The sequence below is a fragment of the Mytilus edulis genome, chromosome 13 (assembly GCF_963676685.1).
Source record: "Mytilus edulis chromosome 13, xbMytEdul2.2, whole genome shotgun sequence".
NCBI classification, from domain to species: Eukaryota; Metazoa; Mollusca; class Bivalvia; order Mytilida; family Mytilidae; genus Mytilus; species Mytilus edulis.
This window is the reverse complement of record NC_092356.1, coordinates 22,030,156-22,102,244: the sequence shown is the minus strand read 5'-3', so window position 1 is coordinate 22,102,244 and position 72,089 is coordinate 22,030,156. Positions and strand designations below refer to the sequence as shown.

The following is a 72,089-nucleotide window of genomic DNA, read 5'->3' as shown; positions in this document are numbered from 1 at the left end:
AAATAAATAAAGAAAACGGCAACTTTACATGTCGCTTTTTTGTTTACCTTTTCAAAAACAAATTATAGTACATTGTCTGAGTACTCTTGCCTAACCTTACAGTTACGTATACATTTCAATTTGTATGTATAAGAATTCGTTTGGTTTTGTGACAAGAGAAACAAGCAAAAGTCAACAACAAAGAAAATGTCCGAATTTAAGAAGCAATTCATTCAAATGAATTTAAATATCTGTAACAATTCAGAGGCGGATTTAGGGGGGCAGGGGGCCCGCCCCCCCCCCCCCCCCCCCTTTTTGGGAAAAAATTTGGTTGCTTATATAGGGAATCACTGAAGCGTGACTGGAGCGGGCCCCCTCTTAGGTCAGTCAGTGGGCCCCACTTATGAAAATTTCTGGATCCGCCACTGCAATTTTCACGTTTGGCAATAAAAAGTAATCCAGACAAGGCTTTCATTTCACAAATGCTGTCAAATTTAAACAAACTCGGTTATCTAAATTATAAATTATAATACTTTTCACATATTCTAAAAGGAGCGTTTGGCAGTTGGACATTTGAGAAGCTTACGACCAGCATACCTTCAACTCAACCTGTTGAATATGTATTTCAGTATGTATCCTATTCTCTTGAAGAATGTGCTGCAATCTGTGCACAATATTATTCCTGCAAGTCTATATATCTGCATCAAGATTTGTGTTTTGGCCTTTCATCATGGTCAACAGATTCATCCAATCATGGACTGGTCAATACTTACATAAAGCGAACGCAAGGTGGGTTATTCGTAAATGTAGTTATTTTAAATCAATTTCGTATTGACAGTGCAACATGACTATGACGATAAACGCAGACCTGAGGTATTTATCTATATATATTCATAATTTGTTTACCTTATTATGTTAGAGAAAACATCATTAATATTAAAGCCAAATCGTGTTTTTTTTTATTACTTGTATGACATACTTGGCTCTTTTGATGAGTTTTGTTTAACCGATTGTTGTAATTGTCTTCCAAGTTGACCGTGGATTACAGATGTGCATTAAGTAGTGTTTAACTATACTAAAAATGCATGAATGAAAGAAAAACATATCGTTAATCTGTCAGATAAACTATTTAAATGGAAAATTTCCTAACATTTACACATACATTTTTCGTAAATTAGAAAACCAATTACAAACCAGTTAATATCAATACCCACTCCCAAAGATCTGGACAAAACATCCTAAAAGCTTTAAATTTTATCAGCATTACCCATTCTGAACACTGATTTTACTCTACATGTTGGTGTCAAGATATTAAAATTCATAACTATAAAGCTGTTAAAAACAGCAGGTTAGTGGGCATTGTCCTATCATACAACTAAACGAACTTGCCACGAAAAAGCCAAACTATTCAATAAACATGACATATTGTAGTCAACTCGCCAACATTGACTTTATATGGACGTCAAAAATGGATCCTGAAAAGTGTTTGTACGTCATAAAATGTGTTCGTACGCTATAAAATGTGTTCGCCATTTTGTTTGCTCATTTATATAAAACACACACTATTTAAGTTATAAGAAAACAAATTAATGGAACCATGAAAATATTTGTTTTATATATGTTTAATTCGAGTTTGTTTTTGTCTTCACCATTTTAATGAAATGGAAATTCTCGACAGATATACAGTTAATGATTGTTTGTTCTTTATTATTTAGCTTGTGCAGAAACTGACTTCATGGTGTTCAATGATTTATGCTTAATGATAAGTGAGATTAAACTGGCATGGTATGAAGCCCAACGATACTGTGAGGACAAAGGAGGACATTTAATAGTTTTAGACTCTGAAACTAAGCATAATAGTTGTCTCGATTTCATCTATAAATGTAAGTTAACCATTTATATACGTACTGAGATCTGGAACTCGTGTATCCGTTAATGATTTAACATTTCAGAACACAACGAAGTTGCATATATATAGGTCGTGAATCAATGTTATTTTGCCGTAACTTTTTTTCTTGGTTTATGGTTGTGAACGTTTAGATCATGCTTGCTTTGATGTCATTATATTGTTGTAATTATTCGTAGTGAAGCATCCACTGTCAATTAGAATGTAAATATATCCGACAAAATATAAGTAGGAATTTTGACAATGAGACAGCCTTCTGTTAAATACAAAATGTTATAGTTTAATAGGTAGAGAAATATGTGGTATGAGTGCCAATGACAAAACTTTCCATCCAAATAAAAATTTATTAAAGTAAACCATTATAGGTCAAGGTACTGCATTCAACACGGAGCCTTGACTCACACCGAACAACAAGCTATAAAGGGCCACAAAATTACAAGTGTAAAACCATTCAAACGGGAAAACCAACAGGTCTAATGTATGATTAATGTATGAGTCACTGTTAATAAAGGAAGACATTTTTAAAAACTACGCAAAGGAATTAACTATTACAAAAGGTGAATGGTCTCTACGAAAATGCATCCCAAAGCTGCGTTTCAATAATTTCTATTTTTATTAGAGAAAGGCGAAAATATGGAGATGTGGCATTAGTGCCAATGAAATAACTATTCAAAACGAGATTTTATATAAATTTTAAGAAGAAGGCAAAATTAAAACTTATGAAACTAATGAAAAAGAGAAAGGAAAGGTAAAAACAATTTAATTTATCATTGACGTTTTTTAATGTTTCTTAGACATTCACTGATAATGTCAATTTGTCATAAGTACACAACAAACTTGAACAAATATAGAAATCAGTAAATAAAACAAAATAACAAAAACTCTTAACGATGCGCTCGCTTATAATGATGTGGTGTAATTTAACAACAATGTTAAAATTTGTGTTTTTAAAATGACATTTTGTTCTAAAAATATTTTATTTCATGCAATTCGAAAATTTTAAATATCCTTTTCTAATGATGTTTTTTTAAATTACTGTTCGTCCAAACGCCAGATGTACACAATTTCCTATGGGCTAATAAAGATAAATAGGGTACACTGACTCAACATCCTGTGATTTCTGATTAGTGACAGGCACTAAAAGTTGTAGTGGGAATATACATTGCTTACGTCTTGAAATTGACACACATGACGGACTTTAAATAAAGTCGACAACAGACGTTTTGAACCTCAACCTCAAAATTTTCAGTAGTAAAATACTTATTGGTCAATCGTATTTCGTTAACAAATTTTTTCTCAATATGAAATCGCAAAATAATATTTGATTATTTAAGATAAATTTGATAAAAAGTACCGGTGTGAGTTCATTTGTTACTGAACTTAATTACTTCAAATGTAAGCTGTTGATATTACACTATAAACTTGATTTAAGTTATAATTGTGAAACTTCTTTCATGAGCTATACACTATCAATTTGACATATTCTAGACCTAATATTATTTATTGATTTTAGTTCAAAATTGAAAATTTTGTTTATATTTCACAATTAACATCTTATTTACGAAAAAAGATGTGGTATCTTTGTCAATGAGAATACTCTACACCAAAGAGCAAATGATCGTCAAGTTAATAAATAAATGATATGTTATCCTACAGCCTCCAACAACGCCAAAATCCATACAGCACAGAAAGTACGCAATCACTGACCCCGCAACTATAAAAAAAAGTAAAATCACAAAAATACTGAACTCAGAGGAAAATCAATTCGGAAAGTATAAATCACATGGCAAAATCAAATAACGCATCAAAAACGAATGGACAAGAATTCGAACTGTCATATTCCTGACTTGGTACAGGCATTTTCAAATGTAGAAAATGGTGGATTGAACCTGGTTTTATAGCTAGATAAACCTCTCACCTGTATGAAAGTCGCATCAAATTCCATTATATTGTCACCGATGTGTGAACAAAACAAACAGACACAATAGGTAAAAATGTCAAAAACAGGGGTACAGCAGTCAACATTGTGTTTTCATCTTAATCACTATAAAAACAACAAATGTAACGAAGAAGCACAAAAAGGCATACATCAAATTAACATCCTCATTTTGATTATATTATACGATTTTATTTGTCTATGTAAAATGCACCCATCAAGGAAGGAGGGTTTTGAGTACTGGTGTAAAATTGCGCGTTTGAAATTCGCACAGGTAGACATGAAATAATTTTGCCGTTCAAGGTATGACGTGATGCATAAATACAGTCACGCAAAATAGATATAACAAAAACTTGACAGTTAAAGTAATAATAATAAATAAAATAATAGTGTGGTTCAAAGTATGACGGGATACATAAGTACAGAGTCACGTCAAATGTATATCACAAAAAAGGGTTGGGTTGACGGTAAAAGTAATATTAATAAATAAAATAATTCTGTCATTCAAAGTATGACAAGATACATAGGTACAGAGTCACATCATAAAATAATTTTGTCGTTCAAAGTATGATGGGATACATAAGCACAGAGTTACGTCAAAAGGATATCTCAAAAAACAGACTTAACAGTAAAAGTAATATTAATAAAGACAAATAAAAGAATAATGTAACACGTTATTAAGATGATAAACAACGTCAGTACGCCAAATCTATACTTCAAGACCATCGTGTATTAGTGTTTTAAATTTAAAGTAAAACAATTCACACGAGAACAAAACAGTCAACGAAAAACTAATTTAAGATAATTCTTATATTATTTGCATATTAGGGAATACGTTGATATGATTAGTCGAGTTGTTATTGTCGTTGTTTATTTTTCGATAGACGACGTAGACCGTATTTCTTTTCGTCACCAATTTAAACAAGATGGCGTCAATAATGACACCGACATTTAAAAAAATATTTTCACTGCACGTTAATCGTTTGAATAATACACACAAAAACATTCGCTTGAATGATAATAAGAGTTTTTGCAGTTTATTTTTTATCAGATATCAAATTTCATTGAGTACATTTTTTTGTGTTAAACAACAAATATATTCATGCGCCAGGCCTATCCAATGACATAAATATACAATTTACGCGTGATAGTGGTAACGAGTGTGGAAAAATATATTCCCTATTTCCAATTTTAAAGAATTTTAAGGATTAAAGGCCTTTTTAAAGGAATCTTTTGGTGTATTAACTGGATCTAGTCACTCACAAACATATCATAAAAGTCCTTTGTCATTTATTGAATTTCAATAGTGTATGACATTGATAAAAAAAATCACGACGCTTTGGTGTACATTTTTAAATATATTACCCAGAATGCATTAGATTCTAAAACGAAGAATTTAGTAAAGACTATATAGGCAAGGCCAATAAAAAAGCAAGTATTATTTCAGATGACGACAAAGAATACCAGTTTTATGTCGGTGCCTCCGATTTGGAAACTGAAGGGATGTGGAAATGGATCACACCAAATTCAATGAACTACTTCAAATTTAAGTCACCAAGTCAACCAAACAACATTGACAATGGTTTTCCGACTTTTCCGGCAAATTGTGGAACACTTTTCAGTGACGGAGGTATTAACAAAAAAGGATTCCTGTATGATGAATATTGCAACCAGACAAAAAAGTTCATATGTGAAATTTAAACATTCTAAAAAAAATGCGCTTTTAGATTTTTCAAATAGCAGCAAATGTATAATTCACTGAAATGTAATGTTTATACCTTTTCTGAGTCATGACGAAAACACTATGGTGTGAATTTGTAAATGAAGTTTATGTCGTTTATAGTACAAACCGCAATGCTTGTTAATAGTTAAACAATTTCAGTGCAAATCCTGCCGTGTAGCTTTACGAAACAATAGGGACCGACGGATTATTTTTTTTAAAAAGCGGAGTTGTTTAATATGTCTCTTATTTTATGAATAAGAAAGTCCCTGGTGTTGATAGCATTGATTCCTATATTAGAAAACGAACATTGAAGGCATTTTTCTATTTTCAACGTGCAATCGTTCTTACCGCTTTGTTTGAAATCGACGGAAAGTAAACATTACAAGTCTGTATTTCGAAACATATATCTATTTATCTTTTAAGGGAATTATCTCTTAAACAATTTTAAAAGTTTACAGTGAGTGACAATAGAATGAAACGAATGTAAAATTACCCAAGTGGATGATAAAGATGCTAAAAAGAAAGGGACCAAGATTTGAAATACTTTTACAATAGGACTGTAGTATTTTTCGTACCTTGACTTCGCTTAGGTCGTAAACTGGTGTTGAATTAACTAATTACATTTAGATGCCTGCAATCTGAACTTTCTACCTCTTTGAAGTTATCATTATCCTGATCCTTATCCTTATCTTAATCATTATCATTATCTAGAAATTATGTATATGGGTTTAGAAAGGGGTACTAAGTATACGGCTATTAGTACATGTGTGTTTATGAATGTTTGCTCCATGATTCTTACTTTCGTGAATAATAAAGGATCCGGTTAATTAAAATGGTTTCTTATAAGTTCATTGTTCTTTTATCATATTACGCAATGTTTGTCGAGTTTCACCGATATAAGGTAGCCCACTCTATTCCATAAAAAAACATTTATTCATTGAACAGTCTAGAGGCTCAAAAGATTGATGTTTGTAATAGCTTTTATCTGTTAAATTTTCTAGAGAATTATTGAGAACTGATAAGCTTATTGCATGTCTTTCGTGTGTTTTTCTCTGTTGTTTTATAAAAAAAATCTGATTATAATCTGAACGACTGGAACTAAATCCAGTAGGTTTTTTTCAAATCTTGTTGAAATATATTCAAACGGATCACTATTGATGAATAGGCCATCACTATTTTGCAACTTTGAAATTTAAATTGAAACTGTATGTTTATATGGAAAAAGAACCGGAAATTCAACTTAGATGAAATTATACATGTTTAAAGCAAAATAAATGAATGAATGAAATCATAATTTAAAAACAAAATGTATATTAAATGGGCATTAGCTGTCAAATTCATTTGACTCAAATTAGCATATTCGATTTATAACATACTCAAACGTATATATTAAAGCCCGATTATATGTGTCAGCATTTCTTGTATGTTTTAGTCTAGACGCCATCTTATTAACTATGGAGATGAACTGCCAACGGCTATATTGCCCGATATAAACATACATGTAGATATAAATAGTTCGCGAACTCGTGCAATTGAATTGTCTAGGTCTTTTAAATTTTTAATTCATTTATATGTAAAAATATACATCAATCATTGTTTTAACCTATACAAGAATGGGTTATTAAGGATCGAATAAGTTCATCGAATAGTTTACCCTTGTTTCACTTTCAATGTTGACATTCTTTTCCTTTTGATAACTGAACATGTCTTACTTCTGCATAACCCATCTGTAGCTAAGTGATTAAATTGAAGTTTACATGCATACAGATTCAATGAGGTCGAACTATTCACTTCCTAGTAAGTAATTCTATATCGATGTTAATTAGCTTATTTTGACAAAGTTGCACTGAACTGGCTGTTAAAAGCGAATTCATATTTTACTATAATTTCATTTTTATTGTTGATTAAACATAGTTTACAAGTAAAAGTTTGTGTTCATTTTTGTTTTAAGGGGACTAATTATTATAAGTCAATGGTATTTGGTATTCAGTTGTATTAACATTGGCACAGCTCATTTCTATGGAGATTGTCCAACCATATTCAACCATGTACTTTCAGTCATGGTTTATCAACTTTGAATATGTGTATAACTTACATGTTAGAATAGTTATCAAAGGTACCAGGCTTATAATGTAGTACGTAAGACGCACGTTTCGTCTAAATAAGACTCATCAGTGACGCTCAGATCAGAATAAATATTGTTATTTTAATTTCAACATTTGCATTATCAAAGTTACAAACAGGCGAGACATATCTCTACGATAAAAGTCTATTTATAGAGGATAATTATAGATACGAAGATAATAGAATTGCAAAATAAACTAACACTCACAAGACACAAATGAGCAAAAACAAGTACCTCTGGAACGCTATAGAAGGTCCCTTCATTTTTGTACCTGCAAACATATAAAACAATTCAAATTAAGAAACTAATTAATGAGCACTTCATTATAATGAGATAAACGTAAAACTAAAATAAATAATACATCAAAGAGTTACCATCCACAACCACTGACTTTGAACAGACACATGCGGAATATAGTGCAGTTAAACATTTGTGTATAACATTATTTTCTCACTGAAAAAAAAAGTTGGAAAGGTTTTTCTCACCCGATGTACACAAAGCACAGAAACAATTGATTTAAATACAAATGACACACAACCAATCAGAAAACACATCTTGCAACAGGTATACTCTTTACAGCTTTGATACTCTTCTTAAAAAAGTACAGGATGAAAATGTGCATGAAAAATGAGTTTTATCAACAACAAAAAAAAAAGAAAAGAAAGAAGATGTGGTATGATTGCCTATCAGACAACTCTCCACAAGAGACCAAGATGACACAGAAAATAACAACTATAGGTTATCGTACGGCCTTCAACAATGAGCAAAGCCCATATCGCATAGTTAACTATAAAAGTCCCCGAAATGACAATGTAAAACAATTCAGGTGTAATACCACCATTGATTTCCCTCTGTTAGTCTTTGTTAAATTTGAACTTTTCAAAAAATTGTGCAGAATTTATCTTTTGTTTCAAATAAAGAAATATTTGACATGAGTAAAGTTTTATCCTGTCCAGTCCATAGAAAATTTCACTTAACATTTCATTGCATATAAGAAAATAACCATCATTGGAAGTTAACCAATCAAATTTCTCCCCTTATTGTATCTGTGTACAAGGTTTAGTCACCATGTAATCTCAAGATTACAAAATTTTCTATAGAAATACCCCAAATAAAAAATAATTGTGTTTTGAAATACCCAAGACATATGTTTATGACACAGAAATGGTTTTACTGCAATAAAATGTAGGATTAATAACCTACAACGGTCAAATTCAAGGGAATATTTTTTTCGACCTACTTTCGTATACAACCGGATGTGACGTACCATGATTTGGTGGTATTACACCTTCAAACGAGAAAATTAACGGCTTTATGTATGTACAAATTGAACAAAAAATAAAAATGCAACACATAAACAAACGACAACCACTGAATTACAGGTTCTGACTTGGGATAGGCAAATTGTCTTAAAACGAGAATGTGTCCATAGTACACAGATGCCCCACTCGCACTATTATTTTCTATATTCAGTGAACCGTGACTGTCGGTCAAAAATCTAATTTGGCACTCAAATAAGAAAGATCATAATTATCATAGGGAACATGTGTACTTAGTTTCGAGGTGATTGAATTTCAACTTCATCAAAAACTACCTTGACCAAAACCTTTAACATGAAACGGCACAGGTGGAAGAAAAGACGAATGGACGCACGAACGGACGCACGAACGGACGCACAAACCAGAAAACATAATTCATTTTATCATTTGAAAGCGGATACATGCATGTAAAATGAGAATACTTGGAAAATTCACTAGTATTTCCTACCATTATCTCAACAAAAGTTAAATCTCAGTCATATGCCATTTTAAATATTATGACATGTAATTAACAATGTCCTTATGTCGTAACTACTATCCCGTTCCCTTTTCAAGAATGTGACCTACCAAATTAGACTATTTACCGAGTTTGTAATAATATGAGCTACACGACGTGTGCCATATAAGGAGCAGGATCTACTTAGCCTTCCAGTGCATCTGAGATCACATCCAGTTTTTGGGTGGGTTCCTGTTGCTAAGTCTTTAGTTTTCAATGGTATGTCTTGTGTTCTATTATTTGTCTGTTTGTATTTTTCATTTTGTTTTTTTAGCTATGGCATTGTCAATTAATTTTCGATCTATGAATTTAAATGTCTCTCTGGTATTGTTCGCCCCTCATTTGTAACCAGAAGACTAAATTCAAAAGTTATCTGTGTTTAAAATCTTTATTAACCTTCAAACATTAAACGAACAAAAAGAAACTATCGCACATGCGTTATTGTAGACAAATTATGCACATATGATTAAGCACTGAGATAATGATATAAATGTTCAATTGAACCATCAGCAACACAAAACTTATTGATAGGATGTTCAACACAAACCCTTTTTTCAATAATTTAGTGCAATACAATTAATGTTCCTTTTCATTAGTAAAGAAAAATTGATATATATCGTTCACCACGAAGACTCTTTAGAAAATAAAGATGATGATAATAGGGCTTGATAATTAAAGACTGATTCTTCTCTTCAGATTTACCATATATAATATATAATGTTTACTTTGAAATAATGTAATATTTCCTTTAGCCTACGTAAAAGCATTTAAATTGACTAATAACAAATAGTGTTACCGTACTCTGGCTCGTTTTGGTATTTTTAACGCCATCTTTTCATAGAATATGAAAATCGTGACTGTTAGTATCATAAATGTAGTGTTTTACAATATGTTCAAATCACATGAAACAACTTGGTTTTTTTTTAACCTTGTTCCTAATAGAAATCATGCTATAAATATTATCATCTCCTGAAGGACGATAGGGAACGAAGAGTAACAATATAACATCTATTGTATTTTATCGTAGAATATCTATAAAAACAGTATTGTAATAGTTTTTCGTGGCGATGAAAGTCTAATTGAAATTTAAATTGTTTTTGTTATATTATTTTATTATTCAAATACACAAAAAAGACTATGGATTTGCGTACTGGAAAAAAAATAATAGTTTTAGAGAAAAAATAAAAAAACACGTTAGTTGGCGATATTATCAAGGATTATGATGCTTTAGAAATGATTATGTTGTTTATGTTATTAGTTTTGTGTTGTATGTAATAATTAAAACAACTGGCTAATACATGGAAAAGTTATACGTTGATGGTAGTTATTGTTTCAGCACAAAAATGCAGTCCTCAAGTCGAAAACAAAAAACGATGACATGTAAGCATATCTCGATGGACAACGTTAACGGTACTAAGTTTTATGCACCAGAAGCACATTTCGATAATCAATGTCTCTTCGGTGATGATTCATGCAAAAATATTTGAAAATCTAAATGTTATTAGGAAAATTAACATCTTATTCGATTTTTTGCAATATTCGATTGAGTTAGTTTTAAACAGAACAGAAATCATACAGTAATTAATAAGATTTGTACATGTATATAAGAATGCAGCTATGTAGAAATATAATGTTGATCTATAATGACGTTAAAGACTGTAGAACAAAATATAATACAGGTCATTTAATTCAAAAGATAAAACACAGCTGATTTGCTCTTTATAGAACTTCAATTCCGTTTAATTAAGAAAGACCTAATTTTCCATTGTAATGAACTCAAAATTAACCGAAATATAACAAAATGTCATTTTTGGGTCAGAAACTTTAGACATAATTAATTTGAATACATATGTAGTAGTGTTGCTATGGCCTATAAGTACATAAACAAATTAGAAAATATATGATTGTTTGATGTTCAAACACAGAATTATTTTTTTTATACAATCTTAGATTTATAATATGAAAGCAATTTATACTCTGCAAAACGTGTTTTCAGTTTTGTTGTTTTGTTGCAAGTAACGTATTTGATAGAAAGTGGAATCAAACATTGATTCCATAATATTAAAAACAAGAATGTGTCCTAATTACACAGATGCCCCACTTACATAAACAAATTAGAAAGTATATGATTGTTTGATGTTCAAGAATAGAATTAATTTCATTATTTTTTCATTATACAGTCTTGGATTTATAATCATGATAATATGAAAGAAATTTGTTCTTTGCAAAAGGTGTTTTTAGTTTTGTTGTTTTGCTGTAAGGCTATTTGATAGAAAGTGGAATCAAACATTGATTCCATAATATTGAAAACAAGAATGTGTCCTAAGTACACGGATGCCCCACTTGCACTATTATTATCCATGTTCAATAGAGCGTGAAATTGGTAAAAAATCTAATTTGGCATTAAATTAGAAAGATCATACCACAGGGAACATGTGTACAAAGTTGCAAGTTGATTGGACTGCAGTTTCATCAAAAACTACCTATACCAAAAACTTTAACCTGAAGCTGGTCAGACGAACGAACACACGGACAGAATAACAAACGAACGGACACACAGACCAGAAAACATAATGCCCCTCTTCTATCGTAGATGGGGCATAAAAACAAAAGAAAAAATTTAAACCAGCAACAACAATGACCTGTATATGCTGCGTCAGCATCAACTTAATTGCCTTTATGTTAAATCAAAATATTTGCTCTTTAAACGTCCCTTGTGTCGTTTCTACGTGTTTATACATGCCTGTCTTACTAAATAAACTCACCATAGAAAATAGGATTAAAAATTTTCGGAATCCTCTGGTTTTATCCATTTGAGTGCCTTGAAAACATTTGCCCGGTCAACCCCATTTTTCTTTTTGGAAACCTTTTACATGTATAATGATAAGCCATTTGTAAAAGTCAATTTTAATTATTTTTTAACAGTTTTTGAGAACATCAACTTGTCAATGATAAAGCTATAAAAAGTCAAGAGAGAATATTTTCCCTGCAAAATTTCAATGGCTAATAGCTCGAAAATGAGCACGGTGACCTATATATTTTTTTTGCTCTTTAGATTCCTTTATTTATCCCCTATCAATATAAACTAGTTTTTTGAAAAGTTACTTATTCTGAAACTGAGAAGCGAACTCCCTTAATCAAGTGTTATTTTCAATCATTATCTTTACAAACACCATTCCTTTCGGAAGAGGGAAATTCTAGAAACATTGTGTATGCATCATCATGGTATAAATCCATTTGAAGTTGGATGTCTTTTGACTGATTTTTCTTTCTTAGATATATGACTTTTTATTATTTGTAAATGGCTTTCAACTAGAGGTATAGATAGGTACTCTTTGGCTTTTTTTTTGGTTGTTATTGTACTTTCTATCGATCTTTTTAAACTGGTTGACTGTTTACTCTTATGTTGTGCTTTTACACAACTGTCTGCGGTAATTTGGAGGGATGAACGCCTGCAGATATTTGATTTTTGTTTTACATTGGACATTTTTGCACCCATAGTTTTGAAAATTGATGGAACATTTATTTGTTGTCAGTTTATTTTCGACTTATGAGTTTTACTGTCCCTTTGGTATCTTTCGTCCCTCTTTTATTTCCAATGAAAAAGCTTAAAGGATGTTCGCTTGTCATGTTTTGAGATTTTTGTCACATTTTCGGAATCCTCTGGTTTTATCCATTTGAATGGTTTAAAAAAATTTACCCATTGACCACCATTTTTCTTTTTCTGATATTTTTGCTTGTATTATTATAAACCATCTGCAAAAGTCTTTTGCAATCTTGGTTATTTTTCAATAGTTTTTGAGAACTTAAACATCTCAATGATAAAGCTATGAAAAATCAAGAGAGAACATTTTCCTGCCATGATTTCAATTGCTAATATCTTGAAAACAAGCACATGCACATTGACCTATACATTTTTTTGTTGCTTTTAGGGTTCCTTTATTAATCCCCTATCAATATATACTAGTGTTATGAAAAGCTCGTTATTTTGAAACTAAACAGCGAACCTCCTTAAACATTAACAATTCACGATATATCTAAACGATTGTGAAAGTGGTGTATTGAATAATAACAGTATTAAACTTATTTTACAAACCTTGAACTTTACTATAATATATTGATATAAGTTATCAAAAATATTTTTTTTACGCGGATTCATGTAGAATTCACTAGAATTTCATACCTCTATCTCAACAAAAGTTAATTCTAAGTCATATGCCATTTTAAATATTATAACATGTAATTAACAATTTTGTTTAATTTGTTTTTTTTTACTTTACGAAAATAAGAATAAACATCGTTATGTTTTCTCTCACAGCTACGCTATCGCTCAAATCAAACTTAGATAAAAGAGGGACGACAGATACCAAAGGGATAGTCAAACTCATACACCTAAAACAAACTGACAACGCCATGACTAAAAATGAAATAGACAAACAAAAAAAAAACAGCACACATGACACAACATAGAAAACTAAAGAATAAACTTATTTTACAAACCTTGAACTTTACTATAATATATTGATATAAGTTATCAAAAATAATTTTTTTACGCGGATTCATGTAGAATGAGAATACTTAGAAAATTCACTAGTATCTCTTACCTTTAGATAAGAAGCACCTTAAGGATGTACACCTCTCACCTCTGAGCAGCCAAAAATTTCTAGAACTAAACTTTTTTTCTTCACCAGATTTTGGGGTTTTTAAGACTATAACAAAATAATTGGTGAAGAAAAAAACATATGGTTGTGCACTTCTTTTTTTGCTACGGCCCTTTGAAAATGCCCAATTTTGATGATTTCCCCATTTTTCATCGATTTTTACCTATTTTTGGGCTATTATCGTGAAAAAAATCGCAGTTCCACAATTAATTTTTTTTCATACTTTCTATAAAGATGAAGTGGACAAATCTAGATAAAATTTACTTAAAAAACTATAGGTAGTTGTTAATATAAGAAAGTTTTATCATATTTTGAAGCTTTTTGTGTAAAATTTACCATGCTGTCAACTTTGTATTTTTGTGATTTTTCTCAGTTTTAAGAACAAAATGCATATCATTTCAACTTTTTTGTTATAAATAATTGAAAAAATACATATCTAAGAAATTTGAAAAGACCAAAATGGTATGGGATGTACATGATTCTTGTAAAATCTTTTTTTGTATCCCTAACCCATTTTTCTTAAAATTTTGGCTAAAAATACTGACGTGATTGGTCGTAAAATTTGAAAACTGGATTACTCAAAAAGCATTCATTGTAAATACACAATTTTGTTCACAGAGTTATGTTTGATTATAATATTTTTAAAATTCATTGATATTTTCCACTTGTATCACATGTTTTGGAAATAATTTAAGAACGAGATTTCAACGAGACTGAACGAGACTGAAAAGTCAGAAGCATATATCCTTAAGCATTTAAAGTACATAAAGTGATTTTATGATACCTCACTAGTTCAATAGTCGAATGTCATTTAATATTTCATGCTCTTTTGATAAGAAAAAACAAAAGCAAGAAAAACTGACCATGTTACTTGTATTACATTAAATATTATACCTGTTTTATTTGCATTCGAAGTGCTGGGCATTTGTTATGAAGGCACATATTTAGATTTCTACACAAGAAATATGGTAATGTAGTAGAAAGTTTTGAACACGGATATTTGAAATTCAACATTTGCTTATAAAAATGAAGATGTGGTATGATTGCCAATGAGACAACTGTCTACGAGAGACCAAAATGACACAGACATTAACAACTATAGGTCACCGTACGGCCTTCGACAATGAGCAAAACCCATACCGCATAGTCAGCTATAAAGGGCCCCGATAAGACAAGGTAAAACAATTCAAACGAGGAAACTAACGGCCTTTTTTATGTACAAAAAATGAACGAAAAACAAATATGTAATACATAAACAAACGACAACCACTGAATAACAGGCTCCTGACTTGGGACAGGCGCAAACATAAATAATGTGGAGGGGTTACACGTGTTAGCGGGAACCCAACCCTCCCCCTAACCTGGGACAGTGGTATAATAAAACGACATAATAACGAACTATCAAAATCATTCGAAAACGGATTTACACATCAGATGGACAAAATACAAGTGGACGTGGCCGGGTACTTCTACATCCCAAAAAAAAGAAGACACAATGAACCCATCTGAGAGTACTGACAGTTATCTGAAAGCTAGTTAAAAGCCACTTCAACTAATAAAAAAAAATGCATTTAAGACTAAACTATCAATCCGTAGACTTTACACTTCCTTCATAGGATGCTCGGCTTGTGTAGTGTTTTCCCTTGCACAGATGTAAATTTGTTTGTCAAATATTTCACAGATGATATCGGATATGTTCCTCATGTCGTAACTGCAACCTCGTTCCATTTTCAAAAATGTGACCTACCAAATTAGACTATTTACTGGGTTTGTAATAACACGAGCAGCACGACGTGTGCTATATATATGGAGCAGGATCTACTTAGCCTTCCAGTGCATCTGAGATCAGATCTAGTTTTTGGTGGTGTTCCTGTTGCTAAGTCGTTAGTTTTCAGTGTTAAATAATGTGTTCCATTATTTGACTGTTTATATTTTCTTTTCTTAGCTATGGCATTGTCAATTAATTTTCGATTTATGAATTTGAATGTTTCTCTGGTATTCTTCGCCGTTCTTTTGTACCTAGAAGAATAAATTCAAAAGTTTTCGTGTTTAACACCATTATTAACCTTCAAACATCTATTTTATTTTATCGTAAAATATCTATAAAAACAGTATTGTAATAGTTTTTCGTGGCGATGAAAGTCTAATTGAAATTTAAATTGTTTTTGTTATATTATTCTATTATTCAAATACACAAAAAAAGACTATGGATTTGCGTACTGGAAAAAATAATAATTTTAGAGAAAAAATCAAGGCTTATGATGCTTCAGAAATGATTGTGTTGTTTATGTTGTTAGTTTTGTGTTTTATGTAATAATTAAAACAACTGGCTAATACATGGAAAAGTTATACGTTGATGGTAGTTACTGTTTCAGCACAGAAATGCAGTCTTCAAGTCGAAAACAAGAAACGATGACATGTAAGCATATCTCGCTGGACGACATTAACGGTACTGAGTTTTATGCACCAGAAGCACATTTCAATAATAAATGTCTCTTCGATGATGATTCATGCAAAACTATTTTAAAATCTAAATGTTATTAGGGGAATTAATATCTTATTCGAATTATTGCAATATTCGATTGAGTTAGTGTTAAACAGAACAGAAATCATACAGTAATTAATAAAATTTGTACATGTATGTAAGTATGCAGCTATGTAGAAATATAATGTTGATCTATAATGACGTTCAAGACCGTTGCCTTGGAGAAAATATAATACAGGTTATTTAATTCAACAGACAAAACACAGCTGATTTGCTTTGTATAGAACTTCAATTCCGTTTAATTAAGAAAGACCTTATGTTCCATTGTAATGAACTCAAAATTAACCGAAATATAACATTTGTATAACAAAATGTCATTGTTGGGTAAGAAACTTTAGACATAATTAATTTGAAAACATATGTAGTGGTGTTGCTATGGCCTTTAAGGACATAAACAAATTAGAAAGTTTATGATTGTTTGATGTTCAAGCATAGAATTTTTTTTTTTTTATTATACAGTCTTGGATTTATATTATGAAAGAAATTTGCGCTCTGCAGATCGTGTTTTCAGTTTTGTTATTTTGCTGTAAGTAACGTATTTGATAGAAAGTGGAATCAAACATTGATTCCATAATATTTAAATCAAGAATGTGTCCTAAATACACGGATGCCCCACTTGCACTTTCATTTTCCATGTTCAATGGAGCGTAACATTGGTAAATAAATATAATTTGGCATTAAAATTAGAAAGATCATACTATAGGGAACATGTGTACTAAGTTTCAAGTTGATTGGACTTTAATTTCATCAAAAACTACCTTGTCCAAAAACTTTAACCTGAAAGTTGCACTTTGAACTTCTAAATGCAGTGGACCATGAAATAGGGGTCAAAATTCTAATTGGCATTTAAATTAGAAAGATCATATCATAAGGAACATGTATACTAAGTTTCAAGTTGATTGGACTGCAGTTCTATCAAAAACTACCTATACCAAAAACTTTAACCTGAAGCGGGACAGACGAACGAACGCACGAACGGAATAACGAACGAACGAACGGACGGACGGACGGACACACAGACCAGAAAACATAATTACCCTCTACTATCGTAGGTGGGACATTAAAACAAAAGAAATTATAAAACCAGCAACAATAAAGACCTGTATATGCTGCGTCAGCATCAACTTAATGGACTTTTAGTTAAATCAAAATGTTTGCTCTTTAAACGTCCCTTGTGTCGTTTCTACGTGTTTATACATGCCTGTCTTACTAAATAAACTCATCATAGAAAATAGGATTAACATTTTATATTTAAACAAGACGCGCGTTTCGTCTAAAAAAGACTTATCAGTGACGCTGGAATTAAAAGATATTTTGAAAATGTTCAGTTTTCTGGTTTTGAGCGTCCTTGAAGTTAATCCAGAAAAACACCCCGACATACTAACTTAAGGAAGCTGGCTTGTCAAGTTTTTGATTTTTTGTCAGATTTTCGGAATCCTCTGGTTTTATCCATTTCAGTGCCTTGAAAAAATTTGCCCGGTGACCCACATTTTTCTTTTTTAAACCTTTTACATGTATAATGATGATAAGCCATCTGTAAAAGTCAATTTTAATTACTTTTTAACAGTTTTTGAGAACTTCAACTTGTCAATGATAAAGTTATGAAAAGTCAGGAGAGAATATTGCAATGGTTAATAGCTCGAAAACAAGCACGGTGACCTATATATTTTTTGGCTCTTTAGATTCCTTTATTTATCCCCTATCAATATAAACTAGTGTTTTGAAAAGTTAATTATTCTAAAACTGAGAAGCGAACATTCTTATCAAGTATTATTTTCAATCATTTTCCTTACAAACACCATTCCTTTAAGAAAGGGTTAAGTACTTCGGAAGAGGGAAATTCTAGAAACATTTTGTATGCATGGTATAAATCCATTTGAAGTTGGATATCTTTTGACTGGTTTTTCTTTCTTAGATATATGACTTTTTATTATTTGTGGCTTTCAACTAGAGGTAAAGATCGGTACTCTGTGGCTTTTTTTAGTTGTTTTTGTACTTTCTATCGATCTTTTAAACTGGTTAACTGTTTGCTCTTATGTTGTGCTTTTACACAACTGTCTGAGGTTGTTTGAAGGGTTGAACGCCTGCAGATATGTGATTTTTGTTTTACATTGGACATTTTTGCACCCATAGTTTTGAAAATTGATGGAACATTTATTTGTTGTCAGTTTATTTTTGATTTATGATTTTGACTGTCCCTTTTGTATCTTTCGTCCCTCTTTTATTTCCAATGAAAAAGCTTTAAGGATGTTCGCTTGTCATGTTATAAGATTTCTGTCAGATTTTCGGATTCCTCTGGTTTTATCCATTTGAATGCTTAAAAACAATTTGCCCATTGACCACCATTTTTCTTTTTATGATTTTTTTACTTGTATAATTATAAACCATCTTCAAATGTCTTATGCAATCTTGGTTATTTTTTAACAGTTTTTTAGAACTTAAACTGCTCAATGATAAATCTATGAAAAATCAAGAGAGAACATTTTCCTGCCATGATTTCAATTGCTAATATCTCGAAAACAAGCACGTTGACCTATACATTTTTTTGTTGCTTTTATTGTTCCTTTATTAATCCCCTATCAATATATACTAGTGTTATGAAAAGCTCGTTATTTTGAAATTGAATAGCGAACCTCCTTAAAACATTAAACAATTCACGATATATCTAAACCATTGTGAAAGTGGTGTGTATTGAATAATAAGAGTAGTAAACTTAGTTTACAAACCTTGAGCTTTACTATACTATATTGATATCAGTTATCAAAAATAATTTTTTTACGAACGATTTAAAAACTTTTTAAAAAAACCTCAAGGTAGATAACACATGTATGTGGTTCGAATTCTAGGGGAAAAAACATACAACTATCTTGCTTTGTTTGTAAACACACAGACATTTCACATCCGGCTAAATTGATGTTCACACACATATATAAGAACCATCACGCTGTATAGACTGCACTTATATTGTTCGGTCGATAAAGCTTTCAAAAGACTATAGTTTTTTTTTCAGCTATATATTCATATATATACGTTATGATTAGTTCTGAACAACAAAGTACATTGTAGTTTGAAAATAGAAATGTGAACTCAGATATGTTTTTAGTTCGCTGTCATTAACAAGCGATGATAACAGGTTTGTCTAGAGAATTATTAATGGGTTACAATTTCCACTTGCACGCTGATTTCAAATTACACGGCATAGTAGTTAATTTGAAAATATGTCAATATAATTATGTTTTTAATGTCGCCTTATATAGAATTCAAACGCGAAGCATACGTCTAGTACACAAACGTCCTAATTAGTTACCAAAAAGCATTTTATAACCATGCATAAAACACCTACAACCTTCTTGAATAATTTGATATGAGTGTGATAACCGTAATTCAATGTGGAGGAATCAAAACCCGATTCGATATAGAATCATATTAAAATACATCAAATTTACCTTCACTTCTATACATTTTTAAGAATAAGATTTGTTAAAAGCAATTTTATAGAGATTAAGATTATAAAACAATGTTGACTGCTGTGTATTTCACATCGTTCACCTATCATTATTTGTTTTGTTCACATCGATATCGTTGTCAATAAAACAAAATTTGATACGACTGTCATAAAAGTGAGAGGTTTAGCTAGCTTTAAAACCAGATTTAGTCCGACAATTTTCTATATATATAAGAAAATGCCTGTACTGAATTAAGAATATGACATATCGTTTGATGTGTTTGGGCTTTTGATTTTGCCATTTGCTTAGGGACTTGCCTTTTTAATTTTTCTTTAAGTTCAGTAATTTTGGTTGTTTTTCTTTTTGATAGACCACTAGCCGAAATACCACATGTAAAGATATTCAGTAACTAAAGATAAATTCATTACAACGTGAGCTAGTGACCTATGCAATGCACACTCTCACCCCATTATGAATTTACGTACCCAATATATATCATATTAGATCACCAGCACACTACGTTACTAATAATATTGACCAATTCAAGATGTGTTTGAGCTTTTGGTTTTGCCATTTGATTAGAGGCTTTCCTTTTTGAATTTTCCTCGGGGTTCAATTAATTTTTTGGTGATTTTACTTTTTTCTTGATAGACGAATTGTTTAAATTGACACCAATTAAAGTAACATCAAAACTAGCATTTCGGTTCTGAATGTGTCCAGTTATTTTCACCTATTAGTTTATAAATAAAACTCAAATTAATTTTGAAGAATTGTTTTCCTTTACTGTTTTTGTAAATTTCAGAGCAAGACAATAGCTTTTTGAGGATGTACATAACACTACAGGAAGATAGCTCTGTAAATAACCAGCTGAACGTTTTAATCACGTCCTATTGTTATGGAAATGTTAAGCTATTCAGAAACAACATAACTGAATTGTAAAAGAGGGACGAAAGACACCAGAGGCAGATACAGTCAAACTCATAAATCGAAAATAAACTGACAACGCCTGGCTAAAAATAAAAAGAAGACAAACAGACAAACAATAGAACACATGACACAACATAGAAAACAAATAATAAGCAACACGAACCCCACCAAAAACTAGGGGTGAAGAAGGATAAGCAGATCCTGCTCCAGATATGGCACCTGTTGTAAACTGCTATTCAGAATCCAATTCGATAAAGTGTGTGAAAGTATCAAAGTGAAAGTTTTGACAAAATTTGATGAAAGTTATTTAAGTTAATTTCTATTCGTCAAGTTAGTAGTTCGCATAAATTTTGATAAAGTTTGTTATAATAGGTCTAGTGTACCCTTTCAGATTTTATCATTTTCATTCAATACTCCGAATGATATTTCGATATAATTTGAAATAAAAAGAAATAAAAGAATGTATCAGAATAAAACACCAATAATATTATCCCCTGGAAAGGAAAACTCTAAAATTCGGATATTCAAACCAGATTTTTCAGACATTGTATTCTTTTAGATTTGTTACCCGACTTCATAGAAAAACTTTGAGTTGATCAATGAGAAGGTCATGTAGACAACCTGGAGGACATGTTCAACAACACCATGGGTGGGATTCGAAATCACGATCGCAGTGTTGATAGGCTAGTGATACAATAGTTAAACTACTTCTACCACTTCGGCAACCGAAGCTCCAAATTAGAATTTGACCCTTCACTTTATCTTTTCGAGAAACATTTCGTATGTTTTGTATGAAATAAGGAAACGAAATATGCTCACAAAGTCTATTCATCATACTCAAAATGACGTAGTTATTTGTAAATGTTTCAATAATGACCAAACTCATATCAGATATCAAGTTATTATAAAAGACACCAACATAAAAAGAATGAACAACAATCATAACGAGAAAACTAACGGTCAAAATGTGTGTACAAAAATTACAGAAGCATGCTAAGTTTCAGGAGAAAAGTCTATATGCTCCATCTTACCAAAAACTTAAACATGTTAAACATTCGAGTCTGTTTTGTATACCGTTATGTCTGTTCGGTTTTTTTTCACACATTGTTGTCAATATTATGTAATTTTATGCGAATAATTATGGTCTATAATCTGAGGTGGTATCCGTATTCATCGTCAACACTATTACCCATAACGCATTAGATTTTAAAATGATAACAAATTTAAATTAAAGATTGAAATTTACTTTTAATAATGATGATGACATGTTTCAATTCACCGTTTCAGAATCTAATGCATTCTGGGTAATATTTTCAAAAGCGTACACCAAAGCGTCTTGATTGGTTAAAACGTCCTAAACATTTGAAATTCAACCAATGACGTGACGTTATTTTCATTTTGGGGTACGAACAATAAAATTACCCATAGTTCTTTAGATTCTGAAACGGCCAATTGTATCAAATACATACTAATAGTAGATAACTAAACATTAATTTTTATTGTACCTTTTATAACATGGTTATTAAGTTTTCCATACCACTCGGGGTTTTTTCTCAATGTGATAGACATCTAACTAATTGATATATCTGGATCTTAATAAACTATTAAACGTTGGAATTACTGGTGTTTATCTCTAGGAGTGTGAAAGAGGTCCTTGGATGAACGCGACCTTGTCTTTTCTTTATCAATGTGATAGATATCGCACGAGTTAACATATTTGATTTAAACATTGGAATTGCTGGTGTTTATCTCTAGGAGTATCAAAGAAGTCCTTGGCTGGATGCGACCTTGTCTTTTCTTAATCAATGTGATGGACATCTTATGAGTTGATTTGTTTGGATTACACGTTGGAGTTATTGGTGTTTATCTCCAGAAGTATCAAGGAGGTCCTTGGATGAATGCGACCTTGCCTTTTCTTAATTAAACATGGAACAACTTCTGAGTAAGCATTTCTGATATTGTTGTTCATCAGACCATACAAAATGCTGTTGATGCAGCTGTTTGCTAATCCAAAGTAAAATGCTAATGCATTCAACCATGACACATATGTGTTTGTATCTGTACCAATAATAGTGGAGACACCGAATGGCATATACAGTACCAAATACGCTACAAATACAGCAAATTGCGATCTTGTTACTGTAAGTTCGTGTATGATTCTCTGCCGAGCTAGACCATTGTTCCAACTTTTATAAAGCTTATATTTAGTTTTTCGAATGTACAAGTACAATTTCAGATAACATGTACTAGTTACAGAAACGGGTGTGATTAAACAGAAAATAATGTATATAATAGTATACGTTTTGTTCAAGAATCTGTTAAAGTTACACATTTGTAATCCTGCGTCGAAAATTATAAAGTTGTCGATCCAAAAGATAGGAATCACGAAGACGAACCACAAAACAAAGCTAGAAAAACGACATTACGACGAGAAAACAAAGAATCGAATTTGTTTAAATGACAGATTTTCACATAACGGGAAATCGCAATACACATAATGAACTGTAAACAGAGGGTGAACAGCATATGAGAAAGAACTCCAAACACTGTGCATACAGCAGGAAGCGCTGGTGCTGAATTCGTGATAAGAATATACATGGTAAATGGTAATAAAAGTCCAATAATATGCAAATCAGTTATAGCAAGCAAGACCACGAAAGCGTTTTGCACAATTCTTAGACGTTTTATACGAAGAAATGTCCATATTATTAATACATTTCCTGACATTCCAACTACAAATAGGAACATGCCTGCTGTCAAACATAAGAATCGAACTTCAGTTGTATACAATTCCATATTGGTAGTATTCCTCTACAAAATTATAAATAATATCAGATCAAATTAAATTGCGTGAACACAAACAGTTCAATTCTCCAAAACAATAACAAATTATGGTATATGCATACATAGTGAATTTCGCTGTTAAGGAAATATAGATACAAATATAACTAACCTTTTAAATGATGATAATATCGATTGTAGATGTATAAATTATTCTAGGTCTCTTTGATTGGTTAAACGCAATCCTACATGCTTACATACTATACGTTGTTATATCAATTGTTTTCAAATTTCCTATCAAAATGTTTTGGAATAACAATTAACACATGTAACTTCACAAAGCAAGCTCTAAGTTTTGATATTTTTGTATGTCATATTTGTTTTTAGACAGATTAAATGTTCTTTGCTACATTTTTCTGAATTGTATTTGTTTACATTATCTTGAATAGCTTTTTTCCACTGAATAAAATGGTGTTTTTTTTAAATAACAAAAATAACAAAAAACGAGAACCCGAGTATAGCGAGCCATTATATCGAAGTGTAAGAAAGTGTTTTACTTTTTATTTTACATTAACTCATTTATATTTGTCTCCCTAGTTTTACTGGTGTATTAAAGCGTGATCGAAGAACAATGTGTATGAATAAAGAGAGGGAGTCCTCAATACTACAATGTAATAATGTGTACACGATCGATGCTTTTAAGACTTTTTACCAGACTCATAAAAACGACCATGATATAAACCAAAGAGCAGAGAAAACATAAAGTATAAAGGCGTTCCGTGTGTAATTGAGGGGTTCTAAAACAAAGGTGTTGCTCATCTAGAATGAAACACCAACACAAATCATGCTCAGTGTAGCTACGAACAAGATGACTACTTTCCCTTAAAATGAAATAATAAAAAAACGGCACCTCATTTTAATACCATAGTCAAACTGTGTCCCTTACAACTCTTAACTGTCATACAAGTGATAGGTTTAGCTAGCAATAAGACTATATTTTCTACACGATTTTCTACATATAAAAATGCCTTACCAAGTCAGAAATATGAGAGTTTTTTCCATTCTTTTGGTGTGTTTGAGCTTTTGATTTTGACATTTGATAAGGGACATTCAGTTTTGAATTTCCTTGAAGTTCAGTATTTTTGTTATTCACTTTTTACAATATGAAGCTACAATGTACGTCATGGTTGCTTGTGAATCTACAGTGTGTTGGTTTTGAATTTACAGATGACTTGTTGTCATAAGATAACCTACCTTGGCAATCATTTATGTTGACGTTGACAAAAATGACAATGTACTAAATCGACAATAGTGTTACAATTGTGTATTTTGTTAAAACGTTATTATTATTTAGCAAAGTAGTGCATTTACTTTAATTTGTCAACTAGATTTTAAATTAACTTGTGTCGATTACTTGTCATGACTACGAAAAGGGGAAATGGAGAAACAATCAGGAGTAAAGGAAAACAAAGAACATATATTTGATTAACAGCTTGTTCGTACTTAAAAATTGAGTTCATTGACAAATATGATTCAATTCAATATCAGTGTATAAAACAACATATCGTGACGAACAACTTTTTGAATCAGATATTTTGTATGTAGATTTATGCATTAAAATACTATGTTGCTGATCTATAAAGAGTGATTCGTGCGGAATCTGGGCTTTGGATTAAAACAGAATTGCTTTACAATTTCTGGTACTACAGTTGCACTCGTTGATATTGCCGAATTACAAGAAATGCATGGATCGTTCTCGAAGCAAAGTGAAATTAAAAGGAGACCAAAAAAAAAAATGCGTTAGATAATTGTATGTAAAAGTCTTGTACATTTTATCATGAACTGCAAAAAAATAATATACTTTAGTTAGGCTCTTTTCTTTTCTTTTCTTAAAATTGAGAATTGAAATGGGGAATTTGTCAAAGAGATGAAGGTATGGATAGCTTTAGAGGTAAATGTCAACATGTTTGTGCTTTGTATAATAAATTACAGTCACTTATTTACGCTTTAAATAATTATAAGGTACACCGGACAGTTTAAAAGTATATGTGTTATAATAATAATTTAAACCTGATGACGTCACATTAACGTTTTGTAAATTATTTAAAAAAAAGAACATTAATTAACGGATTGTCTGGAAATAATGAAAGAAACCGATTCGACCATTGTAACGAATTAGATTCGACATGTCTTCTCTCTCGACAGTTACCTTATTCAAATATATATATACATGTAAAATAATACACAGCAACACGGTGTTAATGCAGTACTAGAATCTATATACTGTATCAATGAACATGAGGTTTTCTTGTTTTCTATAAGTCAAACTTTGTTGAATAATAATATCATACTTTTTTGCTCATCATTTATTTTGCTATTTTGTCGAGAACTATATATTAGCTTAGTAAAACATATTGTCCAAAAATCATACTACAAATATTTCGTCTTCGAATCTCATGCAATGCGATATTTCATATCTCTCGCATATTAAATTCGAAATACTTCACGTTTTAAAACTCATAATGTTACTGTCTGGAGTGTGAACGCATTATCTCTCACACGTAGTAGTGGTAACATCTAGTCGTGATAGTGAAATAAATATAAAGAGGTCAAATTAGTGATGGAAATGAATTATTAATCAATTATAACTGTCTTTTTTAGGGGGCAAATAATTCAGGTCGTTGTTTTGGTTTTTTCATCGGTTGAATTGTTTCATATTTTGTTATTTTGTCCTTTAAAGCCTCTTGTACGGTATGGGTTTTGTTCATTTTTGAAGGTCGTACGATGACATGTAGTAGCTTAAGTCCATGTCTTTTGGTTTCTGGTAAAAAGATGTCTCTTCGGATTGTGTTATTGGCAAATTTACTATTAGAAAAAGGTGGTAGTTATGTTTTTAAGTTCCACTATAAAAAAAAAAGAAAATATACAACAGTGATAATGTACTACATTGTAGCTAGGTGATTGATGGTTGTTCGACGTCCTCTGCAAATATATCTATCATAATTTAAAACGAATAATCAAAATGAAGACCATCAAATACAACTAATTATCTAAATGTTTCATATTATGTTCCTGCACCACTCTTCCTCAAAAGTCATAGACAGTGTATATAAACGAATCACTAGCAGTTCATTGAATGTCTGGTTTAAGGAATTAATTACAGCTGACATGTATGATTGTGATTATAAAGAACAACTATATAGGACTCAATCTACTTACTCTACAAATAAAGAACACAGATCAGGAGATCACATGGAGTATAATAGGTTTATAACTAATAGTTCTTAGAAAAAATCAAAAAAATTCCTGAGGAGAAAAGATGAGCTTGAAAACTATATACTGTAAACCAACTTATTTTCGCGAGCGATTCATTTTCGCGACTTTCGCGAGTATAAAAATAACGCGAATATAAATCGTCGCGAATATGTCAATCTTTGATCTTTCCTCAATAAACTTCTTCAAGTAAAATTAGAAAATCGCGAAAATAAATAGCCGCGAAGTGGTCAAGAAAGGGTAAAACGCGAAATAAAGTATCCGCGAAAATAAGTTGGTTTACAGTATACGTGTGTATTACAAAAGTGTTGTTTAAACCGTTTTTCCCTGATTTAGCTGTTTATTTTTAAGATTCCATAATGTTATCCACATTTGATACAAATTGTTTACTGAATCTAAAATTATTATTTTCATTTCTGAGAAAAAAAATACATTTTTGATGTTTTCAAAAATCCATTCAATATCACGTTACATCCTGTTGAATAGTAAATTTCAATCGCGACAAAACGAAATATCTACATTGTTCCCACAATTCTCTGTAATGTACTACGCTTGATATGAATGATGAGAAATTATCACCGCTTTGTTGCAAATATTTCCTATGTATATTCACAATGAGAAACAAGTGGGATACTGAGTAAAATAAACAAATTACATTGTATTTTGATATTTAATTTTGCTACCAATATATATTTTCGGTTATATTTACCAAAGACTAACTATCAGTACATTGAACGTCTGGTTATAAGGAATTAATTCAGTTGGTATACATGATTGTGATTATAAAGAGCAACTTTATAGGAGACAACCTATTTACTCTACAAATTAAGTACACGAAACAGGATATCGTGTGGCGTATAAAAGGTTTAAAACTAATAATTCTTAGAAAATACAAAATTATAAATAGCATCAGATCAAATTAAATTCCGTGAACACAAACAGTTCAATTCTCCAAAACAATAACAAATTATGGCATAAGCATTCATAGTGAATTTCGCTGTTAAGGAAATATAGATACAAATATAACTAACCTTTTAAATGATGATAATATCGATTGTAGATGTATAAATTATTCTAAGTCTATGATTGGTTAAACGCAATCCTACATGCTTACATACTATACGTTGTTATATCAATTGTTTTCAAATTTCCTGTCAAAATGTTTTGGAATAACAATTAACACATGTAACTTCACAAAGCAAGCTCTAAGTTTTGATATTTTTGTATGTCGTATTTGTTTTTCTTTGCTACATTTTTCTGAATTGTATTTGTTAACATTATCTTGAATAGCTTTTTTTCACTGAATAAAATGTTTTTTCTAAATAACAAAAATAACAAAATGAGAACCCGAGTATAGCGAGCCATTATATCGAAATGTAAGAAAGTGTTTTACTTTTTATTTAACAATAACTCATTTATATTTGTCTCCCTAGTTTTACTGGCGTATTATAGCGTCATCGAAGAACAATGTGTATGAATAAAGAGAGGGAGTCCTCAATACTACAATGCAACAATGTGTACACGATCGATGCTTGTAAGACCTTATAAAATTACAAAAAAAACATTCCATTCTTAAAATAACAAGAGCTTGCCATGTTACCAAGACATAACACGTAAAAGCAAATGTTTCTTTTGTTTTAAAGTTGTCCTGTGGAGCACTCTTTGTCATGTAAGTTGAATGCTTTCATTCAATAAAAAGTACAGATGATTTTTATGACACATAAATGTAAAGTAAATATTTCTTTTTCTATAAACAACAGCCATTACTAATAAAAGAACAATATAACAGAAAACATCAATCACTTATGATGAGTTTATTATACTAGACTCATACAAACGAACTTGATATAAACCAGAGAGCAGAGAAAACACAAAGTATAAAGGCGTTCCGTGTGTAATTGTGGGGTTCTAAAACAAAGTGGTTGCTCATCTAGAATGAAACACCAACACAAATCATGCACAGTGTAGCTACGAACAAGATGGCTACTTTCCCTGAAAATGAAATAATAAAAAAACGGCACCTCATTTTAATACCATAGTCAAACTGTGTCCCTTACAACTCTTAACTGTCATACAAGTGATAGGTTTAGCTAGCAATAAGACTATATTTTCTACACGATTTTCTACATATGAAAATGCCTTACCAAGTCAGAAATATGAGAGTTTTTTCCATTCTTTTGGTATGTTTGAGCTTTTGATTTTGACATTTGATAATGCGGGGTTCACACATTGCCGATTATTGCTCACGTTTGAGATCAGACAGCGATACGACACGAAAAGTGAAAAAGTTGGATTAGTATCCTCAATCATCTGGAATGTCCTATTATTGTCTGAACGCAGTCGTTTCAGTTCGTAACAGATTCCTACAGGTCGGGAAGGGTCCGAATAGTTCGACAAAGCACCCCGACAGTTAAGCTGGGGTCACACATTCACGATTTGTACTGCCGTCCTTGACAGGACCATTCCCGATTAAAATTTGTCAAAAGTCTGATCAAGATCCTGTGAATCGTGGATGGAAATTCGATTTGTATCTTTCGCCAGGTAAAATTCGACCGAGCCTGTCACGACTGCGTCCCGATTCTACCGAATGTAATCCGACAGAGATCAGATAGTGACAAGACAGTGAACCGACGCTGACGGAAGTTATCCGTTCGAAAACTGTCGGCATAATCGGGATGATCGGGTACTGTCGGAACGTAATCCTATCACGGTCGGCTCTATCGCATTGCAAACGGCTTTGTCTGGTCTCAGTCGTATTGTATTCTGTTATTGTCGGGACTTCTCCAGATCATTCCCGTTCCACAGGACACCGTCCCGAATACACAGAACATTGTTAGGAATTCGATCCGATACAGCAGAATCTGTCACGACATAGGCACGATTGTAATCCGACTAGACAAAATCGGCTGGGTTTCCCCGAATGTTACGGGACGCACCTAACTGTCGGGGTGCTTTGCCGAACTATTCGGACCCTTCCCGACCAGTAGGAATCTGTTACGAACTAAAACGACTGCGTTCAGACAATAATAGGACATTCCAGATAATTGAGGATACTAATCCGACTTTTTCACTTTTCGTGTCGTATCGCTGTCTTATCTCAAACGGGAGCAATAATCGGCAATGTGTGAACCCCGCATTAGGTGCGTCCCGTAACATTCGGGGAAACTCAGCCGATTTTGTCTAATCGGATTACAATCGTGCCTATGTCGTGACTGATTCTGCTGTATCGGATCGCATTCCTAACAATGTTCTGTGTATTCGGGACGGTGTCCTGTGGAACGGGAATGATCTGGAGAAGTCCCGACAATAACAGAATACAATACGACTGAGACCAGACAAAGCCGTTTGCAATGCGATAGAGCGGACCGTGATAGGATTACGTTCCGACAGTACCTGATCATCCCGAGTATGTCGACAGTTTTCGAACGGATAACTTCCGTCAGCGTCGGTTCACTGTCTTGTCACTATCTGATCTCTGTCGGATTACATTCGGTAGAATCGGGACGCAGTCGTGACAGACTCGGTCGAATTTTACCTGGCGAAAGATACAAATCGGATTTCCATCTACGATTCACAGGATCTTGATCAGACTTTTGACAAATGTTAATCGGGAATGGTCCTGTCAAGGACGGCAGTAAAAATCGTGAATGTGTGACCCCAGCTTAAGGGACATTCAGTTTTGAATTTCCTTTAAGTTCAGTATTTTTGTTATTCACTTTTTACAATATGAATCTACAATGTACGTCATGGTTGCTTGTGAATCTACAATGTACGTCATGGTTGCTTGTGAATCTACAATGTACGTCATGGTTGCTTGTGAATCTACAATGTACGTCATGGTTGCTTGTGAATCTACAATGTACGTCATGGTTGCTTGTGAATCTACAGTGTGTTGGTTTTGAATTTGCAGAGGACTTGTTGTCATAAGATAACCTTCCTTGGCAATCATTAATGTTGACGTTGACAAAAATGACAATGTACTAAATCGATAATAGTGTTACAATTGTGTATTTTGTTAAAACGTTATTATTATTTAGCAAAGTAGTGCATTTACTTGAATTTGTCACCTAGATTTTAAATTAACTTGTGTCGATTACTTGTCATGACTACGAAAAGGGGAAAATTGAGAAACAATTAGGAGTAAAGGAAAACAAAGAACGTAAAAGACAAAAGTATTGAAAATAATGCGAAATTTACCCCATGATACATAGATTTGATTAACAGCTTGTTCGTACTTCAAAATTGAGTTCATTGACAAATATGATTCAATTTAATATCAGTATAAAACAACATATCGTGACGAACAACTATTTGAAGCAGATATTGTGTATGTAGTTTTATGCATTAAAAATACTATGTTAGTGATCAATAAAAGACTGATTATTTTGGAATCTTTCTTATAGATTAAAAAATTTCTTGATAATGTCATTGTTTAAACTTGAAAATTGTACTACCGTTGCACTCGCTGATATTGCCATATCACAAAACAATACATTGATCCTTCTTGAAGTTAAGTGACATCAAAACAGAACAAAATACAAGTTAAGACTGTTTCATGCAATTCTAGGTAAAGACTTTTGAAAATAATAAACGCGGAATTTTAAAATACATTTTTTATTACATATAATATGATTAATTGATAAGAATGTTCTAACACACTTGAAATGGAGGTGTTTTGTTTTTTGTTTTTTGTTTTATATGTTATGGTATAGAACCAATAATTCCGGCCCGGTCGGAAAGAACATACAAGAAAGTAGTACATATTTTAGACAAAATAGTTCATACGGATAACTGTATCTTTGTCAATATCGGGTATATTTGGTTTGTTGTGGTATCAAATGAAAGATTGGGGACTTAGGATCCCTGTAAAACCCTTGTTGAAAGATTTATTAGAATAATAAAGAAGTATATCAAAATTTTGTTAGAAGTGCACATTTGACCTGTTGTTCAGATCAGAAGTCCCTTGGAACCAGTACACTAGAACATAGTATGCTAATTTTTTCATCATAAGTCAGGATAAGGTACCGTTTTGACATGAAATAACTGTCACTTCATTTGTACTTAAAACAAAGTAGCCATTATTATTGAAATTGTAGAATTTAACATAGAAAGCAATGGGGCTATGAATTAGTGGTTTTATACCTTATATCACCGTCCTTATAACCTATATTCTATATGTTTAGAATGTTGCTAATTTTTTAAGGTCATTTGGTCTTTGGTGAATAAGGGAGCTACCATTTGATTTTTAGGGGGGCTAGGATGAAATTTGAAAAAAATAGGAAGGGCAGGAGTTTTATGACAATTTAGGTAAAAAATAGTCAGGATAAACTAAAAAAAAAGGCAGGACCGAACAGAGTGAAATATAAAAAGGCAGGACAGAACCATCCTCCAACCCCGATAAAAATCAAAAGGTAGCTCCCTAATTGTCTCTTCGGATTGTTTTATATTAATCTGACAACAAAAGTCATTGACAGAGTATAATTATAGTTGAATCGCTATTAGTTCATTGACCGTCTGGTATAATTAATTACAGCTGGAATTTATCGTTGTTATTATAACAACTATATAACACACTATCTACTTACTTTTCAAATTAAGAACTCAGATCTGAAGTCTTAAAAAATAAACAAATATCCTGTGGCGAAAAACTGAATATTAGTTTATTCTTACAAAAGGGTTAATTGTTTTAACCTTTTTTGTCTGAACTAGCTGTCTATTTTAGGATGATATAATATGTTATTTCCATTTGATAAAATATACAAAATTAAAAATGATATTTCTGAGAAAATACATTTTTGATATGTCTTTTATATCCTTTAAAATATCACTGTCACTTTTTATATCCTGTTAAATGATAAAAAGTAAAATCATAAAAAATACTGAACTCAGAGGAAAATCAAATCGGAAAGTCCCTAATCATGGCAAAATTCAAATGACAAAACACATCAAAAACGAATGGACAACAACTGTCATATTCCTGACTTGGTACAGGCATTTTCAAATGTAGAAAATGTTGGATTAAACCTGGTTTTATAGCGCTAAACCTCTCACCTTGTATGGAAGTCTCATCAAATTCCGTTATATTTACAGTGATGCGTGAAATAAACGACATAATAAATAAAATAGTCAAAATATGGGTACAGCAGTCATCATCGTGTTACAACTTTAATAGAAACAATTGCTCCGCGTGTCTGACGTCAGAAAATTTTATACGTCACATATTTTGGTCGTTCAATGTTTATACAAACAATTTTAAAATTTCAAATGGGCAATGTTAGCGTACAGGATTAAAAAATCAAAAAAATGTAAGAATTAATTTCAGAAATAGACCGAGATTTAAAATAGTCCAAAAATTCTATAGAACTTATAAGAATCCAAAAATGGTTCATTCCACTACGTGATTACATGTACATAATTTTGACGTTTGTGGTTCAACGTATTTTCTAATTTATTTAAGAAATATAACATATTTACATATTATAGAACAATAACATACTGACAGGATCTATTAAAGTACAGAGTCACGTATTGAGAACCTAAAGAAACACAAAAAGTCGCATAAACAAAACACACCAGCAAAAATGAAAGATAATACAAACACATTGAAGGGATGTATAAGTACCGAGCCACGTTAAATTGATATCACAGAAAACAATTCAAAAGTAAAAGTAATGATAATAATAGAACAATAACAAATGAAAGAACAATATAACACGTTGTTAAGATGATAAACAACGTCAGTAGTCGCAGAATCTATACATCAAGACCATCATGTATTATTTGTGAAGTTGACACGGAATATTTATCAACAAGGTCTTGGTACCGTCCGATGAACTTTTTTTTAGACGTTCTTTGACATACCCCTGGTTCATCAACTTTCTGCTCAGACACTGGCCCTGGTGCCATAAAACTTTTTTTTCTGAGTAAAAAAATATTTTCAGAATGAATTATATAACTCAGCTAAAAATGAGAACTTTATTATCCGCCATAAAAAAATATTCTCAACCATGACAAAAGTCTGAGTAGGAGCTTAAAGATCTTGAATATCGAATAAGTTTGGAAATGTATATCCCATATGCAGGTGAAGCCGTTGGTATATTGCATCTAAGGTGGGGGGAATTTATAATTTCAAAATTAAAATCGTCTCTTTTGTCACAGAGTCTGGTAGTGCGATGACTGTGTAAGTCAAATTCGAGATATAAGTCTTAAAATGAGGCGAAGGAAGCCGTGTCTATTGTTTTTTAATTTCTAGTTCTGGGATATATATTAATGGAACCCAATCAGAAAAGTTCGGATTTTTTATGGAAAGAACATCATCAATATATCTGAAAGTGAAATTAAATAATCTGGCTTCTTGTATCCTCTTGTTTTTGACAAATGTCTGAAGGAACTCCGATTCATATGAAAATAAAAAGGGGTCGGCAAGGAGAGGCGCACAGTTTGTTCCTATAGGAATTTTTAATCAAGATAAATCAAAATATCTAGTACATTATTTCCACAGTTCTCTCTGTTAAATGTACTAAACTTTTAATGATATAAATATGATTGATGATACATGATCACCGCCTTGTGGCAATTATTTCATATATATTCACGAGGAGAAACAAGTAGGATACTAAGCAAAATAAACCAATCACATTGTATTTTAATACTTAATTTTGTTTCCAATATATACTTCCGGTTATATTTAGCAAAGACTCACGATTTGTTCATTGATCGTCTGGTTAAGGAATTAATTCCAGCTGGCATGTATGATTGTGATTATAAAGAGGAACTATATAGAGCACAATCTATTTACTCTATTAATATACAACACAGATCAGGAGAACAGATGACGTAACTTTTTGTGCTGTCTGAATTATCATTGATAGTTATATTTATAAATTAACTGTTTACAAAATTTAGATTTTTTTGAAATACTAAGGCTTTTCTACCTCAGGCATAGATTACCTTAGCTGTATTTGGCAACACTTTTAGGAATTTTGGATCTCGATGCTCTTCAACTTCGTATTTTATTTGGCTTTTTTTTTAAACTTTTTTGGATTCGAGCGTCACTGATGAGTATTTTGTAGACGAAACGCGCGTCTGGCGTATATATAAAATTTAGGTATCTATGATGAGTTTATATAAAAGGTTTAAAACTAAAAGTTCTTAAGAAAAAGTTATATATCCTGTGGAGAAAAGCTTAGCTTTACAACTATATAAAATTATAAGTTTGTATCTACAAAAGTGTTGTTTTTACCGATTTTGCCTGAACTAGCTGTATTTTAAGATGGTATTATTATGTTATTTCCATTTGATCAAGAAAACTTTTATATATACTTCCGGTTACATTTAACAAAGACTAACTATTAGTTCATTGACCGTCTGGTTATGGAATTAATTACAGCTGGCATGTATGATTGTCATTATAAAGAGGAACTATATAGAACACAATCTCCTTACTCTACAAATTTAGAACACAGATCAGGAGATCACATGGTGTATAAAAAAGTTAAAAATGATAATTCTTAGAAAAAATCAAATATCCCGAGGAGAAAAGCTTGCTTGAAACTAATTATATATTAGTTTGTATCTACAAAAGTGTTGTTTAAACGGATTTGCCTGGTATAACTTCAATCTATAGTTTAAAATGTTATAAAGCTATTTCCATTCGATGAAAGAAATCGAAAATGAAAATATGACATTCCTGAAAAATATTTTTATGATAACTTGGTCCTTAATATCATTTTAAAATCACTTTACATATGTATCCTGTTAATATTCAGTCGAAAAGAAATACCCCGCCGCATTTTTCCGCCTGTCCCAATTCAGGAGCCTCTGGCCTTTGTTAGTCTTGTATTATTTTTTATATTAGTTTCTTGTGTGCAATTTGGAGTTTAGTATGGCGTTCATTATCACTGAACTAGTACATATATTTGTGTAGGGGCCAGCTGAAAGACGCCTCCGGGTGCGAGAATTTCTTGCTGCATTGAAGACCTGTTAGTGACCTTCTGCTATTGACTTTTCTATGGTCGGGTTGTTGTCTCTTTGACACATTCCCCATTTCCATTCTCAATTTTATCTACCGTTATTCACATAGTTCCTTTCAATGTACCGAATAGAGCCTTGTGGCAAATATTTCATAAATATTCCCGAGGATGACCAGCAGGAAAATAAGCAAAATAAACAAATTAGTTCAACATTTTATTTTGTTTTCAAAATATTCTTCCCATTTTTTTCTGCGATATGATAATTAATATGGTTAAATCATTATATTTTTTTGCACATCTAGTAAAAGAAGCTTTTTCCCAAAATATTGCAATTTAAGTATATAACTCGTTTTATAACATCAATCTATATATTTACATTATAAGTTTACAAGGTTGTTTTTTTTAATAGTATACCCCACTCTACAGAGCGAGGGTTTATATTGCATTCCTCTTGCCTGTCCGTTCGTCCAACAAATATTTTGTCCAACTTTTTGTCTGAAACTTCGGAACAGAATAACTATATTTGGCCACTGTCACAACAGTGATGAGCTATGACGTATGTTCTGATCAGTCAGACACGTGCTTCTTGTTTTTCTGATACTTTGAACTTCACAGGGTATGTATGCTTTATTAGCTCGACGACACGTACATACATTCTTGGTATTCACCTTGTCTGTCTGATCACTCATCCTTCCCTTCTTTCTTCAGACAACAATTTCCGTCCCACTTTTCTCAGGTACTCCTGGGAATATGATGGTTCGTATCTGTTTAGCAGGTTGGCAGTAATGAGTTGTCACGTTTCCAGAACATGTCAGACGCCTATCTCCTTTTCGACGATACTTTAAATTTTTCAATATGCTGCATAAACTAATACAAATGCGTCACACATTTCTTCTTCTAGTTTTTACTATAATACTGAAAAGAATGATTATATTATGGTTAGGAACTTTGCAGTGATGAGTTGAAAAGAGTCACGATTTGGGTACCCTAGGCAACGAAAACTCGTGCATCATTGTTTTTTTTTTAAATTGTTGAAACCGAATTTATCACGATACAATTATATTTAAAAAAAAATCATTTGATCATACAGGTAGATCAATTAATTTACTTCAAAGATTTCTAAAGAAAAGGATGCCTTTCATGTCTTGGTTAAATCTTTCCTTTGTATATTAGCTGTTATCCTGTTGTTATGTACATTCTGTCGTAATGAAAGGAAATAGCTGGCGTCCTTTTCAGATTTTGTATCTGTAATGTACTCAACGGAAGCCTTGTATCGTGCAGTCTCACTTTTCTCAGATACTTCTGAGAATATAATGATTCATATCTGATAAGCAGGTTGGCGGAAGTGAGTTGTCATGTGGGTGAGTATGTCGGATACGTTAGAGACAAACCTCCTGTTTGCCAATACTTTTGAATTGTTCAATATGTTGAATAATCTAATATAAAAGCGTTACACATGTCTTTTACCAGACCTTATTATACTGACAAGAATGACTGTATAAGCTTTGCAGTGATAGATTAAAAAGTATGGACTTTTGTCGGATCGGTCACACGCTTACTTACTGATGGTTTGCATTACGATTTGGTTACCCTAGGCAACGAAAACTCGTGTATTATTGTTTGTTTCTTAAAAAATGGGTTAAAATAAATTTATACACGATACGATTCTATATAAGAAATATTTTCCCCCATTTGATCATACATGTGGATCAATTAATTTATTTCAAAGATTTCTACAGAAAAGGATGCCTTTCGTGACTTGGTTAAATGTCTTCAACATATCTTTTGTATATTAGCTGATATCCTGTTGGTATGTACATTCTGTCGTAATGAAAGCAAAATAGTTGTCGTCCTATTTAGATTTATATGGCTGCTGTTTACTAAACGGAAGCCTTGTATCATGCGAAAGAATGTAGTTCTATGACCACGTGGTTCAAAATTTTTATCATGTGAATATTTTTTCTTCGATTTTATTTTTATCCAATATTCTGCCACTATATGCACACCTCCGTATTTGGAGTAAAACAATAAAATAGTTTCAACACCGCAATATGATATGGATATTTGCCGCTCAACAAAACAGTAAGAGATAGATATTTCTGTCCGAAAATGAAACCTGTATTCGCTTTTTTGCTAGTAGGCATATTGACACGTGTTCCTGTACTTTCCCGCGATACATTTTTGTTAGTTGCCAGGGGCGGATCCAGCCATTTTAAAAAGGGGGGTTCCAAACCCAGGACAAAGGGGGGGTTCCAACTACATGTCCCCATTCAAATGCATTGATCGTCCAAAAAAAGGGGTTCCAACCCCCGGAACCCCCCCCCCCCTTCTGGATCCGCGCCTGAGTTGCACTTTACTATACTGAAAAGAATGGATATATTTTGTATGCAATGCATTGGCGGAAACCCAGTTGTAATAGAACAAAAGAATCGACGCTCTTAGTTAGAGAAGGCGATAAATGCTTACTATAGTAACAAAAATTTTAAAAGTTAATAGAGACAAATAAAACGACAATTTTCTTCTCAATTACGAAGTGTGTGTTATTTAAAAAACACCATTTGCATAAGTTTTCAATTTATCTATTACATAGAAATGCAGACAAAATTGATATGTTTAGAGATCTAGTCGACGACATGGGTATCTATCAAGTTGGATGTAGAAAATGCATAACCTCCGATAAAAAAAAAAACACCATCGGAGAACATATCAATCTATTAGTTCAGCAATTTTCGTGTCTGCCCTTCCATTATGTGACTCATGAAAAATTCCAAAAAAATGGGAAACAATTGTATCGAAAAGAGAAAATGGAGTGCATATTTTTATGTTAGGGCGTGCTTGGGGTGTATATTTTGTCTTTAAAACGTACAAAGCAAGAGTATTTGATATATCATCTCGCTTCAGATTCTATCATGTTTATATATCAAAGCTAGAGGTTGACTTTATAACATAAAAAAATCACAGTACGAAAAGGTGAAATATATGGGTCAAGTAAAATACCTATCTAATGAATCACAAAAACAGAGTAGGTGTGTTCGAATAGCTATTTTTTTTTAATAAAAGTACTTGACGACAGTCTTTGAAGTTGGATGATGAAAATGGATATCTTCGAAAAAAAATATAAATTTGTGTGTGATAACTAGGGTTTATAATCTTCAATCAATGAAAATCTTTAGTCTGCCCTTCCACGACATATTTAATTAGAATTGTTTTTAAATGTTTAAGAATTTTCGAAATTTCCACCTGACAACCGATCAGACAATAGTTGAATCAATGCACACACTAACTGATGCTCATTAGCTACTGGATACATTTGTCTTTTAAAATACAACTGACATATAAGAATCGTAATGGTGCTATGTGGATAAATTTATCGGTTTTCAAGAGCAAAATTGGCAGCGCGTCATCCCTACAATGGCTTCCGTGTCTACGATTGTGAAAATGAACTGGCGTAATGGGGAGATAATTTTGTCAAAGTAGAATCCTGACTGTGCAGAGATAAGTTGAAAAGAGAACTTTTTTTTTAAGATCTGCCAGTTATGGTTCTTAATTACTATATAAATATAGCCAATAACGTATTACAGGACAAATTATACTTCTTATTATGAAAAAGTAAAGAACTACAATCAGTCAAAAATAAAAAGCAAATTAATAGCCTGTATTCACTTACTACGAAAAGGATTAACCGACAAAGAATGCGATTACCTAACAAATTTTAAATGTAAAAGCAGTAATTTTTACGGACTTCCAAAAATTCACAAAAGTAATGTTATTAGGGAATCTTGTAAAAATTCAAAGTCAGAATGTGTGAATATACCACATCCTAACGCTCTTAAATTGAGACCAATTGTAGCAGGTCCTTCTTGTGAAACACATAGACTAAGTAATTTTCTAGATATTCTTTTGAAACCAATTCTTAAACATATGCCAAGCTTTGTTCGAGATGACTTAGATATGTTGAACCATCTTCCCAGAACAGTTTGCAAAGACATGTGGCATTATGGTTTCTTTTGATGTAGTTAATCGGTATACCACCCCAATGGTACCACATGAATATGGATTAACAGCTATTGAATTTTGGCTTGAAAAATTTCTATCCGAAGTACCTGATCGGATAGAGAAGAAATTCATTATTGAAGGAATTAAATTTATTCTTCAAAATAACTACTTCAATTTCAACGGGAAATCTTACAGACAGATATCTGGTACAGCCATGGGAACAAAAGTTGTCCCAACCTATGTCAATTTAGTAATGGCGTATTTGGAAACTCAAATGTACGAATGATCCAAATTACAGTTCGGTTTCCAATTCCACAAATATATTTTAGATAATTGGAAAAGTTACTTAGATGCATGACTGTTTTAATTTATATTGTGGACTTCTAGTTTAGAAAAATTAAATGAATTTAGAATGAATCAATGATATCAACAAAAGTATTCAGCTCACTATGGAATTTAGCGATTAATTACACCTTATGTAAGAATCTGGGGTTTTGATTGGTTAATAGCCAGTGTATTTTTCACCAATTTACTGTTATCAAATGAATATCGTTCATTTTTAATGCCTTTTTTACCCTCTCTGTCGTGGTATTTGCCAAAAAATACTCTATCCGACTGGATGCTTGTAAAGTCACGATCATCAATGCGTTTTAGTACATTAACATTCGGTGTAATTAAACAGATATATCATGTTGTTTAGGGGTATTTGCGAAAAATACCAGTCTTGAGAATGAATTTCCCGCGCCTTACGGCTCGTGAAATTTAACATTCTCTCGACTGGTATTTTTCGCAAATACCCCTCCTTAACATGATATATCTGTTCAAAACATTTACCATTTCTAGATATCTTGATAATAAAAAAAGATACAGAAATTGAAACCGATATTTACTTTAAACCGACAGACTCTAAACAAAACTTACTTTTCAATTCTTGTCACCCAAAACACACAAGAACAAACATACCGTTCAATTTGGCGAGAAGAATATGTACTATTGTCTCCAGTATTGAATTGAGAAATAAAAGACTCGAAGAACTTAAGAAAATACTATTAAAGAGACAATATCCAAAATCTTTGATTAATAATAAAACATGCAAAGGCTATAAATATTCAAGAACTAAGAAGACCGAAAAACATAGCAATTGATACAAATCAAATTTTACCATACGTCTCATCGTATAACCCAAGAAATACAGAGGCGTATACCATAATATATCAAAATGTACCAACTTTGATGAAAGATCAACGAATGAAAAGAGCCCTTGCAACACAGAAAGTTATTGAGATTAAAAGACAGTCAAAATCCTCGAAGAAATTACTCACCAGCGCGAAATTAAGCAAAGATGATACAATTCCGTTTGAAAAAAAAATGCGGACGTTCAAATTGCGGTATTTGTCAAAATATTATGGAAGGTAAGTCATATGAATTTAAATGAGGAGAGATTTTCACTATTAAAAACTCTTTTACGTGTGCATCGAGCAAGTTAATTTATGTCATCAAATGTAATGGGTGTAAAAAAGATTATATTGGACAAACAGGAAACACTTTACGGAAAAGATTTACTGTTCACCGCCAACAAATCCGGGAGAAAAATGTAGAGAATTGAAGGACTTAAAGAGCATTTTGAAATTTAATTCTATATATATAATCTTCAAAACAGCTGCTTACATTATACAAGTTAAGACAACAAAGCAATAGATCACATTATGAATACAAGTTAAATAACTGCTACATTTCTTTAACAAAATATTTAAAAAAAAAAAGCATGCGTCATAAAAGAAAATTGTTTTGACAGCCATATTGTTCTGAATACATGAATTCTGCATGATATCTGTATAAACAGTTATTTCCGTATGATATACAGCTATCTATAACTGCGTAATCGGATATATAAATAGACTTCAAAGATTTCTATAGACAAGGAAGTCTTCACTATTTTTGAAAACCATACTCATTTTGTTTCCAAGCCTTTAACAAAGCATTTTAATATCGCCTCATATTCCGTAGTGATGCAAATTCTGTCGTGAGAAAGAAGATATTTGTCATAACTCCTAGATTTTTCTTTATTGTACACAATTATTGAAGCCTTTCTTAGAACTAAATCATCATTCTATGACACGTGGTTGGGAAGTTCGATTTAGTCATTACTGATGTTTTCTTCTCTTTTCTTTTCTTTTTTGGAGCTTGATAATCGACAAAAAAGTGGGACAAAAGATACCAAAGGGACAGTCAAACTCATAAATCTAAAACAAACTGACAACGTCATGGCTAAAAATGAAAAAGACAAACAAACAACAGCACACATGTGACACAACATAGACAACTAAAGAATAAATAACACGAACCCCACAAAAAAACTAGGGGTGATATCAGGTGCTCCGGAAGGGTAAGCAGATCCTGCTCCACATGCGGCACCCGTCGTGTTGCTTATGTGATAACAAATCCGGTAAATAGTCTAATTCGATGGGTCACATTCATGAAAGGAAAGGGGATTGTAGTTACGACGTAAGGACTAAGGCTCCGTGTTGAAGGCCGTACTTTAACCTATAATGGTTTACTTTTTAAATTGTTATTTGTATGGAGAGTTGTCTCATTGGCACTCACACCACATCTTCCTATATCTATATATCCGATATCATTTGTGAAACGGTTATTCCATAACGGTCAACCAACTCGTGATGGCGTCCGTAAAATTTACGAAGGGATGATTTCAACTTCACCATTTGGAACTCTTGGTTTAATAGCTTCCTAGTGAGCAGCAACCCTCTATCAAGAAAATCATGACAGAAAATGCAAGCACGGGCATATCGTATCAATTGGGAGATATATACCCCGTATGCAGGTGCTGCTGGAATGTTGCTTCTTAGAAATGGAAAGTTCACAATTGGAAAGCTGAAATCATCTCTTTTGTCGTAAAGTTTTGTTTTCAACCGGCCCTCATTGTCAATTTCTAGATGTAAGTCGAGATATGAAGCCGACTTAACTGTATCTGTAGTATCCTTTATCGCTAGCTCAATGGGATAGACGCGTTCCACATAGTCACCAAATTTAGAATTATTTAGTAAAAGAACATCATCTATATAGCGGAAAGTAGAGTAAAAGGATATTGCTAACTTCTTATCTTTCTTCCTAAGAAGTTCCTGCATGAAGTCAGCCTCATAATAATAAAGAAACAAGTCGGCAAGTAGAGGGGAACAGTTTTTTTCCATTGGAATGCCCACAGTCTGTTGAATAACACGTCCTCCGAACGTAACAAATATGTTGTCAGTCAAGAAATCAAGCATCTTGATATCAGTGTCAGAGAATTTTTTGTTTGAATCAAAGTGGTCCTTTACAAAGTAGGATTTATCCCTCCCTAAGACAAGATACTTGAATCTACGTTGGCCATTTTTTTTATGAAGCAAAGCAATACTAACTCTTTCAATTTGTCTTTTAGTTTGGAATGTGGAATACTTGTGTAAAGAGTAGAAATGTCAAATGTTTTAATACTGTTACAAGATGAAAGAGAGTTAGATTGTATGTTCTCCTAAAGATCTTTGGAATTTTTAAGTATCCACATCTGATTCACGCCCCCTCTAGAATAGGCAGTTTCACAATAACTTTGAAGCCCGTCTTTGATTGCTGATAAAATAGATGTTAATAATTTAGAAAGAGGTTTTGTGGAGCACTTGGAAGACCCAGCAATATACCTTTGTTTGTAAGGACACTTATGTAGTTTTAAAACAGTGATGGAAGTTCCAGTTCTTCATCTTTGGTTGAAATTCCAAAGGAACACAGAACAGACCTATGATTATCCAGGATTTCTTCTTTGGTAAATGTCATGAAGGTATATGTTGAGTTTCCAAGTGAATCGTCAATACCTAATTCGTTTAATTTATCAAGCAGTTAATGTAATGAGTTTTACACATAAAAACGATGTTGTTTGGGGCTTTATCTGCGGAGACAACAACATTTTTGTCATGGAGGTAGGATAGGTGTTTTGCAACATTTGGGTCTTTAAAGATTGACATAGCATGGGCATTGATAGATCCATTCAGTTTCTTAATTCTAGTTTGTATCAACGACCTCACTGTCTTAATCCATTCGGAAAGAGTGTCTACGTCTTCCTTCTCGCGCTTAGCCATACACTTCATCCAACTCCGTATATAATGACATATTCGTTTTCTGGGTCTCATAAGTCGAAAAGAAATTAAGTAACAAAATGTACATTTTGGCAACTACATAATGGAGAAAAAAATATGACACTTCTAAAGTTTGGTCGTCGTTTCAAAAGTGAGGCATTTGCCTCCATTACGCTACGGCCCTGCGTTTACATTTCAATACCGGAAGAAAACAAAGAGGATCGACTACCCCCCCCCCCCCCCAAAAAAAAACAAACAAAAAACAAACCCCAGACTGATATGAAACTGTGGTGTTTTCTTATTTTCAATTACATTTAATCTATGATTATATAATCAATATTTAATCTTTTTACGCTGACTTTTTACAACTCCAGCTCAAGACAAATTTAAGATACATTTATTAAGATCATTATGATCTTTATTTCTGACTCAACGTTAAGGTCCATAATATTGGCATGACACAACATATTAGTCTAAATAGGATAAAATATTAAAGTATTGAATATTTATAACCGGGCTGAAGTACGTTCACTATTTGCCTATCACCTAAAACTGTTTTTATAGCATAAATTATAGCTAAAAATTTTACAATGAAAATGCAATTCTTAAAAAATGTCATGTGTCCAAAGCCTTTTTATTTTCTATATTTACATGTACCTACATCAGGAACATGTCATGTGTAAGCCAATAATGTATACAAACCGACACAGAGGTCCGCTTTGTGACCAAAAAAGTCAACGTTAATCAACGTTGCCCGAGGGAGCTGAACCTTTATTAATTTCAAAATTCATAAATGGGCAAAATGTTAAAAGTTATAACAATCATGAATTATATAGATCGTAAACTGTCTGTTTATGGACATATATATTATCAGTGAATTGTTATCAATAAAACAATCAGCAAACTGCAACAGATGTTTCTCTTTTTTTAATTTCGTTTCGCGTGTTTCGTTTGATCATTTCATAAAGTATATCGATTCTCACGTGTTATCTTCTTGACGTGTGTACCGGAAATCAATACACTCGAATACACAATATTCCTTTATCTCTTATTGTAAAAGCAGTGGTAAATAATACATTTACAACATGACTTCTTGTGTACAAAATGTCTCTTAACGAACATTGAATGATAGTGTATTCATGGCATTTATTTGGTAATCGAGACGTGATCTTCGTTTGCCGTAATCGATATTTGTAAATAACTAATGCATACACGTACAGTGAATGATATTATAAATACATGTAAACAAAGAGAAAATGGATAAAAAGCTCGATAATAAGGAAGTCAAAGAAAAGAAGACAGGTAAATCACATTTTATTTATAAAAATAGAATTAACATGAATACATTGTAAGTCACGGATGTATTGTAAAATTTGGGAAATGTTTCCGCATATATATATATTCATTACGTAATTAATGTATACATGCAGGGGTTTTTGCTCAGTGTTGAAGGTCGTACGCTAACGTATAGTTGTTAACTTCTTAGTCATTTGGGTTATTGGTGAGAGTTGGTTAACATGGTTAATTGGCATTCAAACTACAATATATTCTTATTTTTATCATGTTTATCATGTTTATATGTACTGTTATTTTGTATCGCCGGTCTGCCTCATATTTTTATATCAGTAATGTACTGTTTTATTCACTTTTATGTTTCATCTACCTCGAAGGACCATATTTATTAATTTGTTTCATATTGAAGTGGGTCAATAAAAAAAACTACAAAAGTCACACTTACAAATGAAGGTTTGATTTGCTGACTAAGTGTAAAACGCAATGCATTTACAATTCATAAAAAGAAGAATATTAAATAAACCTCAATGTAAATGTTGATACTTTTTTCATTTAAAAAAGTTGGCAGGTGATTAGGCTTATACTATGCATACAGACGGAATATTTAGTTCGAAAGTGGTGAAATGCCAACATCACATTTTCGGAGTCTTTTACATGCAAGAAGCGAAGTGGAGAAAAATTTAGTAAATAATATTACATTAACATGGTCAACATCCCTTATTTTCGTCAGCATATGCTACCTTAAACCATAAGTATTATTTGGATACGAAATAAATTAGAAATATGTATAATAAGTTAATTATTTGCACAGTTTATATTTCATTTCATTGCAACATATTATCAAATTATATTATAATAATGAATTTTATAATGTCAATCAAGGGTATTTAATTGGTAAAATGAATATACTTATTTTTTATTCCATTGGAAGAGTTACTAATAGTATCGTAGTCACCCCAGTTGTGTAGATGAACATCATGGATATAGAGAAAATAATCAATTTTATAGAGGACTAAACATGAGCCACTAGCACAGTCTTTACACATGTAATCCATTCACACAATATTTATCAATTTACACTGACATATGCATGTAAATGCAATACTTTTCTATTTGAAATTAATCTTATCTATAAAGTTTTAACGTTCTACGTGCTCTATATCTTTATTTTCTGGCCGGCATTTGAATTAAATGAAAATTAATACCATAAATTTGGAAATAGATATGCAGAATAAATTGAACTGATATAGTTGCCATTGAGTTAGAAGCCTTGCGGTCTTTGATTTATTGCAGGACACTAAAAACAAATTACTTAAAGAATATCGTGGTGATTTTCACATAAACCTTAACAAAAACAGTTACAACACCTTCTTCAGGAAGAAGAAAAAAACATAAGCAATATTATGGTATACATATATGCTCATACGTCAGGGGCGGATGCAGGAATTTTCGATAGGGGGGGGTGCTAACCCAGGGCAAAGGGGGGTGCAGGGGGGTGCAAAACATATGTCCCGATACAAATGCATTGATCGGCAAAAATAAAGGGGGGTGCGCACCCCCGGAACCCCCCCCCCCCCCCCCCCCCCCTGGATCCGCCACTGTACGTCTCGATCGCTTATTGCAAACAGTTGTTAACAGACTACAAGATATCTGAAATAAAGACGACTGTGGGCACTCAGATAACCAAGTACATTTATAAGTATTCAAAGACAAAAAAATATATGATGTACCATAAAATGAACTATTATACTTCATGTTAAAATGCAAATATGAATGTGTGCGTTTCTAGTTTAATATCTTCTCTTCATAGTTTACAAACATTGTTATGCTACGATGTCGAATTAGTTAATAAAAAAAGAACATTAAAATTAAAACTTCAAGCATAATTGAACATTCGGTATAGTTAATTTATTACACACATTTGAGATAGTGTTAAAGAGCAGAATGTTGCCACTCGAAAAAAATTTCAATCTCGGCTTCGTTTCGGTTGACATTTTTTTTTCCATTTAGGTGTAATCTTAGTCTACTTCATCATTTCAGTTATGTGTTAAATATTTCACGAAGTTTCGTTTTTCGATAGACTGCCAGTCTTATGCTTAAAGAGTTGAATATTATCATGATATACACAAAGTTACGTTTTATAGATAGCCTTCCTGTTTTATGCTCACAGAGATGAATATTATAATAATGTACATGAAGCTACGTTTTTTTTAGATAGCCTTCCTGTCGTATACTCCCAGAGATGAATATTATGATATACACAAAGTTTCGTATTTTTAGATAGCCTTCCTGATTTATGAATCCAGAGATGGATATTGTCATAATCTACACAAACATACGTTTTTTAGATAACCTTCCTGTCTTATGCTCACAGAAATGGATATTATCATACAATACACGAGGTTACGTATGTTAGATAGCCTGCCTGTCTTATGCTCTCAGAGATGGATATTATCATAATGTACACGAAGTTTCGAATTTTCAGATAGCCTTCCTGTCTTATGCTCACAGGGATGGATATTATCATAATGTACACGAAGTTTCGTATTTTTAGATAGCCTTCCTGTCTTATGCTCACAGAGGTGGATATTATCATAATGTACACGAAGTTTCGTATATTTAGATAGCCTTCCTGTCTTATGCCCACATAGATGAATACGTACAGTTATGATATACACGAAGCTACGTTTTTTTTAGATAGCCTTCCTGTCTTACAAAATGAAAACTCAAAGAGATGAATACTGTCATAATATACACGAAGTTTCGCATTTTTACATAGCCTTCCTGTTTTATGCTCACAGAGATGGATTTAGCCTCGATTACCCAGACGCATATTTAAATATAGCTCTTCTTTGAAAAATAAAGCGGCTGGATGATCGAAACTAGGATGGATATTGTCATAATATACACGAAGTTTCGTATTTTTAGATAGCCTTCCTGTCTTATGCTCACAAAGATGGATACTATCATACCTCTTCTTCTGGGGATTTTTCTTTGCATACTCGCTAAGGGTGAACTTCAGCGTGGCCATAGTTTGCATGTCGAAATCACCAACTAGCAATTCAAGTGCTTCGTCGATATTGACTGATAACAACACCACACAGGATCAATGCGGGGCTCTAGAATACGCAAATTTTACAAATGAGGTGAGACATTTTATATTTCATGTTATTCATTCAAACACATTGATCATATTGATCCATAATTTTTACCGGGTACATCAATAAAAGAAGGTTCTTCATGCTTTAACACCTTCGTACGCGATTGCTCTGATGTCTGGCTGTCTTTCTTAAACGACTCGGTGTGGTGTTTTTCTCTCTGACGGCCTTTGAGGACTTCAACTGGAGGTGAGACAAGTCATGAAAGAAAAGTTCGTCAGGACTCGGACTATCCTAGCTATGAGCATCAACAAAAGGCTGTCAGATTTCAGGAAATCTTCGACTATCCTATCGTTACTACTGCATGTTAATGCTTTCTATTGTATAATGAGTGGTAACGTGTTTGCCTTGGTCAAATCAAAGTAAAAACTTGGAATTGATATTTGCTGCTTATTCACCACGCTTGTTGCATGAGAGAAACTAGTCTGTTCGGGTTCAATACTAGTATATATTACGGATTACAAATGTGTCGAGGTTTCTGATTGGATAACAACACAGAGATGTCAGTATATATTCAGGAAACAGCCGGGGTATATACGACGTTTTTATCCCCAATTGGAACCTCAAAAACGTCATCATAACACCGGTTACTATGTGACGTAGTCATAAGCTATCAGACTATCAGAGGTTCACAGAGGGAAAATAATGACGTGCTTCAGTCAATAATACATTTTTGATACAAAATCACGCATTTAACACTTTTAATACTTTAATTTGATGTTAAAAGTGTTATTATACAGTTGGAAAGCAAGTTCTTGGAAACGTCCGTTGTCGTCAAGCTTTATCAGCAACAATAGCAGGGGGAATTAATTAGGTGGCGCTACAGTCGTCCGTAACGTCAAAAAGTCCGCCAAATCAATCGGCTAAAAGATTGACGTTTAAAGTATTTTTTGCAACTTGTCATGCTTTTATTACAATTAAATTTTAAAATTTGTAGGTTTTGTGACCAATATAATTTCTTTACGACATACAAACATTACAAAAAATAGCTTGTTATTGCTATTCCTTTATCCTGTCAGTTCTAAAAAAAATTAGCCATCTTTTTTGTTCGCCAAAAAAATCGATTTTTCCTAATTTGACGTTTGCGTATCCAAATACAGAAAAGAACGGTTATAATCTTAAATGAAACCGGGAAATCTATTTTAAATTTATACACTGTTTTGAAGCCATCATTTTTTACTTTTATACATCAATTTTAGTGACCACCAGCCATGTCAATTTTTATCTGGTTTAAGCTACGTGTCTACTTCAAAACAGTAAAGTTAAGCTTCTTTACATTGTACCTGTTTCAAAGTGCTCTAAAATACTGATTTTATTAAAGACATGAATGAAATTTTGATTAAAAGTTGTGGATTTTCACAATTCCATACGATACTTGTATTTTAAAGTAACTAAAACCCCTTTTGATCCCCTACACAAATTGACGGTGACATTGTTTTCTTTTTTCAACATACGTCATGTAACGTTTATAACAAAATATGTGTCAGGGTCATGTGCATAGTAAAAATTTACACATTAGAAAAGTGAAACAACAAACAACAAACAAAGATCTTCTTTATTGCGTTTAAAGCTAAACGTCTTGGAAAATTCTGACAGATCTGACAAACTATTGATAGCCTACTGTGTGGATGGACAAAAGCACAAAAATAGCAATAGAAAATGCATTGCAAAGAAAATTCTGTAGGAAAAAAACATGTGAAAAAAGAAAATGAAGGTCAGTTAATAAAATCTTGCTTATATTATTATCTCTTTACTTAGGGACTACATCAAAAGTTCAATGTAGGATAAAAAACTTAATTCACATAGTTTTTTTAATGACCCCCCTACCCCCCTCTTAACTTAATTTGGGAAAAATTGATTGACCCATATGGATATATGTAAAATCGATGTAGGATAATCAAAACTTGCAGCAAGTTTAACCCCCCACCCCCAAACTATTTGAATTAAGTTTTTTATCCTTCATTGATCTTTTGATGTCGTCCCTTAGTAATCTATATTTCCATTCTCAATTTTATAGTAATAAGAGCAAAAACTAGCTTATCAAGCCAAGTCAGCCAAACAAGAAGTTTATTCATAGAGATGTGTTCTTACAAAATTGAATTTATTCAAATGGCAAATTCTTGTCCAATTTAAGCATCTTTGATCATTATTGAAGTAAAATGCACAAAATTTGTCCCACCAGTTTCATTTCATTTCCTATTACCAGTATTCAGGTAAAGTATATATACAATACTTTGTTTATAAATATGTAATTATTTAAAGAAGCTGATACAGGAACCTGTTCAAGAGAAGAAGCCCCATTTTTTCCAAAAAGTTTACTTTCATAATCTATAAAATACCCTGAGAAATAAGACAAAGGGCTACTGTGCAAGCTAATCTAATAGTTTAATTTTACAATAATAATGATTCTGAAATTCAAAATTGTGTCACTTTCACTTATAATTTAAAGCATATATTTTTTTTACAGAATTTCTGTCAATATTTTTGGTATAAAACTTATAAATCCCTTTTTTGTATTTTACTGTTCAACTAAGAAACATAGGCTTGAGTTTAAAGGCTCTCTTAATTTGAAGAAATTTGTTGAGACTCTTGGTAACACTTTATAGAATATAAAATATATATGATCAGTACTATTTATTTAATAATTATATCAATTTTCAGAAAGATTATTGAAATTGTATAAACTATGTTTTATTGCATTAAATATAATTAGAAATGTTTAAAAAAATTCTGCATGTAGTATATTTCATCCGCCAGATCTAATTTCTTTCAATATAGCTAGGTTTTTAATTTTACATGTAGGTGTCATTTATATCCACATTTCTGAATTGGTTTTTTTTTACTGCAGTAATATTTTGTCTTTTAATATTTACATTTAATTAGTCCTTCTCTGAAAAATAGGGGGAAGTATCTCTTCTTTATATTATCATAACATAGTTATAAATCGAGTTTCGTTTATTTTCTTTCTAATTTTTGTAAAGTAAACTCCTTTTTTAATTTTTATGCATTTTGCTGGGTTTTTATTTTTGACTGGTGATATTAAGGGGAGATAACCACTTGCACAAATCGGCATAAAAACCACCGCTTCGGTTTGAAATCAATTTGACGTTTGCGTATCCAACATTCTATTGCCGAGATATTCATATCGAGTGTTTGTCTTAATGAGATGCTTTATTAAATTTAAATTCAGCCCATCATTTTTAGTTTCCTCGTAAATATTTAGATTTTTCGTTCAGGAGACTTGACAATTTTCACCCAAACTCCAAGTTTGCAGATAAAATAAAGAATAAAGGACTTTGATTTGATGTGTGAGCTTTGACGAGAATAAACTATGGATACTCAAGATTAGTTAGGTCAATAAGTTTTTATAACGACAATAGTATTCAGTGAGTTAAAATGAGGTTTGTCTCATCCGTTTTTTTACTGAATTTTCACGGTCACGTGACTCTATTGTTGCTGATAAACTTGGGGTCAAATCGTGACCTGCTTTCCAACTGTATAAATTATTACATACACGATAAAATTATGTTCACAGCAAATTAGAAAATCCTTCACGTATGCCGAACATATCAGGTTGGGTTTTTCAATATATATGTGTTGTCAACAAATACCTGCAGTGGAAAATAACATTAAGTCAGGGGTAATCCGTAATATATGTGTAATTCAGGTCTCAGAAAGGGTATATACTGTGACATTCCCGGCTTAGGGCTTATATCCCCTTCGCCTTCGGCTCAGGGGATATAACCCCTAAGCCGGGAATGTCACAGTATATACCCTGTCTGAGACCTGAATAACATATAATACATGATATTTGTCCGAGAAACGTGCATGAAATGCGTCATGGCTAATACAACTTTTTATACGACCGCAATAAAATTTTGCGGTCGTATATTGGTATGACGTTGGCGTCGTCGTCGTCGTTGTCGTTGTCGTCGTCGTCGTCGTCGTTGTCGTTGTCGTTGTCGTTGTCGTTGTCGTTGTTGTCGTCGTCGTCGTCGTCGTCGTTGTCGTCGTCGTCCAAAGACGCATTGGTTTTCGCACTATAACGTTAGTTTAAGTAAATAGAAATCTATGAAATTTTAACACAAGGTTAATGACCACAAAAGGAAGATTGGGATTTATTTTGGGAGTTTTGGTCCCAACAGTTTAGGAATTAGGGGCCAAAAAGGGGCCCAAATAAGCATTTTTCTTGGTTTTCGCACAATAACTTTAGTATAAGTAAATAGAAATCTATGAAATGTAAACACAAGGTTTATGACCATAAAAGGAAGATTGGGATTGATTTTGGGAGTTTTGTACCCAACTGTTTAGGAATTAGGGGCCCAAAGGGTCCAAAATAAACTTTGTTTGATTTCATCAAAAATTTAATAATTGGGGTTCTTTGGTATGCCGAATCTAACTGTGTATGTAGATTCTTAATTTTTGGTCCCGTTTTCAAATTGGTCTACATTAAGGTCCAAAGGGTCCATAATTAAACTTTGTTTGATTTCAACAAAAATGGAATTATTGGGGTTCTTTGATATGCTGAATATAAACATGTACTTAGATGTTTTGATTATGGGCCCAGTTTTCAAGTTGGTCAAAATCAGGGTCCAAAATTAAACTTTGTTTGATTTCAACAAAAATTGAATCCTTGGGGTTTTTTGATATGCCGAATCTAAATATGTATTAAGATTTTTTCTTATGGGGCCAATTTTCAAGTTGGTCCAAATCGTGGTCCAAAATTAAACTTTGTTTGATATCAACAAAAAATGAGGTTCTTTGATATATCTGAATCTAACAATATATTTAGATTTTTGATATTTGGGCCTGGTTATCAAATTGGTCCACATTGAGGTCTAAAGGGTCCAAAATTTAACTTTATTTGATTTCATCAAAAATTGAATTCTTGGGGTTCTTTGATATGCTGAATCTAACCATCTATTTAAATTTTTGATATTGGACCATAATAGGTAAATGTCCAATTTAAAATTCTTAGGTTTTTAAGTTTTAGTTCTTAGACCACATTCATTCTGTGTCAGAAACCTATGCTGTGTCAACTATTAAACATTTAAATCACAATCCAAATTCAGAGCTGTATCAAGCTTGAATGTTGTGTCCATACTTTTCCCAACTGTTCAGGGTTCGAACTCTGCGGTCGTATAAAGCTGCGCCCTGCGGAGCATCTGGTTGATTTATATTTACATCTATAACGGAAAACTAGGAATTGATGAAAAGTGCTGGATTACAGCAAATTATTTAGAATAAAACTGAGTTGATAAATATGAATGTAAGGGTATACATTGTCTTACAGAGAGCTGAATTCGACTGGAATAGGGAAACCAGGTCGTCACTTCTGTCTGCGTTTTTCTGGGGGTATTTTGTAACACAAATTCCCGGCGGTTGGTTGGCAGACAAGTTTGGAGGCAGACGTGTGTATGGTACAGCTCTAGCTGTTGCCGGTATAGCAACAGTCCTAATTCCCGTATGTGCTAGAACACATATTATTCTGTTGTACATATTGCGTGTAATATGTGGTTTAGCAATGGTAAGTTTATATTTTACCAATGTTATATAATGCAAGTTTCATTTCAAAACTTATTTTTGATTTGCGATTGTCCCATTGAATGCTTAAGATTCTAATTTTATAGTCTGTGCATGTGTTACCTTCCAATTAGGTTAATTCTGGGTGGGTGGGGTTGATAGAGAGAGTACTCAGAAGACATTATAGGATATTACTGTAGAAAATGGATGAAATAGTAATTAAAATAACAATTAACAACAAAATAGATATGGAAATAAAATTTAAACATAAAGAACACTTGTCAACTTTCCATAATGTTTAGGGAAAATGTCCTTTCTTTAAAAAAAAATAATGTGATGATTTTAAAACGTGAGCTTTATTGCATACTAAATGAATATTTCTTTTATCGTTATAATCTTTATTGCAAAATTACACCCATAAGGGTCAAGCAATACAATCAAACAATAATTTTATACAATACAATGCAATACAACGAATCATGTTTATTTCGCATACAAATATCAGAAAATGTTTATTTTAGGGAACTTGCTCCCCTTCAGCCACATCAATGTGGGGAAGATGGGGTCCTCGTCTGGAACGTACAAAGTTAACAGCCTCCCATCAAGTCGGTAAGTGTTAGAAGTCAAGATTTATTACAATTCTGAACATCTCAGCAGATAATACGCCATAACGGTGTTGGGTGCCGATTATTGGTTTCTTTGCGTATAAAATATGCTAGATCCGGATGAACTCTCGATTAAAAAAATGGATTAAAAATATATACCTACCTTCCCTATTTTGGTAAACGATGAAAGTTTAAACCTAAACACTATATTATTTAGTTTAATTGGCACTATGATGCAGTCTGGTGTTTGATGTCTTTGCTAAAGCCATATATAAAATGACAGAGCAAAGTTGAACTGTTGCCGAAATATTATACGTGTCGAGATTTATCATCAAACAAAATGTGTTTAACCAATTACATGTCATTTGGGTTTTTTATCATGTATTGATGCAGTTACAATTAACAGAATGCTTGTAAAATGACAACATTTAATTTTGTTTTCAGGTTCTATGTTAGGAACTGTTGTTACATTTTCTGTGTCTGGTGTTTTATGTGAATCAGGATTTGACAACGGATGGGGTTCCATTTTCTACTTGACAGGTAAATATAAAAAAAGAAGATGTGGTATGATTGCCAATGAGACAACTATCCACAAAAGACCAAAATGACACAGACATTAACAACTATAGGTCATCGTACGGCCTTCAACAATGAACAAAGCCCATACCGCATAGTCCGCTATAAAAGGCCACGATATGGAAATGTAAAACAATTCAAACGAGAAAACTAACGGCCTTATTTATGTAAAAAAATAATATAATAACATATACTCATCTCTTGCGCGTATTCATTTGAAATAGTCCCTTTTGTTTACTGCTATGTTATGCAGCGTCACACATTGGCGTATAGACCGGCGTGCACCAAACGTACAGAGAAAATTGACAAAGTTGGTATACGTTAATTGCACGCCAGAGAAACGCGCTACAGATAAGTTTGAGACACGCTTAAGGCACGTTGTATACGCTTCAAGATCGTTCGACTTTAACTAAAACGTATGCGCCCATATAGGCGAGTGTAATATTTGAAAAAGACGTCTAGTTAAGGACTTTAATGCACCCACCTAACACACGGCTAATTTCTTTTTTAAATGAAAGAATAATGATTTAACTTTGATTTTCGCCCGGTCGTCACAAAATCGTACGGTGCAGTTTTTGTAAAATTGACGTTTATTTCAGAAATTAGTTGAAAATTGTAAAAATACGACATGTTTTTCAAACAAAAGAAATTAGTCGTATCTCTTCTTTTAGACAGAATAATTAAGTGAATTAGATTCTTAAAATAATGAAAAACAATATTTACAACTATAACTCCGCATGCTTTTGCATTCCTTCTAAATATTTGACATTTTGTACGAAAATTTTCATAATCCTGACCTTTTCGGATCTACAATTAAATTTTTTATTAAATGCTTTTGCACTCGATCCGTTTTAGAACACACCAAATCACTCATCAGTTATCGTTTTTTCATTCAAGATCAAGACTTTATTTCAACATTTCTTAAAATCACGAATTTCTGTAATTTTATGATGTTGGGTAACATCACTATAGTTTCCGGAATCCCGTATCTATTTCGTTATCGTTTTTTTACTGAATATATTAGTCGATTTCCGTGTACTAATAGTGCTGTTAGAGTACGATAAATCATATTTAAGTGCTAGTCTGCCTAAGAATCAGGCAGTGGTGAAAACATGACAAACAAAACCCCACTCAGGTTGACATTAATTTATGTTCAAAATGTATAATGATGCAAAAATATACCATTCGTTTCCTTGTCCTGTTCTGGTAATTGGAGATAAAATTTGGTTACAGTGCACTAGAAATTAACAATTAAGGGGAGCTAACTCTGTCATTTGCTATCATTCTAACCAAAGTTTATCTAAAGATTTCTCAAGTTACCAGACACGCAGACACTAAAGACCTACCATTTCTAACTCAGGATGAGTGTTACTTCAAAATAGGATGGCTGGGTAGGTGGGTTTTTTTCAGCCATGTTTTGATTTTTTTCAAAATTGCCTGATTCTTACAAAGACTGGCACTTAAACGGTTCTATTTCTATCTTGAACTTCAGTGGAGCTTAAATGGATATAAAATCGTCCGAAAATAAGATCAAATCAAAGTAAAACATAGTTTTTGAGTTCTGTAGAATTCACCCATTTCTAAATAAGGAATCGTATCGGAAAATTGTAGAAAATCTTCAGAGTCGTGTCAAATTTTCACAGCCCAGTTCAAAATGAAACCCTTCCTATGCTAAAGAGCAAAAACTATCCATTGATTGACAACAGATGCATAGTCTGTCATGTATTTACTACATAGAAACTATGTAGTTAAACACTTAATTGAAGATACAGTTGCATCCCATTTGAAAATACAAAATATCATAAGAGTTGCTATGAATATTTCAAAAGTAAGTACAACCTATCAGCTTCTGTTTTGTCTATACAAAGACTTTGTACTACATGTACCAATTCTACCGACCAGTCTCTTATCATATATCAATTAACGAGGGCAGTAGATCTACAACTCATTCTGATTTGTCTGTTTGTATATTTTACAAATGTATAAAGCCTATAAGCAAGTTACACAACTTCATAAGGTATCCTCTGAGTAGCAAACTCAAGCTGTATTGAGTGTTAATACATATATCTCCTACATTATATATAAAAAGAAGATGTGGTATGATTGCCAATGAGACAACTATCCACAAAAGACCAAAATGACACAAACATTAACAACTATAGGTCACCGTACGGCCTTCAACAATGAGCAAAGCCCATACCGCAAAGTCAGCTATAAAAGACCCCGATAAGACAATGTAAAACAATTCAAACGAGAAAACTAACGGCCTTATTTATGTACAAAAAATGAACGAACAACAAATATATAACACATAAACAAACGACAACCACTGAATTACAGGCTCCTGACTTGGGACAGGCACATACATAAATAATGTGGCGGGGTTTTAAAAATGTTAACGGGATCCAAACCCTCCCCCTAACCTGGGACAGTGGTATAGCAGTACAACATAAGAACGAACTATAAAAATCAGTTGAAAAAGGCTTAACTCATCAGATGAACAAAAATACAAGTGGACGTAATGATCTGATTTACAAAATAACTCATGATAATTTTACTATTAAATCTGTATACCATCGAGCTTGCATCGCTAAATATTAGCTACAAAATTTGAAGTGAGAAAGTAAAGAGCTATACATTTTATTCTGAACATAAAACAGCTTTTACTAACATTTCGACGATTAAAGATGACGTGCCTGTACACAAGGAAGCATTCTGGTTAACAACTTTAATTACTTAATTTATGCCGAGGATCGCCGCCGAGAAAACAAAATAACATATTATCAGCTTCAACAAATACTTAAAATATATGGTCAATTTATAGTTACAATGTACATGTATACAGCCTCAACAAGGCCGCTTTGAGCAAAACCTCTGCTGTACTGGTATATACCCATGCCAAGGAAGTTGTCCTTTGTATGGATATTTTGACCGATTAGAATGATGAGATTACAAGTTGAAGCTATAATATTCCGATATCGCAATATTCCAAAACCTAAATGGTCCTACATCCCATTGGTCCGACGTTTCGATCATTTAAGTTATACGCTAACGGGATTTTAACATAAGAAAGCCAAATAAAAGGTTAAATATTAGGATAACCTTGTCCTCCGTTTGAAGCGGTGAAACAAGATATAAAAAGGTAATACGTAGTGCCAAAGTAGCCCGAAGGTCATCACTAGCGTAATTTAAAATAAGTACAAACTCCTTTGTCAAGAGTTGTTTGATTAATAAGATATCTCAAGATACACGACGGCCGACTAAAGTAAAATCAAACACAATTTAACGTACAATGAGTGGTCATATTTTCCTTGTGATGTTTTATATCAAAATTGTCAATTTGTTGATATAAATATACTAGTAGCACTTTACTCATTTTAGTAATCATTATGTTAGTTAGTACTCTTGTCATATCTGATTTAGTGATGTAAATGAAATTGCGGTATGATCCAGACTCAACATATTGCACTACAATAATAAAAAAAAATCCGCCCTATGGTTGTCTGATCTTGAAACGGTTGGTAGGCTTTCAAACTAACAGTAGACCATACGCTTCCTCAATTTTAATGTACAGCTCATCATGGGACTTTCTAAACAATTAAAAATACGTCATATGTTATATTTTCCCCTTGCTTCAAATATTTTGTTTCGAATTATTTATATCAAATTTGCAGATCCATGTTTGTAAATACGTGCAATCAAATGATATGGAGGTATTATAAGATTTATATAACGCAAGGGCGACTACAGATACATTTGTGTGACTTAATGGTTGATTTTCAAAGACTCCGAGAGAAAACGTTACGTAACATACGTTACCGTTAAAATCAACCAAAATTAATTAATACTATGATTGAAATATATTTTCCCAACAGTCATACAGTCCTATAAAATTGTTTCATTTCTGTATTGGTTTTGACTCGATTTTTCTACTGGAAGTATCCGTGAATTGAAATTGCACCCATGACCTTTGACCTCGATTTAAAAAAAAATGCACCATAATTTCTTTTGACGACCGGGATATTTAGAAAGTACACATTCTTAGCTTTCCAGTGATATATAATTTAGCCGTGTGTTAGGTAGGTGCATTAAAAATGTGAATTTTGCTCTCATATCACTCGCCTAATAATATAGATTTAAAGGTTATTATAATAATGTATAAGTCATTTGGTTGTATGAGGACTGTGAAGAGGACACCCTATTGTAAAGTGACGTACAAAAGTATATTCTAGGGTAATCCTATCATGTCTTTGTCAGATGTAAATTTTTGTATTTCAACACACGTGAATTTGAACTTCTGATCACCAGATGACCTTATGTATAGTTGCATCTTTATATTGTCACACATCTAATTTAAAAAAAGAAGATGTGGTATGATTGCCAATGAGACAACTGTCCACAAGACCAAAATGACAAAGACATTAACAACTATAGGACACCGTACGGGCTTCAACAATGAGCAAAGCCCATACCGCATAGTCAGCTATAAAAGGCCACGATATGGAAATGTAAAACAATTCAAACGAAAAAACTAACAGCCTTATCTATATTAAAAAAAAATGAACGAAAAACAAATATGTAACACATAAACAAACGACAACCACTGAATTGCAGGCTCCTTACTTGGGACAGGCACATACATAAATAATGTGGCGGGGTTAAACATGTCAGCGGGATCCCAACCCTCCCCCTAACCTTGGACAGTGGTATAACAGTACAACATAAGAACGAACTATAAAAATCAGTTGAAAAATGCTTAACTCATCAGATGGACAAAAATACATGTGGACGTGGCCGGGTACTTGTACATCCCGACAACAAAAAGACACTAGGAACAGAACCGAGAGTACTCGCTGTTATCTGACAGCTAGTTCAAAGCCACTAACAACTAATACAAAAAAATCATGCATCTAAGACTAAACTATCAATCCGTACACATCCAACATCCAATGGATTTAGTGTAAAGACGTCAGAAACAGTCAGAGAAAAACATGACCTTGTGCAATGCCAAGTTACAGGTATCGACATATTGTAGATCCATGAATGTATATATGTATACAACATACTAGTAATATTTAGTTTGCTTTTAATTTACTGATAACAAAATCAATATTTATACCAATAAAAACATTATTCAATGATCTTATTACAGTGTTGAATTGGTAACCTTTTAAAGTAAGTTCATTTAAAGGAGCGATAAGTTTACAAGGATCATTTCTAAATTTCCGGGCACGGTTAACAACATTTCCGTAAAAATGAGGATTTGCTAAGACTTGTCAAAGAATAGATATATTTAATTATTCGATGTGTGACAACAAAAATAATATTTTAGCTTTTTCACGGTTTAAGTTGCCATGCAGAAGACAACTCGGTATTTACAATCGAAACATATCTAATTGATAACTATAAATTCATACAATGCATTTATTTTTTATGCTATTTTGTATAACATTTACGTAAGATTGTTGTTTTTGTGTATTTTAAGGTGGTTTGACTTTGATCTGGGTTTTTCTGTGGTTTTTCCTGACCAGAGACACCCCGAACGATCATCCAAGAATCAGCGTAATAGAAAGGAATTATATCATTACAAATATTGAATATAATGCAAATAAAAGGGTTAGTTGTTAAGTAAAAAGTTAGACATGTCCAATTAATGTTCCATAGAGCATAAATTTGCACGTACATGTTCGACGTCTCGCCAACATCACTTGTGCTTTCTCGTCTGCAACATGATTTTTTTTCACCGGCGCATGCACGGTTGCAGAAAAATATGTAAATTAAGTCATTAAGTCATGCATGTTTTAATACTTATTAGTTATTAGACGTAGCCTGGGGTCCTGGCTACTGATTAGCTCCGCTACATGTTACTTATCGACGCAGTATGATTGGGCCAGGTTTCCAGGCTATTATTAGACGCTGATATTGAGCCAGGCACTAGGGAACTCGAGATATCTTGCGCACATATTATATACAAGATGTCCAACATGCATGACGGATATCTAGTTCATATTCATTTCTATGATAGAGGGTAAACGGGGAAAAATCCACCAAAGTTAATATGCTTGAAACGGTTGAAACCATTGGGCTCCAGCTTGTCTGCCATAAAACAGCAGTTGGACGTCAGAGTAATCTCGTACTAATATAATTTGTCTTAAGTCAAATGAATGCAAAATACTGTTATTGTTTAACCAGACTTATTATTAATTCCTGCTCTTAGATATTATTTCAAATTAAATTATTAAAGTGATTATCATTTTAGTTTATTTATCACTATATACTGTATCAAATAATAATTCTGTAATTCAGGCAGAGGCACTTGTCACAGATGAAAAAAAAATCCTATATGTACTTTAATTTGTTGTATAGGTATATAGGGGGAAATCTGAGACAAGTGACTGTGAATTAAGGTATTGAATTCTAATGATAATATCTTAATGTTTTGTTTTCCATTCTATTGCACTTTTCATTAATGTAACATAGAAAAATCCTTAGTTTGTTATCAACTTTGCTTTTTATTCTTGCAGACAGGAAAGGTTCCCTGGGTTGCCATGGCGAAGTCTGTACCACTGTGGGCAATTATTATCGGACATACATGTAGTAACTGGGGAATATATACCATATGGACAAGTCTTCCTGAATTTATGAAAAATGTCTTAAAATTTGACATAAAAGCTGTAAGTCTTTGGTGCACTACTTCTTTTTATTAAATCAATCTTTAAACTGTTTATTTTTTAATAGCGCTGAACGTACAAGCTAGATGTGCATCATATTTATTTTAAATTTTATTTCCCTGATTATTATGTAGATTACGTTAAAAACGTTTACTTTTATGCGATTTTTGGTATGAGAAAATACAAGTTATACAATTTAAATATGATATGTCTACTTTTTAAGCCCCAGTCCCACTAGACCACGATCGCACCACGCTCACCGCGATCTTAAATAAATTTAGATCGTGGTGAGGTCGCGGTATGAGCGGCATGAAAATGTAAATTTTCGTTGCTTTCACGATGCTACTACGTCCTCTCTACGCTTCTACAAAGATCCCGCTACGATTATACCACGTTATCACCGCGCTTATTCTGCGACCTCACTACGCTTATCAAGATCTTTCTACGCTCTTCACGTTCTCACTACGACCATACCACGAGTTATCCGATTGCAACACGATCTTGCTGCGATTATAACACGTTCTTACCACGATTATACTACGTTCATAGCGCGATCTTACTACGTTCTCAGCAATAACGTCAACATCGTGTTCCATATCAATACAGTTCAATTCCTTCTGTTTCTGATTAAATCGTAGATTTCTCGGAAACAATACAGTCATGACACCAAAATTTACCAGTACATGTGGGCATGGTGGTAGGAGTTGATGTAGAGGCAGAGGGAGCAACGTAACGAATCCTCATCAAGCAGATATGTCGGACCGACCAATCCAACCTAAATAACAACCTATTGCTGGTCCATAAAGCTCAATGATGATATTTTAGTGAACGATAGCAGAGATGACATAGACGTATCAATATATATAGGAAGATGTGGTATGAGTGCCAATGAGACAACTCTCCATCAAAGTAACAATTTATAAAAGTAAACCATTTTAGGCCAAGATACCGCCTTCAACACGGAGCCTTGGCTCACATCAATCAGCACGTTATAAAGGACCCAAAATATTACTAGTGTTAAACCATTTAAACGGGAAAACCAACGGTCTAATCTATATAAAAACGAGAAGCATGGTTGAGCCGTTAGAGCAAATGAATAATTACATTCATACAAACAAAATCTAGGGAGCTTTTTTTATATATTTATGTGAAAATGACAATGAGAATGATGGTCGTAGTGTGAACGTAGTCAGGTCGTAAGAAGAGCGTGATGAGGACGGCAAGGGCGTGCTGGAATCGTACTATGGTCGTGAACATCGTGGTATAGTCGCAGTGGAAGCGTAGTTGGGTCGCAGTGAGAACGTGATGGTCGTAGTGAGGTCGTGATAACGTCGCTGTGCGATCGTAGCGTAGTCTCTCCGAATAGAATCACGCTTAAGCTACGCTCTCGCTACGATTGTACAGCGACCGTAACGATCTTACTACGATCTTAGTGCGCTCTCACTACGCTTCTACTACGACCTGATTTCGCCACGACCGCACCACGATTGTTTTGAACATGTTCAAAGTTGGCCACGCTCTTCATGATCTTGAAGACCTCACCACGACCGTGATACGACCTTACTGCGATCTACACGATCGCACTACGATCATCAAAATTTGCATTTTTTCACAGATCGTAGTGCGATCGTGGCCTAGTGGGACTAGGGTATTAAGAAAGACGAAAGATACCAGAGGGACCTTCAAACTTATAATACAAAAACAAACTGAAAACTCATTGGCTTCAAAAAATAATAAAACCAATAGACAAACTATCAAACAAATTAAAGTACACAAAACACAACGTAGGAAACTAATTAAAAAAGACCGAGCAACATGAACCCATCTAAATACGGGGGAGGGTAGAGGTGATCTCAGGTGCTCCGGCTCAATATTTAGCACCCGTCGTGTAAGTGCGAATCCAGTAATAAATCGAATTCGGTAGGTCACATTCGGGAAAAGCTGACGGGATTGTAATTTGTAATAGCCCACGCACAACTAGGAAGAGGACATGTTTCATTACCGTGTTCATCTGTTTATTGGTCGATCTTGTCATGCATCAATTATTTGTCGCATTTGTCTAAAAAAAAATGACTTCATATTTGGCCGGCAGCTTGTCCGAGATGAGATGTAATGTGTGACCCCTTTCCAGAACATTCAGACACCAACTTGATACTTGATACCATATAATTTCTTAGTTTATGTAAAATGAACTTCGTCACACTTTTCTCAAGTTCACTACTAATACTATGTCAGCAGCTTGGTAGTAGTAAGTTTTAGTTCTTACCGGGTCTATAACATACTTGTATCTATATATACTTGCTTCATTTGCATGTTCCTATACCTTGAATTACGAGTTGTATGTTTAACACGTCAATATGTGCATTCCTTTCGTATTATAATTATTGGATTTTCATTACTGCCATTCAATATTCTTTTATATTGCAGAATGGTGCATTATCTGCAATACCTTATATATGTGGTGCCTTCATGGCATTTGCAACAGCACATATAGCTGACTTCTTAAGAAGTAGAAAAATTCTAACAACAACACAAACTAGACGATCTTTTCAAACAGCAGGTATATGTAGGTTAAGGGCTTTTATGAAATTTAAAAGTCTACAATTTAAAATTGATACTAAAATTCAGAAGAGCTTTAGTAAAGAAACCAAATAAGATAAATGTATTGAACGCTCATGGGGCTCCTATTCGAGATATTTGAGTTTTAAAAAAAAATGGCAGGAAAAAGCTGACTTGGACTTAAATCATATATTTGCATTGGTATTATTTGGGTCTAAAAGCGAAAGGTAAAGAATCTAAAATCTGCTTAAATTTAGGTGAAGGAACTTTAATTTTATGAGTAAGAAAAAAACCTCAGTCTAGGTGTTTTAGGGCAAAATATTTTACCTTGTATTTTAGGAACAAAACCAAGAAGTCCGAAAATCTGACATTAATTCCTAAACATCATCTTAGTTCATCCTTAAAAGTTTAATGTCATATAATAGATCTAAATATACATCTTCGTCTTAAACGACAACAAATATTTATAACTTCTGAAGCAGTTTAAATTGGTTGTCACGAATATGCTTAAAAATAGGAGTTCAACGGAAGCGGAAGCTAGCTTTCGAATATCAAGACAGGATATGAGATCATATAGAGAACACTGAAAATATTTGAGAATGACAATTTTTAGGGAGAGATGATAGCCAAGTTGTCTAGATATTTCATCCTCATTGCCACTATTTTGTTAACGCTGGTGTCAGCGTGGCGAGGTGTGTTTGACTTCGATCTTAATAGACAATGCTTGCAAGTTTTCTTTCTTGTAGAAAAATATGTGGTTCTCTCCAGGTACTTCTGCATCCTCAAACCATTAAAATGGTTGTATTCATAAAGCCAAGGTCGCTGATCTGATCGCGTCCTTAAGAATGTACGCTCCTCTATTTAAAAAAAAAACGCTCTTTATAAACTATTGTAGATTTATTGTATACATGAAAATAATCTGAATAGTCCGGCGGCTTTGTAAAAAAATTGTGCACATCCTGTTACAAGCATGAAATTTGGCATAGACCTTCCTTAACTATTACTCTTTTATTTCAGATAGGGAGGCATTTGAAAAAAATGTCTCACTTCCGGTAAAATCCAAAATGGCGGACGTTATACTTAAATCAGCCCAATATCGAAGACTAGCGTGTAAAAATGTCCTATTATCATGCTACTATCATAATATTTGGTACAGACCTTTGTGTTTTACTACTTTTGGATAAATTAAATAGATTAGATGTCTTCAGAAACCCCACTTCCGGTTAAAATCCAATATGGCGGACATTGTACTTAAATAAGCTTATTTTTTAGGGAGGATAATTGAAATGTGTTTTAACGTATTGCTACTATAATTACATTGTGTATGAACCTTTCTTTGGTGCTTCTGATGGAGACAATGTATAAGACATATGTCTTAAAAACCCTTACTTCCGGAAGTATCCAAAATAGCGGACAGAGAAATATCAATTTTTTATTCAAATTTTCAACTTTCTTCAAAATGTAAAGAAAATGATTTTATTTTGTGCTGGTCATTAAACTTTTGGCTTTAAGTTATCCCCAAAACCACTTATTCTAGCATGTTGTAAATGCTAAGATATAAAGTTGACACTTCCGGTAAAAATATGACGTAAATTTTAAGATGAGTCCTCAATCTATTTCTTCGATGTAGAGTTTTGGATAGATTGATTTAAACAAAATAAAATCACTATAGTACTAAAAAATATTTAAAACTACTTCTATTTGGCCAAGAATACATGCTTATAGTTCACAATCACCACCACATGCACACAAGGCAGTGCACGGGAGACCCGATTTTACACATTAAAAATGACCGCGGCATCCTTTCTTACATCCATAATGTACAAGCTTCTGAAAAAATGATGAGGTCTCAGAAAGAGTTTTTTTTTAAAGGGACCCTCTTTGTCCCTTCGCAATCCATTAGTGACAAGACTAGGTAGCATAAGAGTCAATCCAAAGCTCGTCTCACTAAACACCTGCATTAGTATATTACACGTTTTACATGCTTGAAAAGACTAGAACAAGTCGTGGGAATAGCCTCACTTAAAATGAGATTTCCCTTTTGTGCAAAAATTGACTTTCTTGGTTCGTTAATCATGTTAGATCTGATAAGTTTGTACAGTACAACCCCGGTGATTTAGGCTGATCAATCATCATTCTTTATGTTAAAGTCACATCTTCAAATACCATTAATGTCTCCCAAGCAGTCTTTTTTTTCCTTTTCAAGCAAAGAGAGAACAGTATCACAACCCTTCATAAGGTATTGGTCAGAAATAAAAGTGTGTGATCACTCATTGCCTAGTGCATTTGAAAGGCCATTGATAGATATTAATCCAAAGATTTTTGCCTCCCCAAATACAATCAATAGTTCGTCTGCCCCTTTGTTACGGAATAGCGAAATACTGGTAGTTTTAAAGCTGCTAAAGGAAGCAAGGGCAACATTTAGGGGAAAGGTAATACACAGACGAACCCAGGATTAAAAACATCCTCAAAGATGGTAAAGTTTTCTGAGAGATGACAACAGTAAGAAAGAACTTTTAAGTTTTCATTCACAGGAGCTTGCTCAATACAATTTTGAGTACAAGGTAGTTGAAGCAACAAATGCTCAGGATGTTTAGTGTTATCCACCACTTGATGATGTTTCAAGTTTAGCACCATGTTTACACGAAGAGACTGACACTAGAATCAAGATAGATGTGTCTGATGCAGTGAAACATAGACTTAACTGAGTCATGACTCAAACAGTCGATACTGATGTCATTGCTGTTTCGCTATTCCGTGACATAGGGCAGACAAACTTTGGTTTGCATTTAGAAGGGGAAAAGTATAAGATATATATCAATCAATGACCTTTCAAATGCACTAGGCATTAAAAGATAACACGTTCGCTGGAAAAGGAACTGCGTTGGTGACATTAATGGAGTTTGAAGATGTGACTATAGCATTTAGAATGATGATGGACCAGCCAACATCACCATATGGATTTGATGTTTAATGTCATTGAAAACGATACGTGGTTTTGTTGGAAGATAAAAAAAAAAAGAAACAGATTAGGTTAACAAGGCAAGAAAATATGTGTTTTTGCAGAATTTATTAAGATGTGAGAAACAATACCACAGTCTTTGTAAATGTTGGAAATCAGCTCTCCGATTGTGAATTGCGGCCTACTGAGTATGCTGATTGGGTAATATGTCCTTACCTAAATAAAATACCTTGAAACTGAAATACGAGTGGATGAAGTCTTGGATGCGTATGGTAGTTATAGCAACAAATGGTCAGGATATTCTATCTTATCCACCACGTAATGTATTTCAAGTTCAGCACCAAGTTCACATTTAGAGGCAGACACTAAAATCATGGTGCATGTGTCTGATGCAGTGAAACACGCACTTAAACGAGTCATGATTCGAACAGTCGTTAATGATGATGTTGTCAATACTGTTTCGCTATTCCGTGACATAGGGGTAGACGTTGTGTTTGGGAGGGCAAAAGACTTTGGATTAATATCTATCAATGGCCTTTCAAATGCACTAGGCAATGAGTGATCTGGGTGATCTGAAACACTTATTGTTATCCATGTCTTTACCTGTTGTGATATGGTTCTCTCTTTGCTTGAAAGGGGGGAAAAGACTATGTGGGAGACATTGATTGCATTTGAAGATGTGACTTTAACAAAAAGAATGATGATTAATCAGACTAAATCACCGGGGTTTTACTGTAAGATCGCACAAACTTAGCAGATGGGTATAACATGGTTAACGAAGCAAGAAAATAACTATTTGCGCAACAGGGACGGCTTTTCGAGGCTATTCCCTTAACTTGGTCTAGTCTTTTCCAGCATGTAAATAATGCAATATACTTAGGCAGGTGTTTGGAATTGGGATTGGCTCTTATGCTACCCACTCCAGGCGGGGACAAAGAGGATAACTTTTGAAAAACTCTTTTTGAGGCCTCATCATTTTGTCAAAAGCTTATACATTGTGGATGTAAGAAAGGATTCCGCGGTCATTTTTAATGTGGAAAATCGGGTATCCCGTGCACTGCAATGTGTGCATGTCATGGTCACTGTGAATAAACATGTATTCTTGGCCAAATAGTAATAATTTTAAATAATTTTTAGTACTATAGTGATTTTATTTTGTTTTAATCAATCTATCCAAAACTCTAAATCAAAGAAATAGATTGAGGACTCATCTTTGAAATTTACGTCATATTTTTAACCGGAAGTGTCAACTTTATATCTAAATATTTACAACATGCTAGAATAAGTGGTTTTGAGGATAACTTTAAGCCAAAAGTTTAATGACCAGCACAAAATAAAATCATTTCTTTACATATTGAAAAAAATGAAAATTTGAATAAAAAATTGATATTTCTCTGTCCGCCATTTTGGATATACCCGGAAGAAAGGGTTTTTAAGACATATGTCTTATGCATTGTATCCATCAGAAACACCAAAGAAAGGTTCATACACAATGTAATGATAGTAGCAAAACGTTAAAACACATTTCAGTTACCCTCCCTAAAAAATAAGCTTATTTAAGTACAATGTCAGCCATATTGGATTTTAACCGACAGTGGGGTTTCTGAAGACATCTAATCTATTTAATTTATCCAAAAGTAGTAAAAAACAAAGGTCTGTACCAAATATTATGATAGTAGCATGATAATAACACATTTTTACACGCTAGCCTTCGATATTGGGCTGATTTAAGTATGTCGTCCGCCATTTTGGATTTTACCGGAAGTGAGACATTTTTTTCAAATGCCTCCCTATCTGAAATAAAAGAGTAATAGTTGGGGAAGGTCTATGCCAAATTTCATGCTTGTAACCGGATGTGCACAATTCGTCTGAAATATGCTTGTAGCCGCCGGACTAGAAGGACAGACAATAATGAAAGACACGCGTGCTTGTTTTCGAGATATAAGCCATTGAAATTTTCTGTAGATTTTTTTTATTCATAGCGAGAATCTTATACAAATTATATTATAAAGGAAGAAAACATTTCTTCCAGGCAGTATGCGAAAACTGAATTGAACTTTCAAATTATTTGTTTCAGCATTTATTGGCGCAGGGATATTTCTAATAGCCACTGGCTTTGTTGAATGTGAGAAACGAGGACTTGCCGTAGTGTTTCTATGTTTAGCATTATTGTTTACTGGTTTTGAGCGGGCTGGTTATGCTGTTAATCATATAGATATAGCTCCTAAGTAAGTGGATAATCCATTTTTTTCATCTGCTAAACATATAAAATCCCCCAAAAAACCAAATAGTAGTTATGATAGTCTTTTAAATATGTATATTATACATTTGACTATTGCCTGAGTTATCAAAATTGAAAAATTACCGTAATTTTGTTATTTATTTTTCTGTTTTCTTTTTATATGACAAGATATGGTAAAATTATCCCTAAATCTTATTTGTTATAAAAGACTGACGATTCGTGTAAAACGATACTTTGTAATCACAACAGAAAAATAATCGAGCAACATTTTCTGATGATAAAGAGTCTTCATTGTTTGGCTTAGTAGATTACATTTATCTGTCTATTTCATGGTATAAAATGTAACATTTGCTTGTATTTTAGATATGGAGGTATATTGTATGGTATAACTAATACTATAGCAACTATACCTGGAATGGTTGCTCCTGTCATAGCCGGGGAACTGACCCCAAATGTAAGTCTTACTTATTGATCGATTGATTGATTGATTGAGTATTAATTGATTAATGATTGATTGATTGATTGATTGATTGGTTGATTGATTGATTATTAAACAATATTCAGCATCCGTATGTTGTGATTATAAGCCCCGTCCACCAGTCGGATTTCTTGGGTGCGCACATGATTGATTGATTGATGTGTTTAACATCTTTTTTTTTCAGCACATTAAGCGATTTTATGACGGCCGGTTTTTATTGGTGAAGTAAGCCGCAGTGACAGGAGACAAACACCTACATTTGGGTGGTTAGCTGGCAATCCTAGTCAATTAAGATTGAGGGGGATAGGACCTTTATCGGGACTCCGGGATCGGGTGTTTTAAGCTCGGGATTTCGGGATTGACTCTTTCGGGATCCGGGAATTCTTTTTTCGAATTTCGGGACCTCGGGTTTCGGGATCAGGACCCCTCTTACCCCCTCTCGCCTCGAGCTTGGTTCGTACCACAATTTGTGAAAATCCTGACTTTAGAAAAAAGCAGATGTGGTATGAATGCCAATGAGACAACTCTCCACAAGAGACCAAATGACACAGATATTTAAAACAACTATAGGCCACCGTATGACCTTCAACAATGAGTATTGTATTGTTTTTCAAACACAACAGATGCCAAGTAAAAAAAATCAAACATTTATTTCTATTAAGAAAACAGTTTAACTTATTAAAACCAGTAATTATGATAAAAATGGGTTCACTATCTGCTTTTTAATGTGTAAAAAACTAATAATTATCATCGTCTGTTTGGGATTAAGTGATAATAAATTGTTGCTTGGCAGAACATTCCTTAGTTGCTATATGTCAATTGTGGATTTAACGGCAAATTTTAGCCATGAAAAAATTGTCGCATAAACATTTCATTCGGTTTTCTGTGTATTGCAGGATACCTCTGAAGAATGGAGGAATGTCTTCTATGTCACAGCAGCGTTTTATGTACTTGGTGCTATTATATATTGTTGTATAGCTAGAGGGGAAATTCAGCCTTGGGCATTGGACAAGGAAAATCTTAAAGAAACCGAAGTGTTCATTTAAAAAAAAGCTGTTACTGCCAGGCATTTACTTATGATTTGTTATGTTATTACAAAATGACACATTTTGTATGGATTATACGGGGAAAAACACCATTATGATTATGTGATTACAAGCTAAACTAAATGATAGAATTGTAAAATAAAATACTAGAAGATAGAATATCAAATGAAAAGATAGGGTCACGGTGCGTTTTTTCCCGGCTAAAATGCAAAACGGCAAATTTCCATGTAGATTCCTTCAAAAAATGCACTATTTCAGAATTACCTCCCCTTAAAATGCCAATTTAAAACATTAAAAATTAAGCAAAACAATATATACACTTGTAAAAATATTTACATTTATAAGTTATAATCTTATAAATTTGTTTTTTTAAATGGAAATTCACATTTGTGTTTAGCATTCCTGCATCAAATTTTTCTAACTTCATTTAAAATCTGGACCTTAGATTCTCTGTTATTTACAATCCAAGATAGCGAAAGACACCCATACCACCTAAAAATAGTGAAGAAATAACATCAAAATAGTAAACAAAGAAAAATCTACTCACCAAAACCAAGATGGCGGCCTACATATTGCGACCTCCACTACTTGTTCATGACCCACGGAAACGAAATATGTTAAAGCTCACCAAACGCCTTCGGGCACCGAGCCGACCGTGCGAGGGCTGAAAAGCCAGTCAAGGTCGTTAAACACTTCCATATATATATACACCTAAAAACGTTTTAACGTTAACGTTAACATTCGCATAATCCATAGTTCTCCCCTGGAAC

The 72,089-nt window shown here is 32.9% G+C and overlaps 1 protein-coding gene across 1 annotated transcript; it reads left to right on the top strand.

Moving 5' to 3' along the window:
- Positions 1-45,209: 45,209 nt before the first annotated feature.
- Positions 45,210-71,367, top strand: LOC139502353 (sialin-like). Its single transcript, XM_071291813.1, has 11 exons — positions 45,210-45,508; positions 48,428-48,645; positions 53,951-54,184; positions 54,702-54,789; positions 55,230-55,325; positions 60,847-60,977; positions 61,886-62,035; positions 64,460-64,592; positions 69,631-69,781; positions 70,159-70,249; positions 71,170-71,367. The coding sequence occupies exons 1-11, from the start codon at positions 45,463-45,465 to the stop codon at positions 71,317-71,319; spliced, it is 1,488 nt and encodes a 495-aa protein (XP_071147914.1). The 5' UTR covers positions 45,210-45,462; the 3' UTR covers positions 71,320-71,367.
- The last annotated feature ends 722 nt before the right edge of the window (positions 71,368-72,089 follow it).

Coding starts and splice junctions, on each gene's coding strand:
- LOC139502353 (XM_071291813.1), top strand. CDS start 45,463: ATGGATAAAAAGCTCGATAATAAGGAAGTCAAAGAAAAGAAGACAG. Junction 45,509..48,427: donor AGTCAAAGAAAAGAAGACAG/GTAAATCACATT, acceptor TCGTATTTTTAG/ATAGCCTTCCTGTCTTATGC. Junction 54,790..55,229: donor AACAGCCTCCCATCAAGTCG/GTAAGTGTTAGA, acceptor TTTTGTTTTCAG/GTTCTATGTTAGGAACTGTT.